The 72,089-nt window shown below is 42.0% G+C and overlaps 3 protein-coding genes across 10 annotated transcripts; 2 read left to right on the top strand and 1 right to left on the bottom strand.

Moving 5' to 3' along the window:
• The first annotated feature begins 22,000 nt into the window (after positions 1-22,000).
• sp8b (sp8 transcription factor b) lies at positions 22,001-27,713 on the top strand. 3 transcript variants are annotated; one of them, XM_036965672.1, is made up of 2 exons: positions 22,001-22,259; positions 25,219-27,713. In XM_036965672.1, exons 1-2 carry the CDS (start codon positions 22,176-22,178, stop codon positions 26,554-26,556), a joined length of 1,422 nt encoding a protein of 473 aa, XP_036821567.1. In that variant the 5' UTR covers positions 22,001-22,175; the 3' UTR covers positions 26,557-27,713. The 3 variants fall into 3 exon arrangements, with proteins under 3 accessions (XP_036821567.1, XP_021442042.1, XP_021442049.1); XM_021586367.2 differs by lacking the exon at positions 22,001-22,259 and adding an exon at positions 24,454-24,977; XM_021586374.2 differs by lacking the exon at positions 22,001-22,259 and adding an exon at positions 24,461-24,684.
• A 1,979-nt stretch (positions 27,714-29,692) lies between these two features.
• Positions 29,693-55,456, bottom strand: abcb5 (ATP-binding cassette, sub-family B (MDR/TAP), member 5). 4 transcript variants are annotated; one of them, XM_036965630.1, is made up of 29 exons: positions 55,346-55,456; positions 54,562-54,639; positions 53,596-53,713; positions 53,452-53,497; positions 53,122-53,272; positions 43,263-43,356; positions 42,669-42,860; positions 42,347-42,518; positions 40,311-40,435; positions 40,010-40,187; positions 39,733-39,846; positions 39,465-39,575; positions 39,120-39,245; positions 37,699-37,902; positions 37,243-37,413; positions 36,829-36,990; positions 36,336-36,566; positions 35,779-35,937; positions 35,423-35,527; positions 35,212-35,289; positions 34,896-34,979; positions 34,485-34,688; positions 34,105-34,205; positions 33,862-34,002; positions 33,256-33,412; positions 32,126-32,323; positions 31,247-31,453; positions 30,839-30,985; positions 29,693-30,646 (listed from the first exon to the last, which is right to left on the bottom strand). In XM_036965630.1, exons 2-29 carry the CDS (start codon positions 54,611-54,613, stop codon positions 30,449-30,451), a joined length of 4,026 nt encoding a protein of 1,341 aa, XP_036821525.1. In that variant the 5' UTR covers positions 54,614-54,639; positions 55,346-55,456; the 3' UTR covers positions 29,693-30,448. The 4 variants fall into 4 exon arrangements, with proteins under 4 accessions (XP_036821525.1, XP_036821542.1, XP_036821532.1 ...); XM_036965647.1 differs by having other exon boundaries at positions 35,779-35,934; XM_036965637.1 differs by having other exon boundaries at positions 53,452-53,494.
• A 9,041-nt stretch (positions 55,457-64,497) lies between these two features.
• Positions 64,498-70,520, top strand: LOC110506602 (MET transcriptional regulator MACC1). 3 transcript variants are annotated; one of them, XM_036965617.1, is made up of 5 exons: positions 64,498-64,798; positions 66,102-66,227; positions 66,643-68,696; positions 68,859-69,047; positions 69,341-70,520. In XM_036965617.1, the coding sequence occupies exons 1-5, from the start codon at positions 64,792-64,794 to the stop codon at positions 69,542-69,544; spliced, it is 2,580 nt and encodes an 859-aa protein (XP_036821512.1). In that variant the 5' UTR covers positions 64,498-64,791; the 3' UTR covers positions 69,545-70,520. The 3 variants fall into 3 exon arrangements, with proteins under 3 accessions (XP_036821512.1, XP_036821517.1, XP_036821523.1); XM_036965622.1 differs by having other exon boundaries at positions 64,499-64,794; XM_036965628.1 differs by lacking the exon at positions 64,498-64,798 and adding an exon at positions 64,809-64,909.
• The last annotated feature ends 1,569 nt before the right edge of the window (positions 70,521-72,089 follow it).

The following is a 72,089-nucleotide window of genomic DNA, read 5'->3' as shown; positions in this document are numbered from 1 at the left end:
TCAGTAGGTTATAGAATTCCCTATCAAAACGATGTTGATTACATTTCAGTCAGTAGGTTATAGAATTCCCTATCAAAATTAAGTTGATTACATTTGCTTTACCTAGTTCAAAAATAGTACTTATAAATTAGTAACTTATAATTTATGCTTATAACTTTGTATATTTTTTTAAATATTTTTTTCATTCTTCAACGTATTGGAAACATCAACCTAACCCATGAATGGCATTGACCACCAATACGTGTCACTGAGACTGAGTGCGTAATCTTTCAAATGTTTAGCCATTGTCTGATTCACTGGCCGGATGGATCAGATAATGGAAGGAGACAAGGGAGCTGTTCTCAGACAGACGCATGCCTTTAGCTCACTTTAATCTAACTAAAGGAAATAAACTTACAACTGATCACCTTAGTGACAAAACGCTGCTGAGAAAGCTCATTTGCTTCCTCCCAATGGCTCCTGCAACAGATAATACAGTTTTATTACACAAAGGTCACTGGGGAAATTAACTTCTGGGCCAGCAAATAAAAGAAAGGCCCTGGCACTCAGAATAACAAGTATATACTGATTACATTGAATCAGGAGAATCCCAGTTCGATTGCGACACTGACCTTTCTGCCAACTCCAGAGAAGATCAGATACGTAGAAGGACAGGACAGCAGGATAGACCACAGCCACATTACAACCATATGTGTTGTATTGTGGGAATAATCAACCAGGGCAGCGACTACAAGGTAGATTCTACAAGTTATCAGTTTGAAAGTGGCTCGATTGTAATGCTTGGATTGAAAATGTGTGGTTTTTGGAGAGTCTTGAGAACACTAAATTGGATTAAGGATCATCAGTTGAATTCACAACAGGGAAAGTACAAAGAAGTGTAAATGTTTTGGTTGCTGTTTTTTGTTTTAAGTGTCGGTTGCATTGGACATGTTGCTGTTCCTGTTTTTCCAACAGTAATATCATGTATTTGACCACTACAACCAGGCTACCAAATTCATTATTTTTGATAAAAGTGCAGTTTGTTTTTTAAACTTTAAACTAATACATCCCAGAATTATAGCACCCTTTCATTTAATCTTCTGGCTTTCATCGTGCAGATAGCAGTCAATCAATGTCTCCTTTGGTGTCTGTGATTCATGCTAACAGGTCATTGTAATACTCTTCACTCATTAGTTAGAAAGTAACAGAGGAGAGCACTTGCTGCAGTGAGGTATGGCTTGAAATAAAGGGAGTGATTTCACTGGAGAGAGAGGGGGAGAAAGAGAGAGAGAGGAGGGGGGAAAGAGAGAGAGAGGAGGCGGGGTGAGAGACGAAGGGGGGAGGGGGGAGAAAGAGAGAGAGAGAGGAGGATGGAGAGAGCGAGGGGGGGAGAGGGGGAGAAAGAGAGGGAGAGGAGGGGGGGAAGAGCGAGAGAGGAGGGGGAGAAAGAGAGAGAGAGGAGGCGGGGTGAGAGACGAAGTGGGGGAGAGGGGGGAGAAAGAGAGGAGGGGGAAAGAGAGAGGGGGAGAAAGAGAGAGAGCGAGGGGGAGAGAGAGAGGGGGGAGGAAAAGAGAGAGAGAGAGAGGAGGATGGAGAGAGCGAGGGGGGAGAGAGAGAGAGAGAGAGAGAGAGAGAGAGAGAGAAACGTAGCATCAGTGTGATAATAGCCCTCTGAACTATTGCATGTTTCAATCAATGGAGACAGAAGTGAATAAAAAAGCCGGGAGGGAAGATTCACAGACATCGATCCCGTCTCAACACAGAGAGAGCCGGCTGACAATCTAAGATCTGGCCCTGTTAATGCTCCCAGTCATCCACAAAATCAATAGAAACTCATCCTTTCAATAGCATCCAATTATTAGCACAAAGTAAAGGCAGGCTACCACAATAAATCAGCAAACTTTATTGAAAAGAGACACAGACAAGATAAATGTTGATTGGAATGCAAATAATGCACAATACTGTGCTAAAAGATACAGCCTCCGATTTATTACTTACCATTTATTTGAGATGGTTATGTTTGATGAGATGGTAGTACAATTCACTGACAAGTAGTTCAAGATAAATGAACAGAATGAATATGATCGTTCATCAATCTCTCCAACTCTAAGTCATAAACTTAATGTCAACAAATGATTTAAAAGGGGAACAGGTTTACCGCCGGCTTCTCTAACACCATCTCCATGATACTGTACTGTCAGTGTGTCTTTAGAGGCTTCTCTAACACCATCTCCATGATACTGTACTGTCAGTGTGTCTTTAGAGGCTTCTCTAACACCATCTCCATGATACTGTACTGTCAGTGTGTCTTTAGAGGCTTCTCTAACACCATCTCCATGATACTGTACTGTCAGTGTGTCTTTAGAGGCTTCTCTAACACCATCTCCATGATACTGTACTGTCAGTGTGTCTTTAGAGGCTTCTCTAACACCATCTCCATGATACTGTACTGTCAGTGTGTCTTTAGAGGCTTCTCTAACACCATCTCCATGATACTGTACTGTCAGTGTGTCTTTAGAGGCTTCTCTAACACCATCTCCATGATACTGTACTGTCAGTGTGTCTTTAGAGGCTTCTCTAACACCATCTCCATGATACTGTACTGTCAGTGTGTCTTTAGAGGCTTCTCTAACACCATCTCCATGATACTGTACTGTCAGTGTGTCTTTAGAGGCTTCTCTAACACCATCTCCATGATACTGTACTGTCAGTGTGTCTTTAGAGGCTTCTCTAACACCATCTCCATGATACTGTACTGTCAGTGTGTCTTTAGAGGCTTCTCTAACACCATCTCCATGATACTGTACTGTCAGTGTGTCTTTAGAGGCTTCTCTAACACCATCTCCATGATACTGTACTGTCAGTGTGTCTTTAGAGGCTTCTCTAACACCATCTCCATGATACTGTACTGTCAGTGTGTCTTTAGAGGCTTCTCTAACACCATCTCCATGATACTGTACTGTCAGTGTGTCTTTAGAGGCTTCTCTAACACCATCTCCATGATACTGTACTGTCAGTGTGTCTTTAGAGGCTTCTCTAACACCATCTCCATGATACTGTACTGTCAGTGTGTCTTTAGAGGCTTCTCTAACACCATCTCCATGATACTGTACTGTCAGTGTGTCTTTAGAGGCTTCTCTAACACCATCTCCATGATACTGTACTGTCAGTGTGTCTTTAGATGCTTCTCTAACACCATCTCCATGATACTGTACTGTCAGTGTGTCTTTAGAGGCTTCTCTAACACCATCTCCATGATACTGTACTGTCAGTGTGTCTTTAGAGGCTTCTCTAACACCATCTCCATGATACTGTACTGTCAGTGTGTCTTTAGAGGCTTCACTAACACCATCTCCATGATACTGTACTGTCAGTGTGTCTTTAGAGGCTTCTCTAACACCATCTCCATGATACTGTACTGTCAGTGTGTCTTTAGAGGCTTCTCTAACACCATCTCCATGATACTGTACTGTCAGTGTGTCTTTAGAGGCTTCTCTAACACCATCTCCATGATACTGTACTGTCAGTGTGTCTTTAGAGGCTTCTCTAACACCATCTCCATGATACTGTACTGTCAGTGTGTCTTTAGATGCTTCTCTAACACCATCTCCATGATACTGTACTGTCAGTGTGTCTTTAGAGGCTTCTCTAACACCATCTCCATGATACTGTACTGTCAGTGTGTCTTTAGAAGTTCAACACTATCCTCTCTTTAAGTTGCTAATCATTCTCTCAGCGGATTGGACCTAAACAGATGACTGGATGCACATGAGTGGCTCTCGTCTGATTGGTCCCCAACAGCTATGAATTGAGGGAAAACAACAGTTATTCATGTTCACAGTATAGGCTTTGTAGTCATGGAGATGGATAATTACATTAAAGGTGGCCATTTGAAGTTGTCATAGAGAACTCTCACAAAGGATGGGACTAAATATGACACTATTAAATTCTGTATGTTTGGATTTGCACACGCTCTCTTTGTCCTGTATGGGGGGTGGTGGGGTATAGGGGGAGGGGGGTGTGTCAACCCTTTGCTGCCCCCCCCCCCCCCCCCCCCCCCCCCCCCCCCCCCCTCTAATAATCATTAATATCTCATCATAGTTTGTGTTAATTAAAAAAGCTGCAAAGTGAGTTGGCGTTAAATGTAATCATGTTGGATCTAATGTTCCTTTGTGAGGATCCCATCTATCATGGCTCTGGTTATTGAGACTTGGTTTAATCAAATAGAGAGGGAAGTCTTCTCCCCCTTTATGTGGAATGATCAGTTCTACTTCATCATCTCATCTCACGCCGAGACACAACAAACCACTTTTCTACCATCGACTAAGACTTGCCAATATTCATATTTGCAGAGCTAAAGAAATGATTTACGTTGACACCAACGAACACATCGTAAGTAGTAGACATTGGATGGGAGTTTAGCAGCCATGTTTTGCATATTGGGAATCTTGGTTTGTTTGCCAGTGAGGTATTGTTCATCAGGATATGTGTTTGAGTATTTTTATTAGGATGTGTATGAGTTTGGAAGTTATAATGGTTTGGACAAGTGTAGAGTGCATTCGGAAAGTATTCAGACACCTTGACTTTTTACACATTTTGTTATGTTACATCCTTATTCTAAAACTGATTATTAAATTAAATAAAAATCCTTACCAACACACAATACCCCATAATGACATCACAATACCCCATAATGACATCACAATACCCCATAATGACATCACAATACCCCATAATGACATCACATTACCCCATAATGACATCACAATACCCCATAATGACATCACAATACCCCATAATGACATCACAATACCCCATAATGACATCACAATACCCCATAATGACATCACAATACCCCATAATGACAAAGCAAAAACTGTTTTTTAGACATTTTTGCAAAAATATTACAAACAAAAAACTGAAGTATCACATTTATATGAGTATTCAGACCCTTTACTCAGTACTCTGTTGAAGCATCATTGGCAGCGATTACAGCCTCAAGTCTTCTTGTGTATGATGCTACATGCTTGGCACACCTGTATTTGGGGAGTTTCTCCCATTCTTGTCTGCAGATACTCTCAAGCTCTGCCAGGTTGGATGGGGAGCTTCGATGCACAGCTATTTTCAGGTCTCCCCAGAGATATTCGATCGGTCCAGGCTCTGGCTGGGCCACTCAAGTACATTCAGGGACTTGTCACGAAGCCACTCCTGCGTTGTCTTGGCTGTGTGCCCTGGGTCATTGTCCTTTTGGAAGATGAACCTTCACCCCAGTCTGAGGTCCTGAGCGCTCTGGAGAGGTTTTCATCAAGGATCGCTCTGCTCTGTACTTTGCTCCGTTCATCTTTCCCTCGATCCTGACTAGTCTCCCAGTCGCTGCTGCTGAAAAACATCCCCACGGCATGATGCTGCCACCACCATGCTTCACCGGATATATGGTGCCAGGTTTCCTCCAGACGTGACGTTTGGCATTATGGCCAAAGAGTTCAATCTTGGTTTCATCAGACTAGAGAATCTTGTTTCTTATGGTCCGAGAGTCCGTTAGGTGCGTTTTGGCAAACTCCAAACGGGCTGTCATGTGCCTTTTACTGAGGAGTGGCTTCCGTTTGGCTACTCTACTATAAAGGCCTGATTAGTGGAGTGCTGTAGAGACTGTCCTTCTGGAAGGTTCACCCATCTCCACAGATGAACTCTGGAGCTCTGTCAGTGTGACCATCGGGTTCTTGGTCACCTCCCTGACCAAGGCCCCGATTGCTCAGTTTGGCCGGGCGGCCAGCGATAGGAAGAGTCTTGGTGGTTCAAAACTTCTGCCATTTAAAAATGATGGAGGCCACTGTGTTCTTGGGGACCTTCAATGCTGCAGAAATGTTTTGGTCCCTTCCCCAGATCTGTGCCTCGACACAATCCTGTCTCGGAGCTCTACGGACAATTTCTTCAACCTCATGGCTTGGTTTTTGCTCTGATATGCACTGTCAACTGTGGGACCTTGTATAGACAGGTGTGTTTCTTTCCAAATCATGTCCAATCAAGTTGTAGAAACATCTCAAGGGTGATCAATGGAAACATGATGCACCTGAGCTAAATTTAGAGTCTCATAGCAACGGGTCTGAATACTTGTGTAAGTATGGTATATGTTTTTTACTTTTTTTAAAATTTGATCAAATTTCTAAAAATGTGTTTTTGTTTGGCATTATTTAAGACATTTTTTAATAAGGCTGTAACGTAACAAAATGTGGAAAAAGTCAATAGTCTGAATACTATCCAACTGCACTTTGTGCCGGACCATTTTTAATAAAGAGTAAGGAAGGGTTATCCCCAAGGGGTTCAGGAGTGTTTGGTCTAACAATAATGGCTCCCACTGTAGGATGGTCAGCCTACCAGCAACCAGCCAGCCACTCACTCTCTTTGATCCCCTACTGTCAGAGCTCCAGATAGATATGGATATATTGGCCTGGGTGGGACACAGTAATGTTGAGAAGCAACCAGATGAAGAGTGACAACTCCCAAATAAGTCAATTGTGTCATCTGGACACTCAACAGAAGGTAACAAATGGTTCTGTTATCGTAGCCTTGTAAAAAGTAAAGACATTGGACTGACACTGCATAATGACATTGGCAATGTGCAAGATTGATGCTCATAGCATAACGTGCTTGGTGCTTTTTTCATATACATCATTTGGCTATTTTAATGATGTAATGTGTTTTCAAACTAAGTTTGTTGCTCGTTTGTTCCTATGTCCTTCACTTACTGTATGTCAATCAAGTCAATCATCGGCCTACTCCAGAATATTAGGCTAGCAAGCTAACAGAGATGCTAAGTGACTATACTAAGTGGCTATGCTACTATTATGATTAATCTGGTTCTTCTGGCTAATGGGGCGTTCACATGCTGTCGGAATTAACGGAAGTTCGGAGTTCTCCACTGGGAAGTTTCACTTGATCAACCTTCAAAGTCGTAACTACAAGTGGGACACCCTGAGAAAATGTTGTTACTGGAGTTGCCGAGTTGTGACGTTTTCACCACTGACCGTTCACCTTTTCAACAAAAATCTGTTTTTGACAATAACAAACTTAGCAATGTGGATAATGTAGCTAGTTTAACCATATTGTCAATGTTAAGTAAGCTAGCTAACTTTATTATTAGCAATGTTAGCTAGCTTATCAAGCTAGCTAAAATCGTATTGGTTGAAGAATTGGTCCAACTTCAAAAGCACTTGAACACAATCAAGTCATACTAATGACTTCCCAATTCCAAGTTTCCCACTTCCCAAAAGCACACGAATGCAACATAAAGGCTATAGCTCTGTAATAATGAGGTGTCTTCTCAATACCCACTCTCGTGACACAGCATGAAATATATCAGAAATATATCCAATGTCCTTCATCCTCAATAACCAGGTGTCAAATCCCATATTCTTAGTGTTTTCAAGTCCTGTATTTATCAAAACAACAGTCCTGAGGGTTTCTGTACTTACTACCCAGACGATAAAGATCATGTCATTCACTTATAGGATAGAAGGAGAATGCTGTAATACTGTATACCATAGAATCTCTATGACCCATATACTGTATGGGTAGAGTTGACATGATTGCCAACATCCCTTTACAACATAGCCTAGTCTCCGTTGTGGTAGCCTAGTCTCCGTTGTGATAGCCTAGTCTCCGTCCTAATATTTTTGGTTAATGAGCCAGAAAATATGTTCCTTTACTGTAATGTTGACCCCTTAATTATAAAGTATTGCTGCTATTAAAAACCAGTATATGTCAGACAAAATAGTGGAGGAGGGGAGGAGGAGGGGATTAACATTGTTCATTTATAAGCCTTCTCTCAATGCGATAAATCAACTACAGATGTAGGATCTTAATTTGATCAGTCTTTTCTTACTGATCTTTTTTTTTTTAGATAAGAAAATGGGATGATTATACAGGGCGTTCGGGAACTATTCAGACCCCTTGACTTTTTCCACATTTTATTACGTTACAGCCTTATTCTAAAATTGATTAAATAAAAAAAAAACCTTATCAATCTATACACAACACCCCACAATGACAACGGAAAAACAGACTTTTAGAAATTTGTGCAAATAAAAAATTACAAATAAATGAAAAATCGCATTTACTTAACTATTCAGACCCTTTGCAGTGAGACTCAATATTGAGCTCAGGTGCATCCTGTTTCCAGTATTCATCCATGAGATGTTTCTAGAACCTGATTGGAGTCCACTTGTGCTACATTCAATTGATTGGACATGATTTGGAAAGGCACACACCTGTCTGTACAAGGTCCCACAGTTGGCAGTACATGTCAGAGCAAAAACCAAGCCATGAGGTCAAAGGAATTGTTTGTAGAGCACAGAGACAGGATTGTGTCGAGGCACAGATCTAGGGAAGGGTACCAAAACATTTCTGCAGCATTGAAGGTCCTCAAGAACACAGTGGCCTCCATCATTCTTAAATGGAAGAAGTTTTGAACCACCAAGACTCTTCTTAGAGCTGGCCGCCCAGCCTAACTGAGCAATAGGGGGAGAAAGGCCTTGGTCAGGGAGGTGACCAACAACCCGATGGTCACTCTGACAGAGCTCCAGAGTTTCTCTGTGGAGATGGAAGACACTTCCAGAAGGACAACCATCTCTGCAGCACTCCACCAATCAGAGCTTTATGGTAGAGTGGCCAGATGGAAGCCACTCCTCAGTAAAACTGCCCGCTTGGAATTTGCCAAAAGTTTGCCAAAAGGTACCTAAAGGCCTCAGACAATGAGAAACAATTTTCTGGTCTGATGAAACCAAGATTGAACTCTTTGGCCTGAATGCCAAGTTTCACATCTGGAGGAAACATAGCACCATCCCTACGGTGAAGCATGGTGGTGGCAGCATCATGCTTTGGGGATGTTTTTCAGCAGCAGGGACTGGGAGACTAGTCAGGATCGAGGGAAAGATGAAAGAAGCAAAGTACAGAGAGATCCTTGATGAAAACCTGCTTCAGAGCGCTCAGGACCTCAGACTGGGGCGAAGGTTCACCTTCCAACAGGACAACAACCCTAAGCACACAGCCAAGACAACGCAGGAGTTGCCCGGAATTGAAACCCATCGAACATCTCTGGAGAGACCTGAAAATAGCCGTGCAGCTACGCTCCTCATCCAACCTGACAGAGCTTGGAAGTATCTGCAGACAAGAATGGGAGAAACTCCCCAAATGCAGGTGTGCCAAGCCTGTAGCATCATACCAAGGAAGACTCGAGGCTGTAATCGCTGCCAAAAGTGCTGAATAAAGGGTCTGAATACTTAGGTAAATGTGATATTTTAGTTTTTTATTTAGAATAAATTAGCAAACATTTTTTATTTTTTTAAATTTTACCCCTTTTTCTCCCCAATTTCGTGGTATCCAATAGTTTTTTAGTAGCTACTATCTTGTCTCATCGCTACAACTCCCATACGGGCTCGGGAGAGACGAAGGTTGAAAGTCATGCGTCCTCCGATACACAACCCAACCAAGCCGCACTGCTTCTTAACACAGCACGCATCCAACCCGGAAGCCAGCCGCACCAATGTGTCGGAGGAAACACTGTGCACCTGGCAACCTTGGTTAGCGCGCACTGCGCCCGGCCCGCCACAGGAGTCACTGGTGCGCGATGAGACAAGGACATCCCTACCGGCCAACCCCTCCCAAACCCAGACGACGCTAGGCCAATTGTGCGTCACCCCACAGACCTCCCGGTCGCGGCCGGTTACAACAGAGCCTGGGCGCGAACCCAGAGTCTCTGATGGCACAGCTGGCGCTGCAGTACAACGCCCTTAACCACTGTGCCACCCAGGAGTAGCAAACATTTCTAAATACCTGTTTTTGCTTTGTCATTATGGGCTATTATGTGTAGATTGATGAGAGGGGAAAAACAATTTCATACATTATAGAATGAGGCTGTGACGTAACAAAATGTGGAAAAAGTCAAGGGGTCTGAATACTTTCCGAATGAACAGTACATCATGATCTGATCCACCTTCTATCTCACCCCCCCCCCCCCACCCCCCCCAAACACCACCTATCATCGTAACACAGTAATTGTGTCCCAAATTGCACCCTATTCCCTATATAGTGCACTACTTTTAACAAGAAACTTGACAAAATAGGTGAATTATATAGGGAATAGGGTTCCCCACTGTGTGAGCCTCTGCTGTATTAATGCACAGTGCTGTGGATGAGTGCACAAGAGAGTGGCCTGACTTTTAGTTAACGGTGTTGTGAGGGGGAAAAAATCAGATTAAACAATTAGTGTCAATTAGCCGGCGGCCAAATCATTCTGCAAACAATTGGTCTCTAGTGCCCTGCTTAATTACGGACGACTTTCAGCTCCTTATCATGAGGCGCGTCGCCCCGTGATTCATGTCCAACTCACGCCTGTCCCTCAAGCACCATCAATTATCCGCCAGTAAACAAATCCCCCAGAAGAAAAAATCACAACCACACCGGGTGGGAGGCCTTATTAGCATAGCACCGTTTGCATCCTAAATGGCACCCTATTCCCTGGAGACCCTGGTCAAAAGTAGTGCACTATATGGGGAATATGGAGCAATTAGGGACCTAACCTCTGTTATTTATGCAGGTCTGGCTGTCCTGTCTCCTGGCTGTCCTGTCTCCTGGCTGTCCTGTCTCCTGCCTGTCCTGTCTCCTGACTGTCCTGTCTCCTGCCTGTCCTGTCTCCTGGCTGTCCTGTCTCCTGGCTGTCCTGTCTCCTGGCTGTCCTGTCTCCTGACTGTCCTGTCTCCTGCCTGTCCTGTCTCCTGGCTGTCCTGTCTCCTGGCTGTCCTGTCTCCTGACTGTCCTGTCTCCTGGCTGTCCTGTCTCCTGCCTGTTCTGTCTCCTGGTTGTCCTGTCTCCTGGCTGTCCTGTCTCCTGGCTGTCCTGTCTCCTGCCTGTCCTGTCTCCTGCAGCTACAGTAGAGAAAACCCAAGTGATCAAAACCCTACCTGCCCTGATGACAGAGATGGACAGTGAATGTAGTTAGAGTCCATCCTGCCCTGATGACAGAGATGGACAGTGGATGTAGTTAGAGTCCATCCTGCCCTGATGACAGAGATGGACAGTGAATGTAGTTAGAGTCCATCTTGCCCTGATGACAGAGATGGACAGTGGATGTAGTTAGAGTCCATCCTGCCCTGATGACAGAGATGGACAGTGAATGTAGTTAGAGTCCATCCTGCCCTGATGACAGAGATGGACAGTGAATGTAGTTAGAGTCCATCCTGCCCTGATGACAGAGATGGACAGTGAATGTAGTTAGAGTCCATCTTGCCCTGATGACAGAGATGGACAGTGGATGTAGTTAGAGTCCATCCTGCCCTGATGACAGAGATGGACAGTGGATGTAGTTAGAGTCCATCCTGCCCTGATGACAGAGATGGACAGTGAATGTAGTTAGAGTCCATCCTGCCCTGATGACAGAGATGGACAGTGGATGTAGTTAGAGTCCATCCTGCCCTGATGACAGAGATGGACAGTGGATGTAGTTAGAGTCCATCCTGCCCTGATGACAGAGATGGACAGTGGATGTAGTTAGAGTCCATCCTGCCCTGATGACAGAGATGGACAGTGGATGTAGTTAGAGTCCATCCTGCCCTGATGACAGAGATGGACAGTGGATGTAGTTAGAGTCCATCCTGCCCTGATGACAGAGATGGACAGTGGATGTAGTTAGAGTCCATCCTGCCCTGATGACAGAGATGGACAGTGGATGTAGTTAGAGTCCATCTTGCCCTGATGACAGAGATGGACAGTGGATGTAGTTAGAGTCCATCCTGCCCTGATGACAGAGATGGACAGTGGATGTAGTTAGAGTCCTTCCTGCCCTGATGACAGAGATGGACAGTGGATGTAGTTAGAGTCCATCTTGCCCTGATGACAGAGATGGACAGTGGATGTAGTTAGAGTCCATCCTGCCCTGATGACAGAGATGGACAGTGGATGTAGTTAGAGTCCATCCTGCCCTGATGACAGAGATGGACAGTGGATGTAGTTAGAGTCCATCTTGCCCTGATGACAGAGATGGACAGTGGATGTAGTTAGAGTCCATCCTGCCCTGATGACAGAGATGGACAGTGGATGTAGTTAGAGTCCATCCTGCCCTGATGACAGAGATGGACAGTGGATGTAGTTAGAGTCCATCTTGCCCTGATGACAGAGATGGACAGTGGATGTAGTTAGAGTCCATCCTGCCCTGATGACAGAGATGGACAGTGGATGTAGTTAGAGTCCATCCTGCCCTGATGACAGAGATGGACAGTGGATGTAGTTAGAGTCCATCCTGCCCTGATGACAGAGATGGACAGTGGATGTAGTTAGAGTCCATCCTGCCCTGATGACAGAGATGGACAGTGGATGTAGTTAGAGTCCATCCTGCCCTGATGACAGAGATGGACAGTGAATGTAGTTAGAGTCCATCTTGCCCTGATGACAGAGATGGACAGTGGATGTAGTTAGAGTCCATCCTGCCCTGATGACAGAGATGGACAGTGGATGTAGTTAGAGTCCATCCTGCCCTGATGACAGAGATGGACAGTGGATGTAGTTAGAGTCCATCCTGCCCTGATGACAGAGATGGACAGTGGATTCTGGTTCTGGTTCTGGTTCTGGTTCTGAATATGTATTGTACCGTGTGCATTTAGTCTGGGTTACAGCCATAAAGATGCACCTTAAATGGAGTTAAATTACTGTTTAATCAAGTGTCCCAAATTGTTATGCACCGTATGCATTGCATCTGAAAATGTGTGAACGTAATGGAAAATAACATGTCAAACCAAATCACATTTGATTTATCACATGTGCCGAATACAACCTTACCGTGAAATGCTTACTACAAGCCCTAAACCAACCGTGCAGTTAAAAAAATAAATAAGAGTTAAGACAAATATTTACTGGATAAACTAATGTAAAAAATAAAAGAACAACAATAAAATAACAATAACGAGGCTATATACAGGGGGTACCGGTACCGAGTCAGTGTGGAGGCTATATACAGGGGGGTACCGGTACCGAGTCAATGTGGAGGCTATATACAGGGGGTACCGGTACAGAGTCAATGTGGAGGTTATATACAGGGGGTACCGGTACCAAGTCAGTGTGCGGGGTAGAGGTTAGTAGAGGTAATTGAGGTAATATGTACATGTAGGTACAGTTGGGGTAAAGTGACTATGCATAGACAATAAAATAATTAACAGCGAGTAGCAGCAGCGTAAAAAGGGGGGTGGGGGTTAATGCATATAGTCCGGGTAGCCATTTGGTTTGCTGTCCAACAGTCTTATGGCTTGGTAGTAGAAGCTGTTAAGAAGCCTTTTGGACCTAGACTTGGGGCTCCGGTACCGCTTGCCGTGCGGTAGTAGAGAGATCCGTCTATGACTGGGGTGGCTGGAGTCTTTTTGGGGTGGCTGGAGTCTTTTTAGGGCCCTCCTCTGACACCGCCTGGTATAGAGGTCCTGGATGGCAGGAAGCTTGGCCCCAGTGATGTACTGGGCCAGTATGCACTACCCTCTATAGCGCTTTGTGGTCGGAGGCCGAGCAGTTGCCATACCAGGCACTGATGCAACCAGTGCTCTCGTATAACTTTGAGGATCTGAGGACCCATGCCAAATAATTTCAGTCTTGTGAGAGGGAATATGCGTTGTCGTGCCCTCTTTACGACTGTCTTGGTATGTTTTGACCATGATAGTTTGTTGGTGATGTGGACACCAAGGAACTTGAAGCTCTCAACCTGCTCCACTACAGGCCTGTCGATGAGAATGGGGGCGTGGTTGGCCCTCCTTTTCCTGTAATCCACGATCATCTCCTTTGTCTTGATCACGTTGAGGGAGAGGTTGTTGTCCTGGCACCACACTGCCAGGTCTGTGACCTCCTCCCTATAGGCTGTCTCATTGTTATTGGTGATCAGGCCTACCACAATTGTGTTGTCTGCAAACTTAATGATGGTGTGGTGACTTATGATTATAATACTATCTCTGTCTTCTATACTGATATGCACTGCACTAAGTTATGTGTATTTCTGCACTAAGCTATGTGCATTACTGCACTAATTCATGTGTATTACTGCACTAAGTCATATGCGTATTACTGCACTAAGTCATGTGTATTGCTTCACTAAGTCATATGTATTGCTTCACTAAGTCATATGTATTTCTTCACTAAGTCATGTATATTACTTCACTAAGTCATGTGTATTACTGCACTAAGTCATGTGTATTGCTTCACTAAGTCATATGTATTGCTTCACTAAGTCATATGTATTTCTTCACTAAGTCATGTATATTACTTCACTAAGTCATGTGTATTACTGCACTAAGTCATGTGTACTACTGCCATATACAGTATAAATAAAGTTTCTGATATGTTATTCTGTAATGCTGCCGTCAGACAGTAGTTGTCAACATTGATAACTGGGGGTTAGGTTGGTTTGGAGATTATACAGACTGTCACAAAGGTGGGCGACAGACCGCATCCTCGTCCATACCCTCAGAGACTGTGGCTGCATGTGTCATCTGTTGCAAACGACCATGGGGAGCACCTCAGACACACACACACACCACACACACGCGCAAAACATGTTGCGGGAAGAGACCGCAGCAGGCGTGATGACATGTTAAATTACCCCGGTGATGTATAGCTTAATGAACCCCTTGTGTTGATCAGGCTCCACATTAATCAACAGCCATGAACAGATTCCCTTATTTTCTCAACGCTGCCTTGATAAACTGCAATTTCATTTAACCTTGGACAGCAACTTTAATAGCTTCCACAGGACAACTGTCAATACTTTCCGGGGTGTACAGTGATTAAATTGCAGGGCGAGAAGTGGGTCCCAGCTTCCTCCTCATACTCATCCCTCTATCCTCTTCCCTTCCTCGCTCCCCACCCCCCTTTACTTCAAATCACAGTTTGTACTTCCACACTTGCACAGTCTGCATGTGTAGGTGCCACGTGAAGTGAAAACAGAAAACAGACATTTCGTGAAATCATCAAAATAATCCAAAGATATGCATTGTGGGTTTCTCTTTGACACATAAATGACGTTGTCATTCTAGCAACAGCCCATGAACATGACATGAATGTATTGCGCCCAAAGGAGTGAAAGAAAGCCAGCGAAACCTGTTAATGTTTTGGCAACCTACAAGACTGTGTTGCTGGGGTTACAAACCAACCTCACAGTTTATGTTTCTCTCAGCAAAGCAAAACATTGCTCCAAAATACCCCACACCACTTTGCTATTCTTCAAAGACGAAACAACACCAGAGACGTATTGGCTGCCACGGCAACACATATCCTTGTAGAGAAAATATAGATGTGCACCAGGATATGCTGTTTAAAAAGCACTGAACCAAAGATATTGACGCCAATGGCCCAGTGGCCTTACCCCAGTAGCCTTAGCCCAGTGGCCTTAGCCCAGTAGCCTTAGCCCAGTGGCCTTAGCTCAGTGGCCTTAGCCCAGTGGCCTTAGCCCAGTAGCCTTAGCCCAGTGGCCTTAGCCAAGTGGCCTTAGCCCAGTAGCCTTAGCCCAGTAGCCTTAGCCCAGTGGCCTTAGCCAAGTGGCCTTAGCCCAGTAGCCTTAGCCCAGTGGCCTTAGCCCAGTGGCCTTAGCCCAGTAGCCTTAGCCCAGTGGCCTTAGCCCAGTAGCCTTAGCTCAGTGGCCTTAGCCCAGTGGCCTTAGCCCCGTGGCCTTAGCCCAGTAGCCTTAGCCCAGTAGCCTTAGCCCAGTGGCCTTAGCCCAGTGGCCTTAGCTCAGTAGCCTTAGCCCAGTGGCCTTAGCCCAGTAGCCTTAGCCCAGTGGCCTTAGCCCAGTAGCCTTAGCCCAGTGGCCTTAGCCCAGTGGCCTTAGCCCAGTAGCCTTAGCCCAGTGGCCTTAGCCCAGTGGCCTTAGCCCTGTCATAGTGATTTTCAGAGGCATCCACCACCCTTGTCAATTTAGCAGAAATGATCAGCCTGGAGAGGCATGCTAGCTGATTAAAACCAATTGTCAGGGAAGGGAAGGACAAGGCAACCTCTTTACTGCATGATGAACTAACTACATGGAAGCAGACAATCTCCCCCCTCAGGGAAATCACTCCAGGTCTTAATTAAAGCATTGTGTTTTCGCTCAGCTTTCTGTATTATCACCACGTGTACGTACTTGAGAGAAGAATAAGGACGTTACCAGGAAACTAAGACATCAGATGAAGAGAGATGACAGCAGAGGACCGGCCCTGTTGTCTGTCAATGTAGGATAATAGAGAGGTGAAATGTTTAGTACACATTCAGTAACTAAAACTGAATAATGTTCTCCAAATGTGATAATTGTGTCACTGCTCACTCCCTCATACTAGAATATGTTCACAGGTTGTAACAATTGATCCTCCGTCACAATAGAATATGTTCACAGATTGGAAACTTTCATCCAATGTTCTGGAAAGATTGACTTACCTGAAACGTGTGTGACATGGCGTTTCACAACTCTATTATCACGTCCACAACATTGTTTCCCTGCCGTGCTGCAGCTCTAAAGTCACCACTAAGGCAATGTGAACATCACTGTTTCCCTGCCGTGCTGCAGCTCTAAAGTCACCACTAAGGCAATGTGAACATCACTGTTTCCCTGCCGTGCTGCAGCTCTAAGGTCACCACTAAGGCAATGTGAACATCACTGTTTCCCTGCCGTGCTGCAGCTCTAAAGTCACCACTAAGGCAATGTGAACATCACTGTTTCCCTGCCGTGCTGCAGCTCTAAAGTCACCACTAAGGCAATGTGAACATCACTGTTTCCCTGCCGTGCTGCAGCTCTAAAGTCACCACTAAGGCAATGTGAACATCACTGTTTCCCTGCCGTGCTGCAGCTCTAAAGTCACCACTAAGGCAATGTGAACATCACTGTTTCCCTGCCGTGCTGCAGCTCTAAAGTCACCACTAAGGCAATGTGAACATCACTGTTTCCCTGCCGTGCTGCAGCTCTAAAGTCACCACTAAGGCAATGTGAACATCACTGTTTCCCTGCCGTGCTGCAGCTCTAAAGTCACCACTAAGGCAATGTGAACATCACTGTTTCCCTGCCGTGCTGCAGCTCTAAAGTCACCACTAAGGCAATGTGAACATCACTGTTTCCCTGCCGTGCTGCAGCTCTAAAGTCACCACTAAGGCAATGTGAACATCTCTGTTTCCCTGCCGTGCTGCAGCTCTAAAGTCACCACTAAGGCAATGTGAACATCACTGTTTCCCTGCTGTGCTGCAGCTCTAAGGTCACCACTAAGGCAATGTGAACATCACTGTTTCCCTGCCGTGCTGCAGCTCTAAGGTCACCACTAAGGCAATGTGAACATCACTGTTGATATCGATTCATTGGCTACTGTTCACAAGTATAAAGAACCTACCCATTGGGGCAAAAACTGGTTGAATCAATGTTGTTTCCACATCATTTCAACACAAACATTTTATGTGATGACGTAAGGTAATTTCGTATGTTTTTCACCCAACTTTTAAACTAAATCCAACAGCGGGACATTTTTGGTTGTTTTTTTGGGGTTGTTTTCGTGTCAACTAATGTTTCATTAGTTGACAACTCAACCAGATGTAAATCAAAACTAAACGTTGATGTCTGTGCCCAGTGGGTAGCTAAGTACTTTGTAAGCTAGCCATACTTCAGCCCCCATCCGTTCCGTTCAGTGAACTAACAAAACAAAGTCATGTGTATCTATTGTGTTCCATGGGTGACGTAACAAGGAAAGCAAACATTTCTCTCCTCTCGCTCGCCTTCTCCACCCACACTTGAGAGGTGATGGGCGAACACACAGACTTCCATTATTATCCCACACGGCCAGAATGCCTGCAGGAGGATAATTAGAGAAAGTTGAAGGGCCAGGGCTAATCCTAGGTACTTGACTCTGTATGCCTGCCTTCCTCCCTCTCCTCCAGCCCGCCTGTCTCTTAGGCTGCCGCTCACACAGACAAAGTGTAACGCTTTGGCTCGCTGAATGCCAATAAGAGGACCTCGTGGCCTGCAGACGCACTAGTCAAACCAAATGGCAGCACAATATACTGTAAACTGCCTTATTCCTGGACGCACCTCAGACACAGCAATCTATCGCTCCAGTCATGTACCAAACACACAGCTACTAGACATAGAAAAGAGTGAACGAGGCGTTATCAGCTAGGCCAACAGTTAATCAGGACTCGCTATAGGGATAACGCAACCACTTTGTATCTATCGTAGATGGCCAGTCATTTGCGTGAACTGTGAAGCGTATGTCAAATCAGAAGAAAACAGTAACTTCACGCTGAACACACTACTGGAGCAGATGTCTGAGTGTCTCCCAACAATGATACGTATTGATCCCGAAGTGAGAGTGAAACACACAGGCAGCTTGTGGGATCAACAGCGTGTGGCTTCATAGATAACAATTATTATTATATCATATACTGTATGTATGGACCGTACAGCCAACATTAAAGCCTAAATACGACCTAAAAGTAGCAACTAAACTTCCATAATGTCTCTTTTGTTTCTTCTGTTCCGTTTCCCTTGGTTCCTACAGTTGGATCTGGGCCTACATGCCTAACAGCCCAAGCAGCTGGAGACGTGCATGTAGGCTGATGTACATAGTCCCAGTGACAGACAGGTGTTAAGAGTGATCATTAGCACACCATCACTGCCATCATGGTCTTACAGCCTCCCCCAGCCTTCACTTCAGCCTCTGGGGACATGTGTTGTTTAGCGTACAATTAGCTTGATATTATACATAGGACCAATTATGTCCATGTAAATTACCCAGTGGCTCTCTTGGTGTTGAATCTTTTCCCTGTAAACTTAGAAACGTACTGCGTTGCGTCAGCAACACCTGTGCAGGGAACAGAGAATAAGGTTCTGTTGTGGCTTGTTAAAACTCTAAAAATAGAACCATGGAGCTAACTAGGACATGCTAACTAGGGCTAACTAGGACATGCTAACTAGGACTAACTAGGACATGGTCCACAAGGAAGTAAAGCATTTATTAACTATCAACTATATTCCATTACCTAACTATTACATTGCCAAAGAAAAGCTCTTTTTAAAAATGAAACCTAAAACATTTTATTACACTATTTCCCCCTCCAAAAAAAGCTAAGATAAAAGGAGGATAAAAAGCCTTTGGAGGCCCCAGCCCCAATCCATTCATCCCTGAACCAAAGAGGTCCCGCTAGACAACACCGCCAGCAGCTGGCTGATCGATATGTCACAAAAGATCAGAGGTTAAGGCAGTCAAAAGATTGTTAACTAGCCATTTTATCTGCCAGACATTTATATCATTGTTTATGGTCCAGTGCTTCTCTTCAGTACTGGCCATGCTGCACACCTGTGCCTGGATCACTATGAGGGAACACTATTTTCCCACTGTTGATGACCTCCTGGCCTGGCCCAGAAAGCCTGCCTGCCACACCACTCTCTCTCTGACGGACGTGACATCCCAGATAAAGTAGATTACTTCAAAACGTGTAAAAAAATAAATAAAGACAGCTGCACGCTCTCTAAAATCTCCCAATACTGTAATGGATAAACACCAGAGTTTCAGCACACAGTGTCTTGTTCAGAGTTTGTTTACATGAAAACAAACATGTTGCATGTCTTTGAGAGCTTTTAAAAATAGAATCATTATGATAGCTTTGCTTTTAAAAATGGAATCATTATGATAGCTTTGCTTGGTTTTTGAGAATTCTAGCTACAGTTTCAATGTTATTTCTTAACAATGTCTTCAAGTTGTCTGATGTCTGTAATGGCTATACGAAGGTAAATCTAGCCAACTCACCGTGATAAGATATTTAGGAGCTTTTAAATCTCTTCTGAGCGGAGCACCACCCACTGATACTAATTTACTGACACAGAGTTGGATGGGATGTGAAAGCCACTGAAATAAACTCAATTACACTGTATGTTGCATCGTTGCATGACACTGTGATTATAAAGTATATTTACTCTCAATCAAAATATGGTCATCTTCGTCACCCATTGGTGTGTGTGTGTGTGTGTGTGTGTGTGTGTGTGTGTGTGTGTGTGTGTGTGTGTGTGTGTGTGTGTGTGTGTGTGTGTGTGTGTGTGTGTGTGTGTGTGTGTGTGTGTGTGTGTGTGTGTGTGTGTGTGTGTGTGTGTGTGTGTGGTGTGTGTGTGTGTGTGATACTTGAGTGCTCGAGTGCAACTGTCTATACATGCATGTGAGTATCTCTGTGCATGTGTGTATGTGTTTCTATGTGTTTATGTGTGCATGCATCTCTGAACCACAACAGTATGCTGTGTAACACATGGGTTTGTTTGCTGCCCCGACTCTGTCTCTGTCTCTCTGTGTCCCTGGCTCTCTGTGTCCCTGGCTCTCTGTGTCCCTGGCTCTGTCCATCTGTATGCATTCCAAATGGCATCCTTTTCCCTATAGGGCTCTGGTCAAAAGTAGTGCACTATATATGGAATAGGGTGCTATTTGGAACACACAACCTCTGTGTCCCTGCTGGCTTGCTGGGAGAGGGGAGACCCTCAGTGAGTGTGGCTCACCCAGGCGGAGACAGGCTTCCTGCACATCCTTTGTCACACCATTTGGGCCCTTGTGTCTGTGGCTCCCCTGCTTCAGACCTACTTGGCAGCTCACAGGGCAGACAGACATCTGCTCCTCCTAACCTCCTGCATGGTGAACGGAGAGGAGAGGAGAGGAGAGGAGAGGAGAGGAGAGGAGAGGAGAGGAGAGGAGAGGAGAGGAGAGGAGAGGAGAGGAGAGGAGAGGAGAGGAGAGGAGAGGAGAGGAGAGGAGAGGAGAGAACCACCACTAGCCCACACCAGCAGTCAGTCAGTCAAAAACACTTGTGTCCCCATATCCTGTTCTTTCACTTGAGTTAACACCATGCTATAGATATGATCACATCTATGGGCAGAGTGAGTAACAATAGTGGAATAGTGGAGCCACTCAAACACACTGTCCTGAAATCCTATTATGTCACTTGAGATATATTGCATAAAACAACATATCATAGGCTAAGTATGGCAGGGTTGAAACATGGGTTTGATAGGCATCTGTAAGCTACCCTAGGACACTCAACTCTTTATTTCTCTTCATTTAACATGAGGTGGTGCCCCTAAATCCACAAACAATGGTTTAATTTTTGTCATTCTTCCAAGACAATTATTTGCATGGTTTTATGCAAAGATCTAATTTCACCACGATAAGTCGACTAATTGCTGTGGCAAGCCTGAACCTGCAGTTTACTTCCGAGCATGGATCTTCAGCAGTAAGACCCTGAGATGATCAAGTTGCTTTGTAAATCACCACATTTAGAGTAAAGTTCTCCATCCCTTTCATCCGGCTACTTCCCCCTCAGACTCTCCTTCCCTTCATTTTCTATGCAGAATAATTGTAAAGAAGACAATATTGAGCACATTTTGTTCGTGCTCAGCGGCCCTGAATAACGCGGTCATTATGGCGGTGAAAGCGACAGGTTTGGAGTTTGATTTCATGACGGTAATATAGTCCATGCGTGTAGGAGAAAGAAAGCCCTAAATGGGGACATCTGTTCAATGTGACGTACAGTTAGTGGGGAGACAGGCGATCAGAAAGAACAACCTGTGCCCGGCCTCACCATATGAACTCAGGCCAACCCACCCTCACTGTGACTGGAAGGTTTATGGGAGAGAGTCTGTGCGCACAAATTGCCGACAAAGGGAATTGTTTTAATTGTAAAATACGGATGGGTAAAACCACCCTAGTAAACATGTGAAAGTCAACTGACCATTTGGAAGTGTCCAATCTCTCTCTACCATCAATGATGTAGTTGTCCATCAGTGACATGTTGAAACATGTTGCATGGGGAACTGTGATCTTGCTGACCTATCAAATCAGCCTGCTTGATAATACAACCCAGCAATTTGTCAATGTGACATACCATGGTTTCCACACATGGGGACTTGTTTATAAAGATAACCTCTCCATCTTTCCACATCATAGAAAAATACAGCATCACATGTTTGCATCCCTTATGTTAGCTCTCATACCTACCTGGGATATTTAGGTAAGCACGTGACTGCGCAACCTTGTCAGTTGGCTAGAACACATGTTGTGATTAGACCACCGGTGGACGAGCAAGCCTCTCTCTCCTCAGTTATTCCTAATTAAACGCAATTCCCAAAGTACCATTTATCTTGCAGGAGACAGGGTCTACTGTTGTACCGCCTGCGGGTGGAGGGGATGCAGCGCTGCGCTCAGCCTCGTGCACTACAGACAGAAACATCGAGGGTCAATCGATATCAATATGGCGCCGAGTGGAGCACGGTATGTAAGCCTCTATCTAGGCTACACATTGTATTTTTTAAATAATTTGGTGTATCTCTTTAACGTTTTTGGACTTTTTGTTGTTGTTGTCATTTGACCTAAATTGTTTAGGAAGAAATGACGTCAACTAATCAACTGATTGAGTTCTAGTATAGCGTGTACTTCTATTCTTATGGAAACTCTGTATTGTTTTTTTATGGTTATCATACATTTTAAATAGCATATTAGTGAGTTTTAAGTTTAATATTGGAGACCCAGTTTTCCCGAAATTATAAGCTAAATGAATGGGTTGCATTAATTAAGCTACTGGCAAGTTTTACAAATCTAAAGTTTGATTTATTTTCAAAGAAGGTTTCTATTTCAATATTTGCAGAAATCACAGTCAATAACAACCAATGATAAAATGTAAAACTGAGATGTGAGGAACTCAAAAGACGTGTTTTTAACGTAGGCCTACTACAATTGTTAAACTATTTCTACAGTTATTGAATGAACACGAGAAATGATTGTCAATATTAGACTGGTGCATAGACATGACACAGCACAACTGTTACTTAGGCGATATCAACGACATGTATAGTAATCATTTTTAGTCCAATGCTCTCTGTTACTTAGCCTAGATATTTATTTATTTCATATTTTGTTTTTCCAGCACTATGGACACATTTTGACTGCACCTTGTTCGCTCTAGCAGCGTAAATTAAATCCAAAAAGCTGTTGTCCAATCGAAGAAACAGAGGAATTAATCAGATAGTCCATCTATCACACAGTGTAATAAAGGAAGCGACATGGGTTAGGCAGATGATGTGATGAATAATCCCTGGTCGTTTTAATTAACTTTTCGCTGTCTTGTAATGGCCAAGCTGGTCAACAGACCCGGTCAATAAGCATGTTAATATCAAACATATAAAACTACGCATGATTAAAAACCTCCTGCGTTATTAAATTTGAAATTCAAATTAAATGTATGCTGCCAATGCACATTGCATGCTAATATAGCGAGGGGAAGAGAGAGAGAGAATGATAGAGAGAGAGAGAGAGAGAGAGAGAGGGAGAGTGACAGGGAAAAGGAGAGAGAGAGTCCCCGGGTTGTTATGGCCTTCAAGTCCCTGTTATGTAACGAACGGAAGCTATTATTATTATTATGTACATGATGCTACATGGGCTAATAACAGTTGAGATGTGATGGAACATATTCGATATTATCAAAATAGCTTTTAATTTTATATTTGATCGAATGTGTAAGATCCGCAAAGGCTGTACGGAAACAGACAGAAATGTGCATTGTATCGTTGTAATGCGCCTGTAGGCTACACTGTTTAATCTAAGATCCCATTGATTAATTATCAACGATATAATGAGGCTACACAGACCTCACCTGGACACACAAAACAGGGAAAGGTAAGAATGATTAAATTAAATGAAGCTAATTTCCTTTTATTTGAGATGTGGTCTGTTCTCCTTTATGCCTCCTCCATCTCTCTTTCTACCCGCACACACACACACACACACACACACACACACACACAGTAACTCCGTGGACTGATGTACCAATGTAAACGAACTAGCTAAATGAAGTGTATAATTATTTTGTCATACTATGAAGTTGATGATAAAGTCAGTCATCTATTTTCTGGAATGCAGTGCATTGTAGTTTTAATCAAAATTGTCAAAATAATTGAATGCAATTACAGTAAAGTGACATTTTCAAAAAAGGTAATATTGGTCCTGCATGTGAAAACAGTGGAGTCTTTTGTAGGCTTCATAATCGTTGTTCGCATGAATTACTTAAAAGTAATGACAACAACATTAATGTAAAACTTCGAAGGGAAATACGCCACAGAAGGTTAGCTAAAACATCTGTGTCCTCAATGTAACACTGGTAGAAAGTGAAGCAAAAGCTTTGAAAAAAGGGATTGAAAATCTCCTAAATAGTCATATACAAAGGTTTGATACCACTGTAATAACCACAAAATATAAATAACAATAACAACGAATAATAATCTAATAACAATAATTATGATAACAATAAATAATAGCACAAGTAGTCTAATTTTAATCGTAAATGAATACAATTCCCAAATTTCCTCTTTCAAATTTGAATAAGTAATTATTTTCACTCTCATTTAACTTTACCTTCTTCCGTTCTTTTATTATGAAGAGGGTGGTGAAGGGGTGGAGAGCTGTCTGAAGTAGTCTACTGATGACCTCACGTTAGAATGTGGCAGTGTGGTGGAACAGAGGCGCTGATTGGTCGCCCGTGTCACAGCGGTACTTCAAAGCCGGAGAGGACCTACAATTGTGGTGGAATGGGCGGAACACATCATTGTATTGCACACCTCTAAAAAAACACTGCTGTGATTCATAAATATAAAAAGATCCTCTGAGGAGGGCACTTTTTGTGATGGCAACTTCACTTCTAGGGGTGAGTCTAAGGGGTTTCTTGCTGGTTTAATTAGTTATTTTATTGTCCAGCGGAGGGGATTAACATTGCTTCCGTCACACTAGGAAAGACAGTTCGTTGATTATGTTTTAAGCAAGTGGGTCACGAGTAAAACGCTGAGATTCATTTCGCAACGACAGAGAGACGCGCGCGGGATATAAGTTTCTACTGATGTGCACAAGACGCGCATGTTGTTGTACATGTCATATGTAACGTCATTTAATAGTTTTGTTATAGCTACATTTTGGTGCGTTCTATTTCATCTCAGTCTACAGGTATGTTATGACTCTGTTATGACTTGGAAAAGATGCCTGTTTAAACTGTCCCGCTAGTTGGCCTATTGCAAATGGAAATAGTTTACAAAGTAACTTTTGCATTAGCACGGAATGAACTTTTCACCGACCAAATAATCATTGTTATTGTAGCCTACTATAGGAAAGGCTATTAGGCACCAACTGACCAAGCAAACTGAAAGGTGCGTTATCGATATCAACATGTTGTTTCTTGTCATTTCAGGAGGAGCCGAGGCTAGGATCGACTCCTTTAGCCATGTTGGCTGCGACATGCAACAAGATAGGGAGTCCGAGCCCATCACCATCCTCCATTTCGGATAATTCTTCATCTTTTGGGAAAGGCTTCCACCCGTGGAAGCGAGCCACCGCCAGCAGCTGCAGCCTTGGGTCCGGCCTGTCCGGTTTTGGAGTGTCCCGTAACGGAGCTGGTCTATCGGACTCGTTTGGCACCAACAGCTCTCCCGGATCCAGTGCCTTCTCCCTAACGTCCGGCAACTCATCCACGCCCCACTTTGGAAACGACTATTCTGTATTTCAGGCCTCCGTTACAAACAGTTCTCAAGAACCCAGCCATCAGCCCGTCTTCATTTCCAAGGTGCACTCCTCAGTGGACAGTCTGCAAGGCATCTACCCGAGAATGAGCGTTGCACATCCGTACGAGTCCTGGTTCAAGTCGTCCCATCATGGTATCCCCACAGGAGAGGTTGGCACCACCGGCGCGTCTGCATGGTGGGATGTGGGAGCGGGTTGGATTGATGTTCAGAACCCGAGTGGAGCAGCTCTACAGTCCTCGTTGCACTCCGGTGGACTCCAGACATCGTTACACTCTCCTTTAGGGGGCTACAATTCCGATTACTCCAGCCTAAGTCACTCAGCCTTCAGTACAAGTCCCTCTCCACACCTTTTGACAACCGGACAACACCTGATGGACGGTTACAAGCCGGTGTTATCCTCTTATCCGGACTCCAGTCCGTCTCCATTAGGCGGAGCAGGGGGGAATATGTTATCTGGGGGGCCAACGGCCTCTCTAGCGGGGTCTCCCCGGTCCTCCGCACGGCGCTACTCTGGCAGAGCCACCTGCGACTGTCCCAACTGTCAGGAGTCGGAAAGGCTGGGGCCGGCAGGAGCAAGTCTGCGGAGGAAAGGGCTCCATAGCTGTCACATTCCGGGCTGTGGAAAGGTTTACGGCAAAACGTCGCACCTCAAGGCGCACTTGAGGTGGCACACCGGAGAGAGACCGTTTGTGTGTAACTGGCTGTTTTGCGGGAAGAGGTTTACGCGCTCTGATGAGCTCCAGCGACACTTGCGCACGCACACCGGGGAGAAAAGATTCGCCTGTCCGGTCTGCAACAAGAGGTTTATGCGGAGCGACCATCTGAGTAAACACGTAAAGACTCACAGCGCCGGGGGCTCCGCCGGGTCTGGCTCTGGCAGCGGGGGAAAGAGGGGAAGCGATACCGACAGTGAGCACAGTGCACCGGGGAGCCCTCGATGCCATTCCCCCGACCTGTTGCAAGCTCCCGAATCTACCCCGGGTACGGGAAACGAACGGCCTTTCTAAACTCTCTCGACTAAGTATAATATCTGAGAAAACATATGATCTAAGGGAAATGGCTAAACTACAGTGGACATACGTCGAGTATGCGTAATTATGCTAATGTGTGCAAGTTGAGTTAATCAAGTGATTTAGACTACTGATCAAATGATATCTCCTAGTATCCTATTGATGACGTGGGGTGTACAGGTCAAATACAGTACTGGTAAAGTAATCCTGAAGGCACACTGGAACACTGGGGCACAATGTAAACACATCAGTGTTCTTCTAACGCACAGACTGATCCAACCGGGGACGCCTATACTTTGGTGTATGTACCCTTTTGAGTGTTTTTACGCAACCTGGTTATTACATGGGTATTACAATAAGCAAGAAATAGACAACGTTGTTCTATCACTTGGTGATAATATGTGTCCTGCAATATCGTGTTACTGCTGTGCTGACGTACTTTTATTCAAAACCAAACTGTGGCACTTTATTAGCCTGTTGAACACTGAAATGATCAGTACTCGTCCTTTTCGACGGCTCCTTTGTAAGAACAAATCACTGTAGCTGTTTATGTGCGGTGATCCACGTTTTGTTTATGTCCTGATCTACCCTATCGAACACATCGCCTGTTTATTATTAATAATGGAGGAAAAGTTATGTCACCCGTTGGTAAAACGCTCCACGGATACTATCAGAAAGAGCCTGTCCAAGTTTGTAATGAATACCTACATTTCACGTCACTGCAAGGCTGTATATAATGAGAAATGTAATAGCCTAGAAAATTATTCCGCACCAATGTAAAGGTGAGTTATGTATTTGTCCATGAGACGATTTTGTATAGTCATTTCTAGTTGTACATTTGGCTCTAGTAAATATCTGAACATGTACGGAAGTGTATTTTGACATTATTGTTTTATTTTGTTTTGTTTGTTTGTCAGGATATAAAAAATGTTATTGTGGGGAGTTATATTTAACCACGAGTTTTACTTGTATTTCTGAGTCTTTTAATAGACGCACTTTGAATTTATTTGTAAGAAGATTTCGAAATCATTCACTGTTTATTATTCTCATCTTTTAATTTAAGTAAGCATGTTGTAAAGTGACGTTAAATTCACAAGCATCATTTCTCAGAGACTGGCTTTCTAATTTAAGCCACTCAATAAAGTCGGTATGGATTCAGAATCAATTCGTTTAGACTGAGTTTGTTTGCTTCCTAATTGAAATTGAACACGTCATTGGCACAGTCGACAAAGCTATTCTCTGCAATTTAGAAGTAGGCTAAAATTGTTACTGGTAGAGCCCACCCAAAATGTTGCTATGCTGTGGCAATTTCATAAATAGTTGACATAGGCCGATGCTGCACATAAATTTGTATGTACAATTTACAAGTTCATTCAATCAAATGTCTTTGATTCTCCGATCTGCTGCTTCTTAAACAAATAAGAACGTTCAAACAAACGATTTAATAGAACATATTCGTTCATCAGAATTTCATAGCCTAAACCATAGGTTTAGTTTTTCTTAATAAATTAGTATTAGCGCTGAACTTTCTTTCTGTGACGTTTTACATCCAGATGTGCAAAACATTTTATATAAAAACAAATACAATTCTATATTTGAATGTATGTAATGAAATTGTTATTACCGATGGGCAATTATAATAAAAGTATATAGTATATATGACGTTTCCACGCCAAGATACGTGTCTGACAGTTTGGGTAGTTTGAGTAAACGAACATCCACATTGAAAACAAACATTTCAGCTGGATTGCATGACCATGTTTGAAAAATAAATACTGTAACTACTATTTTAAGTATTATAATTTTCTTGTGATCCCATCTCATTTTCTGAACATAAAAGCTCGCGTCCAGATAAAGAAAATGCTGCGAGCTTAAAACCTGTTCCATATTTGGTTGCGAATGTAGCGTGTCACTTTTAGAAATAGACAGAAGTAGTTTTTCTTTCTAATATGTATAAGTTTACAGCACTTGTTAATTTGCCAAAAGGTAATATGTATAGGATGTTATTAATATCAGCATTATTCAAACAAAACCAAATATAAAATGGGCAAAAGTCGGATGAAAAAGTTGAGGCGCAAAACTTTTGTAGATCCGTCAAATAATTTCCATCATAATACTTATTATATTTATTGAAATGCAAAACTTCTCTAGAGCCACAAAATTATTCCCACGAAATAATATATTATATTTATTGCTTAAATATAGCCTATAGCCTGTCTATAGTATATATTTGAGTAATCTCGGCAGTAGCACCCAGAACCAAATCAGCTACTGGATTTGGGAAACAGTGCAGCGGTGCATGTTTCACCTGCTGTGGGAAAAATGTAGGCTACGTTAATATACACAACTCTTAGAACTATTAATAAAACAAATATGTAACGAAGTGAATACATTGGCGAAGAATAATACATGTCTCCCAAAATGTTTTAGGTTGACTTGACTGAGAAGAGCATGTACGATAGGGATAACTGGTTCATCGCTTCATGTTGGGCCTTTTGAAATAGGCCGACATCGTTTAACACCAAGCCTGGGACTATCACGATTTTATCATTTTACGATTTTGATGACAACAAAAATATTTTAACGTGTTTTTTAAATCATTTTCTTATGGCCAGCTTTAGACTTTTATTTCTGATTGAATTCGGGAGGTTGAAATACAATTAATGTTGCCGACGTGCAAGATAAGAAATGTTACCTTTACACCATTTTTTGGGGAATGTAAACCAAATAAGATAATTTCCATAACACTAGACTAAAACGACGTGGTCATATATTTCTACAATTATGCCACCTAGTGCTATTTAAACCTTCTTTTACAGTTGGAAAACAAGTGGCATTTTTACCGAAGTTAGCCGTGGTTTGAGATAGGCTACATTTAGCGGCATTTGAAATAGGCCTCAATCGAATGGAAGTCTTTTCAAAGTTCTACTACCCCACTAACGTGTTTCATTGGCAACGGGCGCCATCTTGTGTCCATCAGCCCTCTGTAGCCTTCAGTAGCCTATTTAGTCTCATTTAAAATGAACGAGTTCCAAGTTTATTTGAAAATGTATTGACATATTCCCCACAATCTAATTTAGATTGTAGATTAATCATTATGTCACTTTAGAATCAGGTTAAAAATGACATGTTATGGGATGTAATGTTTTATTTGAATGCATATTTACAAACAAGTAACAGCCTTACATAGTGTACTCATTTAAATATATAGATATTCTTCAAATGCATACTTTGCCTTTTAGAGCATAGTGTCCCTGTTTAAAATAATACAAATATCACAGTATACAATAACATACAACAGTCTTCTGAACATCAACCTCTCATATTTACAGGTATACAACCTTTCCCAATCACTGCTTTTATCCAGTCATTTAACTGTGATAATGTGTCTTTCTGTTTTTCTTATAGAAATACATACTGTACCTGTTGTCTTCAGACAATGAAAGGTGCCATGGTCAAGAACAGTTCATTCATTCGAGGCAGCTTATCAAAACTTATTTGTGCTGATGTCCGTGCTCCAGCATTACTGCTAAAGTGAGTAATACAGTGAGTAACCAATAGCACAGTAACCCAATAGGCTACATTTCAGTGCACCACCTACATGTGATCAAACCAATTGACACTGAGACAGTTTGCATCATGCAATTGAACATCATTTTAGCAGTCCGTTCAAAGTGAGTTATGGCTGCCATATCATTGTCCATATAGATTCCTTATTCTTTATACATTTTTATAAATAACCTTCATTTAACCAGGAAGTCCCATTATGGACAGGAGACCTCTTTCTCAAGGGGGACCTGGCTAAGAAGTGCAGCTCAATAAAAAGAGCTCACAAAACAACATTCAACAGAACAGTACATACGCTGCAAAACATCAATCTGAATATGAGTTAGTGGTTGACCTGTGCGTTGACCAGGGCATAGTAAGCCCCCCCTTTAGCCATGAGGTCAGTATGTGTACCCTGCTCTGTCACCTGACCATACTGAATTACCGCTATCTGGTCTGCGTTCTGGATGGTAGACAGGCGGTGGGCGATCACGATGCAGGTGCGGCCCTGCCGGGCGGCGTCTAAAGCCTGTTGGACAATCTGGGGGAGGGAGGGATAGGGAGAGAGAGAAGGAGGGAGGAAACAGAAAGACAGAGAGGTTATTTGGGAAGGAGGGAGATGACAGACTGTGTGAAGATAAGCATTTGTGTGTGACCTGGCCATTAAGTAATTAATGAATTAATGAATAGGTAGAAAATGAGATGGTCGGCACTCAATGTCCATGTGACTTACCTTCTCACTCTCTGTGTCCAGGGCGGAAGTGGCTTCATCCAGCAGCAGTACTTTAGGCTGCCTGACCAGTGCTCTGGCGATGGCTATCCTCTGTTTCTGACCTCCAGACATCTGGGTCCCCTTGTCCCCAACCCTGGTATTGTATTTCTGACAAAAACAACACAAATTATAGTGTTTGTCTATATTGAACACTTTTAAAATATACATTAAAATATAAAGTCATAACAGCCCGTCTTGGGCTAGTCAATAGCTATTCTATATTAATATCTGTAGAGACATTAGTTTAAGTTCTACTGTGACCTCACCAGTGACATTTTTTGGATCCCCTTTGAGAAGACTTCAAATATCATCCTACAGCTACAGCCTATCCTGTCTCCTCCAATCTCCCTCACTATACTGTTACTATACCTCTGGCAGGCCCATGATGAAGTCATGGATGTTGGCGTTCTTGGCTGCCTCCTCTATCTCATCCTGAGAGACCTCTCTGCTGTTGTCCCCATACTGGATGTTCTCTGAGATGCTGCAGTCGAACAGGATGGGCTCCTGGGACACCAGGCCCAGCTGAGACCTCAGCCACGACAGGTTCAGGGTCTTAGTATCCAACCCATCCACTAACTGAGACACCACAATAATACCACAGATTTAGGTCAACCCCTTCATTAACTGAGACACCACAATAATACCACAGATTTAGGTCAACCCCTTCATTAACTGAGACACCACAATAATACCACAGATTTAGGTCAACCCCTTCATTAACTGAGACACCACAATAATACCACAGATTTAGGCCAACCCCTTCATTAACTGAGACACCACAATAATACCACAGATTTAGGTCAACCCCTTCATTAACTGAGACACCACAATAATACCACAGATTTAGGCCAACCCCTTCATTAACTGAGACACCACAATAATACCACAGATTTAGGCCAACCCCTTCATTAACTGAGACACCACAATAATAGCACAGATTTAGGCCAACCCCTTCATTAACTGAGACACCACAATAATAGCACAGATTTAGGCCAACCCCTTCATTAACTGAGACACCACAATAATACCACAGATTTAGGCCAACCCCTTCATTAACTGAGACACCACAATAATACCACAGATTTAGGCCAACCTTCACAAATATTAACATGCTAAAAAGTGGCCTAACAGTTTTACTATATTTGTTGCATTCCAATTCACAGTATACTGGTTTAGCACTTTGAAATAGTTCTGAAAGCGTGCTTTATATTACATTTATGATTTGATTATTTTTGGTGTTGGTCTCACCACTTGTCCTTCAGCAGGGCTATAGAAGCGCTCCAGTAGTTGTATGGAGGTGCTTTTACCACAGCCACTCTCTCCGACCAGGGCCAGGGTCTGACCAGGCCCCACTGACACGTTCAACCCCTGGAGAACCCTCACGTTCTGACGGGTCGGGTACGCAAAGTGGATCCCTCGGAACTCAATGTCCCCGACAAAGTCCGTCTGGAAAAGACAACATTGTCCCAGACAAAACACAATGTTATATCATTGTCCCAGACAAAACACAATGTTATATCATTGTCCCAGACAAAACACAATGTTATATCATTGTCCCAGACAAAGCACAATGTTATATCATTGTCCCAGACAAAACACAATGTTATATCATTGTCCCAGACAAAGCACAATGTTATATCATTGTCCCAGACAAAGCACAATGTTATATCATTGTCCCAGACAAAACACAATGTTATATCATTGTCCCAGACAAAGCACAATGTTATATCATTGTCCCAGACAAAGCACAATGTTATATCATTGTCCCAGACAAAACACAATGTTATATCATTGTCCCAGACAAAACACAATGTTATATCATTGTCCCAGACAAAGCACAATGTTATATCATTGTCCCAGACAAAACACAATGTTATATCATTGTCCCAGACAAAACACAATGTTATATCATTGTCCCAGAAAAAACACAATGTTATATCATTGTCCCAGACAAAGCACAATGTTATATCATTGTCCCAGACAAAGCACAATGTTATATCATTGTCCCAGACAAAGCACAATGTTATATCATTGTCCCAGACAAAACACAATGTTATATCATTGTCCCAGACAAAACACAATGTTATATCATTGTCCCAGACAAAACACAATGTTATATCATTGTCCCAGACAAAACACAATGTTATATCATTGTCCCAGACAAAGCACAATGTTATATCATTGTCCCAGACAAAGCACAATGTTATATCATTGTCCCAGACAAAGCACAATGTTATATCATTGTCCCAGACAAAACACAATGTTATATCATTGTCCCAGACAAAACACAATGTTATATCATTGTCCCAGACAAAGCACAATGTTATATCATTGTTTTTATGTTTATATTGGAGTAAGACACATTATATCTCACTCACTGGCTTCTCTCCCTCCTCACTGTAAATGTCAATCTCTGGTTTCTTCTCCAACAAGCCAAGAATTCTCCCCGCAGCTGCTTTCGCTTTGGCAAAGTCAGGAGCAAAAGATGCTGATTCTCCTATGTTCATGGCAGCAAATATGATCACAGAAAACACACTGCGAAAGAAAAGGACAATGTTGTACTATCACTGCCACTATATCGGCAGACCCTGGTCATGACCCAACTCAACGAGGCTGTCTCAGGGAGATTTGGGATATGCAAAAAACACACATGTGCATTAATACACATGTGTGAAATAGGACAAATATAAGCACCCACCAAATTAATGTTATAATTATATTATTACTATAATTTTTATGTTACCGTGTAGTGACAATGTGGCAGCCAAGGGTTCTAGTCAGGGTTGGGGTACATTCCATTTCAATTGCAGTCAATTCAAAACCCAATTCCAACAGCACATTTTCCTCAATGAAAAGCATTGAAGACAACTGGAATTGGAATTTCAGTGTACTTCCTGAATTGACTGGAATGTAAATGGAATGTACCCCAACCCTGGTGTGAATGTATTCATTTGAGATATAACAGTACCAGAATGTATACTCACAGGAAAACATTTTCATATTCTGTGTGACAGTGAGCAATAAGCCAGGACCCGAAGCGGAAGATTGCAGCATTGACCATGTAAGGGATTGCTTGGGCAACGGCAAATGTTAGTCCGTAGATGGGAGCCTTCACCAAACCGTTCCTGATGTATTCAGTTGAAATCTAATCAGTACTTGACTGTAGGTTATAAGGTCAAACAATCCAAAAGCTGAGTCTATAACAAAGTGAATAACTGTACTCTTACTGGTATGGTCTTTCTAGACTGTCCATGAACTTGTGAAAGAAGACGTCCTCCCGTGTCAATCCAACAACTGTCTTGAAGTTTTCAACGGTCTCTGTAGATATCTACAAAAGATGAATAAAGATTTATTAACGTTTTATTTGAACACATGGTGTCACACACTGATATAGCCCACTGTCTCAAAGTGCATTGCAATTAGGGTTGCATAATAGCAGTAACCTTCCTGAAATTCCCTGGTTATCCAGATATCCTGTTTTAAGGTTTCCCCGATTTTCTGCTTATTCCCTCCTGATTCCGGAAAACCTATAACTGGGATTACTGGAAAATCTGGGAATTTTGGAAACATTTTGCAACCCCAATTGCAATAGAAAGTTGATGTTAACCTTCCCAGACTGCTCCAGGGCACCCTGGTCTTTGGAGGCGTGGCCTGCCATTGCCCTCATCTGAATGAAGTTGGCTCCAATGAGGAAGGGCACACAGGCGAGGATGAGGAGGGTGAGCTGCCAGCTGTGGATGAAGGCCACCACAATGGCGATGGTGAGAGCACAGACTGTGTTGGTGGCCAGACCCAACCTAGACCCAGTCGCCTGGTGGTGAGGAGAGAGGAAACAAGTAGGTTCCATCCATTATCAGACATTGCAACTCTAAAGAACGCAACTGTAAATACATGGAAGCATATGTACAGGTAGACATTTTTAAAGATTTGTACAGTAGAATGATTCTGAATTGACATCGACTTGATGTGATAGATTTTGATCGGTATCTCAATGTGTAAATCAGAGCATTGTGCTTACCCCTTTAACCAGAGATGCATCTGTGGCCAATCTGGTGGTTAGAACTCCCACTGCATTGTTGTTGTCATCAAACCATCCAATCTCCTGTAAGGAATGCATTTTAGCAAGGTTCTGAGGCAGAACACTGCAAAGTGGCAGTTCAGAATCGTAATTTTAGCAAGGTTCTGAGGCAGAACACCACAAAGTGGCATTTCAGCATCATCCTTTTGCTGGTATTATCAATACAGTAAAGTAAATTAGCAATGACAAGTCAGTCTTTTTAAATTGATGTACAATTGCTGAAGTATACATGTTCCCGCATGACAGTTTGTCCTACCTGTCTCATCATGGCATGGAATACCTGCCTCCTCAGCCTCATGGTAAGAAGCTCTCCTGATTTTCCAAACATGTAACCCTGAAACATAGAACATACAGCAGAAATGTACCCAACCAGACATACCCACAACATATTACATGTTTGAGATAGTGCACTGTATAGGGCATAGGTTGCCATGTTGGACACAGTTTAGATCTATAAATTAGAAAACCTTTAGGAAGTAGGTGACAAAAGCCACTCCTCCGATGAGAAGGAAGAGCAGGGAAAACATCATGGTTTTCTGTCGTTTGACTTCCGGGTCAACCTCGGAAAACACCTAGAGAAGGTCACGGGGTGGAGAGAAACCCCACCAAAAAATAGATAACAACAGAAAATGAAAAGGCTGCTTTGGAAAATAAGAGCCAAAACCCACCAACCAACGACCATCAAATAAATGATGTGGAAAAATAAGACCACCTTGTTTAAATCAAACTCAATGAAGACACCTAGGACATGTGAATAGTCTCTGCAGTATTTAACAATGCTTCATATTATGAAGACAAGGAGGTGGTCTTGTGAAACACTTACTCCAATGATCTTGGCGAAGATGATGGCGACACAGGGATAAACGGCTCCCCCCACCAAGCTAGACAGGGTTCCTACCAACATGTACGGCCACTCGGGCTTGTTCAAGGCCAGGATTCTGGTGAAGGGGATGTCTGGAGCTTCATCTGGTTTCTTTTCCTTCTGTCATCAAACATTGTCATCAATGACAAAACTAAATGACCAAGGACCAACATGATGTAACAGATCTTATTTCTGAAGACAATGAACTACCACTATATACAGTAGGGTGGCAGGTTCGAATCCCCGAGCCGACTAGGTGAAAAATCTGTCGATATGCCCTTGAGCAAGGCACTTAAACCTAATTGCTTCTGTAAGTCGCTCAAGAGCTTCTGCTAAATTACTAAAATGTAAATGAATGCAACCATACATTATATACCATTCATTATATTCACCATACATTATAAACCATACATTATATGCCATACATTATATAATAGGTATGATGATAGTTTAGCAATAGCACTATAACAAAGCCATGTTCCTATATAGCACATAAAGGATTATCTATGTAATAGTACCTTCTTGTCCTTCTTGGACTTCTTAGATTTCCTCCTGGTCGGTTTCATTTCCACACGGCCACTGCTGATTGAGTTCTTTTCAAAGCCGCCGTTTTCTATTCCTTCCTCGTTTCCCACTTCCAGCTCATCCATGTCAGATGAGTCATATAGGACATAATCCAGATCCTCATATTTAGGAGGGTTATCCTCTTCCACAGGGTCCTCTTCATCTTCCTCTGGCTTCCCTTGACTCTGAACAACAGACAAGGTGTGATAGTGGATTTGAACATGTTACACACAGAGCCTGTTTATTACTGATCATATAGAAACAGGCTTGATAAGGTATATTGCTCTGATACTGATGATATACGTCTCTAAATATGACTCTGATCAACATGATTTAGACGTTGGCTGATTCTACTGTTGAGGCAGAGTTGGGGCCCTGGTGGTCAAAAGCAGTGCACTATAAAGGGAATAGGGTGCCATTTGGGATGTAGTGAGCGTGATACAGTACCTGCTGCATGACCAGAGAGTAGTAAACCCCCTTCTTGGCCATGAGTTCCCTGTGTGTTCCCTGCTCCACCACCTCTCCGTTGCTGAAGCCAGCGATCACGTCAGCTGTTCTGATGGTGGACAGGCGGTGGGCGATCACTATTGTGGTGCGGCCCGCTCTGGCCTATGGGAATGGGAGGAGACAATATTGCCATCATTTGTTCCATATCATTTTTTTTATTACGTCTTCATTTTCGCTGAGATGGATTCCAACAGGATCTCATGGATTCACTCTGATTCTTGACGTTTGTCAACTGCTGCAAACGTGAACTTGCAAGGCTGCAGTCAAACAAATCGAATCAGGCTATTAGGTTGCGCAAAAGCAGGTTTGAGAACAACCTTAACCACGGGTCTGGTCCTCAGGGAGGGTACTGACCTTATCCAGAGCGGCCTGAACGACCGACTCACTCTGGGTGTCCAGGGCGGAGGTGGCCTCGTCCAGCAGGAGGATCTTCGGGTTTTTGACCAGGGCCCGGGCGATAGCTATCCTCTGCTTCTGTCCTCCACTGAGCTGGGCTCCCCGCTCCCCCACCATGGTGTTCAGCTTCTGTTAACGCCACATGAAATGGGATGGAGATGAAATAATCATGTTTCAATTTGTCCATTGGGATAACATCATCACTATTTGGCCATTTCCTTACACTGTATACAATTTCAGTTTCAAAACAAAAACTAAAAAACATCTAAATTCAACACAGTCGCCATAGAAACAACAGAATATATGCTGTCCTACTCACTTCAAATCATTTGTACACCATAGATCATTTAATGTATAACACATGTGAAACACTGAAGCCATTGTATGTACTCATTTGTCAGTATCCCCACGTACATCGGGGAGTTTGGAGATGAAGTCGTACGCGTTGGCCTCTCTCACAGCCCGTTCGATGTCCTCATCTGTGGCGTCCTCTCTGCCATAGCGGATGTTTTCTGCAATGGTTGTTCCGAATAGCACAGGTTCCTGACTGACGATACCCATATTCTCCCTCAGCCACTTCACATTCAGGGTCCGGATGTCCCGACCATCCAGGGTAATCTGACAACAAACCAGGGTCATATTCATTAGGCATGCAAATGTCTCTGCTTTGCTGACAAGTATTTTCTATGCTCATACAGGAGTAATAAAGGTGGGAATGTTGTTTATTATTATTGTTGTTATTTATTTCTTATTTTGATTTATCAGGAGGTGCTGCAGCAGCCTCAGCACCCCTACCACCCTCAGCTATGCAAACAAAACATACAGCGTTTCTGACAAATGATATATCAACATTCCACAAGAGGGCACTACAATACTATTTGACTTTTTACTGAACTGAATTCAACACTAAACCTGATAAACCAGAACTTGGGAATGAGTGTACATGAGTGAATGTTTTTGTGTACATTACACGTGTGTTTGCATGTGAGTCTCTGTATGCACTATGGGTCAGGTGTTTGAACTTTAATGCGCTCGTGTACTGCATACCTCTCCTGAGGTTGGATCATAAAGCATGTGAGTCCTTCACTGGAGGCTGGTGGGTGGAGCTATTGGAGGACGGGCTCATCAAATGCACTTCAAACACACTTTGAATAAGCCTCGATCAGATTTGTTCATACCTCTCCTGAGTCTGGATCATAAAGCATGTGAGTCCTTCACTGGAGGCTGGTGGGTGGAGCTATTGGAGGACGGGCTCATCAAATGCACTTCAAACACACTTTGAATAAGCCTCGATCAGATTTGTTCATACCTCTCCTGAGTCTGGATCATAAAGCATGTGAGTCCTTCATTGGAGGCTGGTGGGTGGAGCTATTGGAGGATGGGCTCATCAAATGCACTTTAAACACACTTTGAATAAGCCTCGATCAGATTTGTTCATACCTCTCCTGAGTCTGGATCATAAAAGCATGTGAGTCCTTCACTGGAGGCTGGTGGGTGGAGCTATTGGAGGACGGGCTCATCAAATGCACTTTAAACACACTTTGAATAAGCCTCGATCAGATTTGTTCATACCTCTCCTGAGTCTGGATCATAAAAGCATGTGAGTCCTTCACTGGAGGCTGGTGGGTGGAGCTATTGGAGGACGGGCTCATCAAATGCACTTTAAACACACTTTGAATAAGCCTCGATCAGATTTGTTCATACCTCTCCTGAGTCTGGATCATAAAAGCATGTGAGTCCTTCACTGGAGGCTGGTGGGTGGAGCTATTGGAGGACGGCTCATCAAATGCACTTTAAACACACTTTGAATAAGCCTCGATCAGATTTGTTCATACCTCTCCTGAGTCTGGATCATAAAAGCGCTGCAGCAGCTGAATGGTGGTGCTCTTCCCACATCCACTGGCTCCAACCAGAGCTATGGTCTTCCCACGAGGCACTGTCAGATTCACTCCTTGAAGAATCTACAGCGACAGGGAACACATCCCACAACGTATTTAACGTGTATTTTTAACCTGTAACCTAACCTGTCATTTTACAATTGTACGGCTTGTCATTTTGTTTTTGCTAATCCAACTGGAAACTGAACATTTAACTTAGCTTCTTCCTTATTGTGCATTTTTTCAAATCATTTGGAGACAGGTTAGTGTCTGGATCTGGTTCGATTCAAATCCACTACTTACTTTGACGTCTTTCCTGGAGGGGTAGCTGAAGTGGATGTTCTTGAATTCAATGTCTCCTTTCACACAGTCTGGTTTGTGACCTTCCTTTGAACTGCTGTCTATGGGCCGCGGCTATGACAAACAAATCAACTCATCAACCGCGGCAGTAGGACAAATGTCTAAATTCGACTTGAGTTCTTGAGATCATGTTGTTCTGAGTGAGTTAGAGTGAGTTCATACGGAGTCAGTGCTATGGTGATTTAGGGGTTAAACTGAATACTTCCGGTACCTGGTCAATGGTATTGTAGACTTCATAGGCAGCACCCCGGGCTTTGGCGATGGCTTCCAAGTTAGGCGCACCCTGGCCCAAAGAGAACGCCCCAATCATCACAGAGAAGAAGACCTAAAAATAGCAGCAACAAAGAATGTAATGAAGAAAGGAATTATATTAATATCAGACAGAGTAACAGGTGTGAAGACATTGCAGAGGCCTCTTCACAATAAAATGTAAATGCATCTATTGGAAAATAGTAAATTCCTACTTAAAATCTTCCATAAAAGCTTACTGTAATGGTTTTTCCAATGGTGTAGTTTTCAGGCTCGTCTACAGAGAGCTTGGTCCCGTACCAGAAAGCCAAGGCGTACGTCCCAAATATGACAAACTGGGTGAAGCCCATGGACACGTTAGTGGTGATGGCTTTCTTTATTCCAAAGTTTTTAGCATCCTCCAAGTTTCTTTCATACCTAAAATATATAGAAGACATGCCTAAATAGGGGAATGTGTCTTGGTTTTGGTAAATCATATGAATAATTATGGAAAGATCCACTGTTTTATGCAACTCATTAATTAGTTAGTAACTGACTAACCTTTCCACAGCTTTCTTCTGTCCATTGAAAGCCACAACTGTCCTGATAGCCACCAGTATCTCTTCAGCTACCGCCCCTGCTTTGGCATAGGCAGACAGCTCCTTACTGGTCAGGGTGGCAAGTATCTGAAATCAAATAGAAACTGTTCATGAATACGGTATCTTACAATGCTGATGTAAAAATGTCTGTGATGTGATTGTGGAAAACTGAGAGGATTGTATAAGCATAAACTAGGGGTGGATTTGGGATTGGGCACAAGAGTAGTGATGCGACCACTGTTTAGTGACACATATGAAAACAATATGGCACCTTATTCCCTATATACAGTGCCTTGCGAAAGTATTCGGCCCCCTTGAACTTTGCGACCTTTTGCCACATTTCAGGCTTCAAACATAAAGATATAAAACTGTATTTTTTTGTGAAGAATCAACAACAAGTGGGACACAATCATGAAGTGGAACGACATTTATTGGATATTTCAAACTTTTTTAACAAATCAAAAACTGAAAAATTGGGCGTGCAAAATTATTCAGCCCCTTTACTTTCAGTGCAGCAAACTCTCTCCAGAAGTTCAGTGAGGATCTCTGAATGATCCAATGTTGACCTAAATGACTAATGATGATAAATACAATCCACCTGTGTGCAATCAAGTCTCCGTATAAATGCACCTGCACTGTGATAGTCTCAGAGGTCCGTTAAAAGCGCAGAGAGCATCATGAAGAACAAGGAACACACCAGGCAGGTCCGAGATGCTGTTGTGAAGAAGTTTAAAGCCGGATTTGGATACAAAAAGATTTCCCAAGCTTTAAACATCCCAAGGAGCACTGTGCAAGCGATAATATTGAAATGGAAGGAGTATCAGACCACTGCAAATCTACCAAGACCTGACCGTCCCTCTAAACTCTCAGCTCATACAAGGAGAAGACTGATCAGAGATGCAGCCAAGAGGCCCATGATAACTCTGGATGAACTGCAGAGATCTACAGCTGAGGTGGGAGACTCTGTCCATAGGACAACAATCAGTCGTATATTGCACAAATCTGGCCTTTATGGAAGAGTGGCAAGAAGAAAGCCATTTCTTAAAGATATCCATAAAAAGTGTTGTTTAAAGTTTGCCACAAGCCACCTGGGAGACACACCAAACATGTGGAAGAAGGTGCTCTGGTCAGATGAAACCAAAATTGAACTTTTTGGCAACAATGCAAAACGTTATGTTTGGCGTAAAAGCAACACAGCTGAACACACCATCCCCACTGTCAAACATGGTGGTGGCAGCATCATGGTTTGGGCCTGCTTTTCTTCAGCAGGGACAGGGAAGATGGTTAAAATTGATGGGAAGATGGATGGAGCCAAATACAGGACCATTCTGGAAGAAAACCTGATGGAGTCTGCAAAAGACCTGAGACTGGGACAGAGATTTGTCTTCCAACAAGACAATGATCCAAAACATAAAGCAAAATCTACAATGGAATGGTTCAAAAATAAACATATCCAGGTGTTAGAATGGCCAAGTCAAAGTCCAGACCTGAATCCAATCGAGAATCTGTGGAAAGAACTGAAAACTGCTGTTCACAAATGCTCTCCATCCAACCTCACTGAGCTCGAGCTGTTTTGCAAGGAGGAATGGGAAAAAATTTCAGTCTCTCGATGTGCAAAACTGATAGAGACATACCCCAAGCGACTTACAGCTGTAATCGCAGCAAAACGTGGCGCTACAAAGTATTAACTTAAGGGGGCTGAATAATTTTGCACGCCCAATTTTTCAGTTTTTGATTTGTTAAAAAAGTTTGAAATATCCTATAAATGTCGTTCCACTTCATGATTGTGTGCCACTTGTTGTTGATTCTTCACAAAAAAATACAGTTTTATATCTTTATGTTTGAAGCCTGAAATGTGGCAAAAGGTCGCAAAGTTCAAGGGGGCCGAATACTTTCGCAAGGCACTGTAGTCTACTACTTTCAAGTAGTGCACTATATAGAAAATAGGGTACCATTTGGGATGAAGCTTTTGTCTTTGCAGATCATTGGTAGTCTTACTTTGGACCAGACGGCAGCTGATCCTGCCAGGAGAGGACTGACGGCCAGGATGACGAGGGTTAGCTTCCAGCCGAAGATGAAACCAATGATGAACCCTGACAAGAAGGTGCAGAAGAACTGCACGAACACACAGATCTTGTCTCCAAGGCCTTCGTTGATTGTGTTGATGTCACTGTAGAAAGTAAAAGTATTAAATTATTTATATTATAATAATTTACATTATTGAAACAATCTGTAGTTGCTCAATCTGATCATATATGCTAAAATATGACATTGTCTTTGATTTTTTATCCCAATCATTCATCCAATGTATCAAACTCACTCTGTTAACCTGACGTTGAGAACTCCTATCTGGTGTGTATCAAACCAGGACATCTGTTGGTGGAGGATGGCATGGAAGTATTTCTCCCGGATCCGTTTGGTCTGTTTGGTGGCTGTCAACAAGAACAACATCACCTGAAAGGTCCCCAGCAGGAACACAGCACAACCGATCCCAACGAAGTAATAGGCATGTCTGGAAATTCAAATGTATGTATCACACAGTATGTTTTTAAGCAATAAGCAATGGGGGGGGGGGGGGGGTGTATATGGCCTGTTCTTATGCACGATGCAATGCAGAGTGCCTGGATACAGCCCTTAGCCGTGGTATATTGGCCATATACCACAAACCCCAGTGCCTTATTGCTATTATAAAATGGTTACTAATGTAATTAGATACGTAAAAATATATTTTTTTGTCATACCCGTGGTATACGGTCTAATATACCACGGCTGTCGGGCCAATCAGCATTCAGGGCTCAAACCACCCAGTTTATAATCAGAAATAAAAGCCACATTGTATTTACATGAGGATATATTTATGATATAATATATTGATAATGTGTTTCTGTTATCTACTGTACTCATTATCACTTGCCGAGTCATTAGAGCCTCTATATCAACTCCAGGAATTTGAATACATCCGTCAGTTGAGTTCAATAAAGCGCTGATCTCCTCCACAGTGAAATTGGCTATGGAGAAATGACAATACCAGTAGTCAATGTTCACAATCTGGCGTGCCTAACATATGATATGTGTAGTATAAAACATAATCCACAAATCACCATTGTACAGTGCCTTGCGAAAGTATTCGGCCCCCTTGAACTTTGCGACTTTTTGCCACATTTCAGGCTTCAAACATAAAGATATAAAACTGTATTTTTTTGTGAAGAATCAACAGCAAGTGGGACACAATCATGAAGTGGAACGACATTTATTGGATATTTCAAACTTTTTTAACAAATCAAAAACTGAAAAATTGGGCGTGCAAAATTATTCAGCCCCTTTAAGTTAATACTTTGTAGCGCCACCTTTTGCTGCGATTACAGCTGTAAGTCGCTTGGGGTATGTCTCTATCAGTTTTGCACATCGAGAGACTGACATTTTTTCCCATTCCTCCTTGCAAAACAGCTCGAGCTCAGTGAGGTTGGATGGAGAGCATTTGTGAACAGCAGTTTTCAGTTCTTTCCACAGATTCTCGATTGAATTCAGGTCTGGACTTTGACTTGGCCATTCTAACACCTGGATATGTTTATTTTTGAACCATTCCATTGTAGATTTTGCTTTATGTTTTGGATCATTGTCTTGTTGGAAGACAAATCTCCGTCCCAGTCTCAGGTCTTTTGCAGACTCCATCAGGTTTTCTTCCAGAATGGTCCTGTATTTGGCTCCATCCATCTTCCCATCAATTTTAACCATCTTCCCTGTCCCTGCTGAAGAAAAGCAGGCCCAAACCATGATGCTGCCACCACCACCATGTTTGACAGTGGGGATGGTGTGTTCAGCTGTGTTGCTTTTACGCCAAACATAACGTTTTGCATTGTTGCCAAAAAGTTCCAATTTTGTTTCATCTGACCAGAGCACCTTCTTCCACATGTTTGGTGTGTCTCCAGGTGGCTTGTGGAAACTTTAAAAGACACTTTTTATGGATATCTTTAAGAAATGGCTTTCTTCTTGCCACTCTTCCATAAAGGCCAGATTTGTGCAATATACGACTGATTGTTGTCCTATGGACAGAGTCTCCCACCTCAGCTGTAGATCTATGCAGTTCATCCAGAGTGATCATGGGCCTCTTGGCTGCATCTCTGATCAGTCTTCTCCTTGAATGAGCTGAAAGTTTAGAGGGACGGCCAGGTCTTGGTAGATTTGCAGTGGTCTGATACTCCTTCCATTTCAATATTATCGCTTGCACAGTGCTCCTTGGGATGTTTAAAGTTTGGGAAATCTTTTTGTATCCAAATCCGGCTTTAAACTTCTTCACAACAGTATCTCGGACCTGCCTGGTGTGTTCCTTGTTCTTCATGATGCTCTCTGCGCTTTTAACGGACCTCTGAGACTATCACAGTGCAGGTGCATTTATACGGAGACTTGATTACACACAGGTGGATTGTATTTATCATCATTAGTCATTTAGGTCAACATTGGATCATTCAGAGATCCTCACTGAACTTCTGGAGAGAGTTTGCTGCACTGAAAGTAAAGGGGCTGAATAATTTTGCACGCCCAATTTTTCAGTTTTTGATTTGTTAAAAAAGTTTGAAATATCCAATAAATGTCGTTCCACTTCATGATTGTGTCCCACTTGTTGTTGATTCTTCACAAAAAAAAATACAGTTTTATATCTTTATGTTTGAAGCCTGAAATGTGGCAAAAGGTCGCAAAGTTCAAGGGGGCCAAATACTTTCGCAAGGCACTGTACATGGTGAAGATATGCCTAAACAATGCAACCCATAATAGACATAATCACATATGTAGCTCACTGTAATACATGGCCACAAAGGATCCCTGCACTTTATAGCCAATACACAGATGTAAAATCTTAATTTGAGCCAGTTTGCTACAGCAGGAAAATAATCCTGCAGCAACAGGACAGGTGGATTATAATGAATGGGCATTGAATGGTGCTGGATTGGATAGCGGCCGTTTGACTAGTTCCTGACCAATTCTGCTGTTTAGTGTGGTTTTTTGTGTGTGTTTTTGTTGTTGCATATCCCCCTGTGTTTGATGGTCTTTTTTGTTAGGCTACATATACATTTTACACACGTTTTACATACATGGCACTTCTTTTAATGATAAAAAAACTATTTACATACCGTCAGGAGTCAATTATTTGAGTACACAATATGACATTTCATAGGAAGGAAGTAGAGTTTATAATACAATATGACATTTCATAGGAAGGAAGTAGAGTTTATAATACAATATGACATTTCATAGGAAGGAAGTAGAGTTTATAATACAATATGACATTTCATAGGAAGGAAGTAGAGTTTATAATACAATATGTTGTATATTATTCTCAGAAAATAAAATGTCGTCCCACCACTCACATTGTAGGTCTGTTGCTTGGTCAAGAGTTGTTGATACCTGATACAGTTTTACATAATACATCCCATGCATCAACTGTATTTGTCCGAGCATTGTTTATCACAGCCACGGATCGCTCTATACAAACATGATCTTGAAAATATGATAACCATGTTTGTGGTGAGAGGATTGCAGGGGTAATCGAAGCACTAAGGATAACTTGTTTTGTTGCTGTTAACTCTGCATAAATGAAATGGTCATTTTCTGAACCAGCTGCAGTCATACATGGTACTTTTATACACAGTAATTACACAACAAATATATCTGTTTCTGGATTATACACATTACATTTTGGATAGATACTGGATATGTACTCAGACATCTATATAGTGTTTTCAGTAAGAACTATCACTGATCATAAGCGTTTTAATCTCACCCCTCTGCTACTCTCAGTCCAGCCCACCTAAATGTATGTCCGTAAGACCATCCTCTTTTGATTTCCACGAGCCATATATCTTTCGACTGTGCTGTGATGTCTTATATGAATTTTGAACCTTTCTAATGACATAGTATCCAAAGATTGTAAGTTAAAGATTAATATTTTCACTACAATTATTATAATATTGTTGAATGATTGACTTTCCAAATCTCCCAACAGTGCAAATAGCCGAGGTAAATGTAATAATAGGTAAATGTAATCATTTTTCAGCCATTCCTGAAACTGAGATCAGAAACAAACTCCATTGTGCTGATCTAATCTGATCTGAACTTTTTTTGTACATAATTGTTCCCCCATGGTTTGCCATGACCGAAAAGAGCTTCTGGACATAAGAACAGCAATAACTAATCTCGTATTGGATGAAGATTTCTACTTGGCGGTTCAGGACATACTTTTCACCCCGGACCAGACCCTAATCCTCTGCACTCGGAGGAGAAAGTGCAAGAGAGGCCGATGTGCGGGCACCCTGACAAAACTACAGTCGTGGCCAAAAGTTTTGAGAATGACACAAATATTAATTTTCACAAAGTCTGTTGCCTCAGTTTGTATGATGGCAATTTGCATATACTCCAGAATGTTATGAAGAGTGATCAGATGAATTGTAATTCATTCCGAAGTCCCTCTTTGCCATGCAAATTAACGGAATCCCCAAAAAACATTTCCACTGCATTTCAGCCCTGCCACAAAAGGACCAGCTGACATCATGTCAGGGATTCAGTGATTCGTTAACACAGGTGTGAGTGTTGACGAGGACAAGGCTGGAGATCCCTCTGTCATGCTGATTGAGTTCAAATAACAGACTGGAAGTTTCAAAAGGAGGGTGGTGCTTGGAATCATTGTTCTTCCTCGGTCAACCATGGTTACCTGCAAGGAAACATTGCCATCATCATTGCTTTGCACAAAAAAGCGCCAGGACCGTCTCCTAAAGTTGATTCAGCTGCGGGATAGGGGCACCACCAGTACAGAGCTTACTCAGGAATAGCAGCAGGCAGGTGTGAGTGCATCTGCACGCACAGTGAGGCAAAGACTTTTGGAGGATGGTCTGGTGTCAAGAAGGGCAGCAAAGAAGCCACTTCTCTCCAGGAAAAACATCAGGGACAGACTGATATTCTGCAAAAGGTACAGGGATTGGACTGCTGAGGACTGGGGTAAAGTCACTTTCTCTGAAGAATCCCCTTTCTGATTGTTTGGGGCATCTGGAAAAAAGCTTGTCCGGAGAAGACAAGGTGAGCGCTACCATCAGTCCTGTGTCATGCCAACAGTAAAGCATCCTGAGACCATTCATGTGTGGGGTTGCTTCTCAGCCAAGGGAGTGGGCTCACTCACAAATTTACCTAAGAACACAGCCATGAATAAAGAATGGTACCAACACATCCTCCGAGAGCAACTTCTCCCAACCATCCAGGAACAGTTTGGTAACAAACAATACCTTTTCCAGCATGATGGAGCACCTTGCCATAAGGCAAAACTGATGACTAATTGGCTGGGGGAACAAAACATCAATATTTTGGGTCCATGGCCAGGAAACTCCCCAGACCTTAATCCCATTGAGAACTTGTGGTCAATCCTCAAGAGGCGGGAGGACAAACAAAAACCCACAAATTCTGACAAACTCCAAGCATTGATTATGCAAGAATGGGCTGCCATCAGTCAGGATGTGGCCACGAAGTTAATTGACAGCATGCCAGGGCGGATTGCAGAGGTCTTGAAAAAGAAGGGTCAACACTGCAAATATTGACTCTTTGCATCAACTTCATGTAATTGTCAATAAAAGCCTTTGACACTTATGAAATGCTTGTAATTATACTTCAATATTCCATAGTAACATCTGACAAAAATATCTAAAGACACTGAAGCAGCAAACTTTGTGAAAATTAACCTTTGTGTCATTCTCAAATCTTTTGGCCACGATTGTACATAGATGAATACATAAACTGCCTCTACCCTCTGTTCTATTAGCGAACGTGCAAGAGAACAAACTGGACAAGCTCTTTTCGAGAATATCCTATCAATGGAACCTGAAGAACTGTAATATCCTATGTTTCTTAGAGTCGTGGCTGAACAAGGACACGGATAATATACATCTAGCTCAGGTAAGATCAAGGGGGGAGGTGAGTGTCTCTGTTAACAACAGCTGGTGAGTGATATTAAGGAAGTCTCGAGGTTCCGCTCACCTGAGTAAGAATACCTCGTGATAAGCTGTAGACTATACTATTTACCAAGATAGCTGTGGATTTAACACCACAAGCCTAGAAGACGATGTGTGCCCTCAGACATGGAGGGAGGCAAAGGTAATTCCGCTACCCAAGAATAGAAGAGCACCCTTTAATGGTTAAAACACCTGACAAGTCAGACTGTTACAAGTGCTTAGCAAACTTTTGGAGAGAAAAAAATAGTTTGATCAAATACAAAGTTATTTTACAGAGTTAACAACAGACTTTCAGCATGCTTATAGGGATGGGCACTCAACATGCTCAGCACTGACAAATGGCTGATGATTGGATGAAAGAAATTAATAGTAAGAAGATGGTGGGAGGTGTTTTGTTTGACTTCAGAGCAGCTTTTGATGTAGTGATCCTAACCTATTGCCGAGGATTTTCATCCGCTGCCTTATTATGGATTGAGAGTTACCTATCTAATAGAACACAGAGGGTTTTCGTTAATGGAAGCCTCTCTCATGCAAATTCCGTTGAGTGTGATGTACCGCAGGGCAGCCGGCTAGGGCCACTATTGTTTTCTGTTTTTACAAATGACCTTCCACTGAACTTGAATAAAACCTGTTTGTCTATGTATGCAGACAAAATCAACAGCATACACGTCTTCTGCAACAGTAACATAAATAACTGAGACACTTAATATAGAGCTCCAGTCAGTTTTAGAATGGGTAACTAGCAATATTCTGGTGATAAATATCTCAAAACAAAAAGCATTATTTATTTAACAAATCAATCAGTCAACGTTAAACCTTGATTAGATCTATTACTGAATAATGTGGCTATTGAGCAAGTTGATGAGACTAAATGTGAAAATTAGCGATGTAACCCTAGGTAGTAAGCTGTCATGGTCAAAACATATAGACTCAATGGTTGCTAAAATGGGAAGAGATCTGTCCATGATAGGGCATTGCTCTGCCTTCTTGATATCTCAGTCAACCAGACAGGTCCTACAGGCCCTAGTTTTGTCGCTTCTGGACTACTGTGGTCATGTGCAGCAAAGAAGGACATAGGTAAATTGCAGTTGGTCCAGAACAAAGGAGAACATATCGCACTTAGATGTACAGTACATGGAGGGTAAGTGTCAGTAACATGCATATCAGTCTCTCCTGGCTCAAAGTTGAGGAAAGATTGACTGAACCAATATTGGTCTTTGTGCAAGGTATTGATGTGTTGAAGATACCGAACTGTTTGTTCAAGCAGTTGGAACACAGTTCGGACACTCATCGGTACAGCACATGACATGAACCAGAGGTTTCTTCACAGTCCCCAGGTCCAGAACAGAGGCTGGGAAACGTACAGTATTAAATAGAGCTGTGACTACATGGAACTCTATCACTCCAGGTAACTCAAGCTAGCAATACAATCAGTTTAAAAAACAGGTAAAAGAACACCTTGCTGCACTGCCATTTTATATATTTTGTACTGTAATGCTAATTGCACTGTTTAGATCTAGATATTGTGTGTATGTACTGATACGTAGGCTATGTGTGATGTTTCAAATGTATGCATTTCAGTGCTTAACTAATAATGTGCTGTACTATGTATGATGATAGTATGTTTCATGTGGACCCCAGGAAGAGTAGCTGATGCTTCTGCAGCGGCTAATGGAGATCCTAATAAATGTCAAATACCAAAACGATGCTGGCACTAAGACCGCACTCAACAAGCTGTATAGGACCATAAGCAAACAAGAAAATGCTCACCCAGAGGCAGCGCTCCTAGTGGATGGTGATTTTAATGCTGGAAAACTGAAATCCTACCAGCATGTCACCTGTGCAACTAGAGGTGAAAAAAACTCTAAATCACCTTTACTCCACAAAGAGAGATGCATACAAAGCTCTCCCTTGCCCTCCATTTCTGCAAATATGACCATAACGCTATCCTTCTATGCTCGCTTCGAGGAAAGCAACACTGAACCATGTATGAGAGCACCACCTGTTCTGGATGACTGTGTGATCACACTCTCCGTAGCCAGTCTGAGTAAGACCTGAAGGGCTATTTTGCTCTCAAAACAGCCTCAATTCATCGGGACATGGACTCTACAAGGTGTCGACAGCGTTCCACAGGGATGCTGGCCCATGTTGACTCCAATGCTTCCCACAGTTGTGTCAAATTGGCTGGATGTCATTTGGGTGGTGGGCCAATCTTGATACACATGGGATACCAGCAGCGTTTCAGTTCTTGACACAAACCGGTGTGCCTGACACCTACTACCATACCCTGTTCAAAGGCACTTAAATATCTTGTCTTGCCCACTGACTGCTCCCTGAGAGCCAATGACATCGATTAAGGCAGCCCCCCGCACCTCTCTGATTCAGAAGGGTTGGGTTAAATGCAGAAGACAACAGTTGTGCAACTGACTAGAGATCCCCTTTCCCTTTCCTTGGCTGAGATGGGAGAAGCTGCCAGAAGGACAACAGTCTCTACAGCACTTCACCAATCTAGGCTTTATGGGAGAGTGGCCAGATGGAAGCCACTCCTGAGAAAAAAAGAACATGACAGTTGGAGTTTGCAAAAAAAAGGCACATGAAAGACTGAGATCATAAGAGAAAAACATGCACAGCTCATCACCTATTTAACACCATCCCTACCGTGAAGCTTTTAAGTGGCAGGGACTGTGAGACTGGATAGAGGGAACAATAAATAGAGCCAAATCCTTGTTGTGAACATGCTTCAGAGTGTAAATTATCTTAGACTGGGGCGAAGATATTTTTAGGGGTGTACTTTTTACCCCAATTTTGTGATATCCAATTGGTAGTTACAGTGTAACTCGTTGCAACTCCCGTATGGACTCGGGAGAGGCGAAGGTCAAGAACCATGCATCCTTCAAAATACAACCCTGCCAAGCCGCACTGCTTCTTGACCCACTGCTTCCTTAACCCGGAAGTCAGCCGCACCAATGTGTCAGAGGAAACACCGTACAATTAGCGACACGAGTCAGCGTGCATGCGCCCGGCCCGCCACAAGGAGTCACTAGAGCACAATGGGACAAGGACATCCTGGCCGGCCAAACCCTCTCCTAACCCGGACAACGCTGGGCCAATTGTGCGCCACCTCATGGGTCTCCCGGTATCGAACCCGGGTCTGTAGTGATGCATCTATCACGGCAATGCAGTGCCTTAGACTGCTGTGTCACTCGGGGGGCTGGGGCAAAGATTTACATTCCAAAAGGACAATGACTGCTGACAGAACCAGGAAGTGCTGGAGTCAGTCAACATTCTCAGTGGGGAGGGGTGAAGTATATACAGTAAACATTCACAAGGTGGGATACACTAGCAGGGGGGACAGGGTGAAGTATATACACTAAACATTCACGAAGTGGGATACTCTGGCAGTGGGGACAGGGTGAAGTATATACACTAAACATTCACGAAGTGGGATACTCTGGCAGTGGGGACAGGGTGAAGTATATACACTAAACATTCACGAAGTGGGATACTCTGGCAGTGGGGACAGGGTGAAGTATAAACAGTAAACATTAGCTGCGTTGTTGGGAAGGACCCACTCTATTTTTAGCTGGCGTTATGGCAGGGCTAGTGTCAAACTCACTTTCATTTGCAATTTCGACCTCTTCAAACCAGCGCTCTGCTATTGTTAAACTATTGCACAAGGATTGGTCATTTCCCTGTCTTGTTCCAGCTTGCTTGCGCTCAGATGGGAGGGGTGGAAATATTTGAGGTGCGTCCTTAAAAACATGATCAAAGTGCTAATTTCAGGGAGTGCTGTCAGGGATATTTAAGACCAAACAGAAGATGGTTTTACCGATTTATACAGCGGATATCCAGCTGTGACTCACACTGCCCATATGAACATGGAACAAGAGTAATGGGCTTTTGGTGCCTGTATAGGCCTTCATAGTATTTAAAAACATAAAACACTATATTTTCCCCCCCATTTTGTTTTATTTGATAAAAAACCAAGCATAGCCTCCGATTCTGTCAATGAAGGCTGTTTTCTTTTTGTCCTGCCCAATGCAATCAAGTAGGCTAGTCAAGATTGTAAAAGGGTTGGAAACAAATCTTAATCACCAAAGCTTTATTAAAAGATCATGTTTGAGAGGAGTAATTATGGAGCCTGTAACTGTATTTAGACATAGCCTATTTAATACAAGTGCATTTTTTGTTTCAAATGTGATTAGCTCTCTTTTTAGACCTTAGCTTAGCCATAATGCAATTTACAGTAGGCCTAGCCCCTATATCAGTGTGAATGCTATGTATTTATGTCCACATTGAAACCATGCAATTACTTAGAACAATGAAGACTGGAAACAAGTTCAAGTTGACCTATTTAGCAAAGAGAGGATAGGTCTACATTGTGTTATTTAATTTCTGTAAGCTGTTTAAACTATAATGGACTAACTTTGGAATTGGAGTTAATTCCAAGGTGATACATAAAAGACCATAAATACACAACTTGAATAAACCATATATTTAGCCATTGAGCACTTTCTGAATGGCCAGTGAGGGGCCAAGCCTGACACACCCACAACTAGTTTAATCGTCAAAACTATGCCCTTTCTCGCCACCGTCAGCACTGCGCCAATCATTTTTGGTTGTGAAAATAGAAAAATATTTTCTGACAAACCCCCAACCTAAAGCCCTACCGCCAGCATTTAGATTTACCATTGCATTAGGTTTGTTAAAATAGAGCCCTTGTCCTGCGACAGAGTGATCAAATTAAGATTCTACATCTGTACCTTGTCAAACAGAATGTACCTGTAAGGTTGAGCTGCTGTCCACTTTGTACAAAGCTGTCGGTCATCTGTCCAAACACAACACACATAAGGGGCAGGGCTATCCCGTGGAGGGCAGCACATAGCAGGCCGATTATCATCAGGAGCACCTCACAACCAGTAGCGTAACGGAACTGCAACCACAACACACATAAAACCACAGTTAAATGCAGCAGACATTGGAATGACTGGAGAATATGAATCTTGATCACTTGTAACAAATTATCCCATTTTGACATAGACTACATGTACTACCTTGCCAAAAGATTATTGTGTATTTCCTACAATTTCTGAAACCAAAATCAGGACATACCAACTGGAAAAATCCCACTGCTTTGGCTGGTTCTTTTTTCTTCCTTCTTGAAAATGAAACATAGATTCATGAGCAAACCAAAATATATTTAACAGTAATAGCACACTTTAATAGGAGTTAAGTAGGAATGGCAATGTTGCTTACCCGAGGCCCTTCTTTGGCTTGTGCTCCGTGTCAACGGTTGGCTGCCCCTCTGTCATCCGCTCCTGAGGCTTCTTATCCTCATGGAAGGCCAGGTTGGAGTAGCCTTTTGCAAATACCTCTGAATCAATTACCAATGATCAATTAAACATAGACATCATTTAGAAGACACTCTTTGTCCAGCGCGATTTAAAGGGAGGTTAATTGCCATGCTAAAGGACACATGAACACACAGATTTATCACCTAGTCAGCTTGGGGATTCAAACCAACGACCTTTCATTTACTAGTCCATTGCTCCTAACCACTAGGCTACCTGCCATCCAATGATACTGCCTGGTCTCATTGATTAGACATAACATAGTAAATGCACATTCGGGACACTCAATTAGTATGTTAGCTAATCCTTCCCCTAACACTAAATGTAATCATTTTAGCTAACCCTTCCCCTAACCATAATCCTTTTAGCTAACCCTTCCCCTAACCATAACCCCTTTAGTTACCCTTCCTATAACCATAACTCTAACCTTAACCCTTTAACCTAATTTCAAACTTAACCCTAACCTTAACCCTAACCCCTAAACATTACCCCTAGCCTAGCTAACGCTACCAAGCTAGCTAAAGTTAGCCACCTAGCTACCTAACTAGAATTCGTAACATATCATACTTTTAGCAAATTCGGGAACATATTGATATTTTTCTAATTCGGTGATGGACATCCACAAAGTAATACATACCATCCAAAACTTAACATATCATACTAAATTGATTTTAGGATTTACATAGAGAATAATATGAAGTGCTCTGAAACCAGGTTGAAAGACACCTCTCACTTTGGTGTACTGACTGGACAGAATTATTTAATTTCACTTACTGATTATATCAGTCAACCACAACTCCTTCTAATCTACTCTTAATTTAGGATTATATGCTAATAAATAACACCTTAAATGGTGTGAGACAGACAATACCCTCAGGGATGGTTGGTAGAGAGTCTGGCATGTCCCCATCCTCTCTCCCCATGGTGAATGAACTCAGACGCTGCGTTCCTGTAATTCAGAGAAAGCGATTTTAAACTGTAATGTCAATATAGTAAATATGAGAATATTTGCGGACCCTAAATAAACGAGTTAATGTACATTTTGAAAAGTGAATAATGATTTCTGTACTAAACAATCTGAATGCCATGCTAGGGCGAGTTGAGGTTTGCCTTCATGTATGTATGTATGCATGTTGTAGTACATGTTTTTAAGCTGCTTTGAACTAGACAAACTTGATTGACATACAAGTTAACTTGTGTAACGTCTATAAACTGTGATGTCATTTAGCAAATAATTACAGTAATGTATTTTAATGGAGGGTTCTTTCCGGGAACCGGGAGGCCAGGGAGCCAGGGAGGCTGTACAAGGGTAATGCTCATCAACACTTGCTTTTCTTACAGCATCTCAAATTATTTTATATTTTCAATATTCATTAAGGGAGCATTAAATTGCAAATATTGGCAAATGTAGTATTATAGTAATAATATCTTTACATGTCTAATACCGTGTTAAGCTACATATCAAAAAGTGCATATTGGCTTTTATATCTTGTGGAACTAAGTTCAACATTTAAAATGAATGAATCACAATAAGAGGGGTTTTTGTCAACAACAACAACAAAATTAAAGCTATGTAATATTTTTTTTTAAAGCATGTTGTACCAAATATTGTAGTCTACAAACATAATGTGTACAGACAGATGTGGGCTACTTACCTTCAGAGAATCCAGTATGAGGCTTTTAGACAATCCACAAGCTATTCTCTCAACATAATACCACCCTTACTAATTGTCAGATGAATGTAATCATTCTTTTGGGAGTTGGGAGATTATATATCGCTATGCAGGACAGCATCATCATCAGGTGTCAGGTGTCAGGTTACCTCAAGTTCAGGATCCTATTGACATTCCACACAACTGGGGGAGGTGCTTCATGACACATTATACAATTCATCAATAATGACACTTCATGTCACTGATGGCATATTTCATAGACAGGAAATTTGATAATGATTTATTCTGCCTTCGATTTATGTGATAAGTGTATGAACTTATGAATTGAAGTTCTTCTGACAGGTGCACTGTCACACCTCAAAGTCATGTGGTTGGCATCATAGTTCTGCTTCTGTGGGTGTGACAAGCAACTTTCATAACCTTTGAAATGTATCCAAGTGCTAATCTGAAATTGTCCTCAACTAGGATCCTGAAATCTCAAAGGAAAAGAGAGACACATCGTCATTGTAAGTTATTTATTTCATTAATGAATATTCAGCATACACATTTGTACCATTGTTCTAATGGCATGATGCATTCATTCAAATTATATTTGCCATGGCCTGCCAAGTGAATATTAGGGTAATCAACAACCTGTTTGAATATTCCACTTATTTTTTAACCTTTATTTAATTAGGCAAGTCAGTTAACAACAAATTCTTATTTTCAATGATTGCCTAGGAACAGTGGGTTTATCTGCCTTGTTCAGGGGTAGAACAACAGATTTCTAGCTTGTCAGCTCAGGATTTGATCTAGCAACTTTTTGGTTACAAGTTCAACACTCTAACCACTAGGCTAACTGCCACCCCACCATGTTAAAATATTGGAGGATCAATAACATGTCTTAATATTAGGCTAATCATACCAATGTCCGAATATCATGAGGATCAATACAATGTTTGAATATTAGGATGATCATGTTTGGCCCCACTATGGTTCTTCTTCAGGACTATGGTTGCCCAAAACACTGGCCCCTCAAAGCCAATGGTAATGTCGTACTTCATACATTCATTCCATCACATATCAGTAAAAGTGGAATAAATATAATCCTTATAAGTGGAATAAGACCACTCTTACTAGCAGATAGTCTCCCATCAGACAACAATGTTTTTCGTTTTCAGAATAAAACGTATGATTAAATTAGATGCCAACCTAAGAATCTTGTTTCTTGTTATTTTATGTCCAGAATAATATCTGGACCAAGACTTTAATTTGAATGAGCATTTAAATGTTTAATTGTATTAATATTAATAATCTCGACCCAGTGATCAAGTCAGATTAATCAACCTGACATTGATCTGATTTTCCTTACTGATTTTTTCCTCTACTTAATTGCGCATCTCATGAAAATGTCATTACTTTCATGACATGTTAGTGATCGTGCTACTTAAGATAAACGAACTCTCCTAACACCATGTTGTTGAGGAACTACAGTATGATCTGGTTTCGGGAACTAAGAAATACCTGATATGTGCGTGTGTGTGCACAACCGTGTGCGTGTGTTTGAATAATGCACAGGTCATGGCGAGAATGCAGAAGATGCTATCTACAATGCATGAGATGCTATCTAGAAAAAACAGGTTTGTCTGAGTATTTGGAGAACTGTATTGTTCAACATATATGAACTCTGAACACACTGGCTTGTACAACCATTCATTCCAGATAGATTGAATTACATAAACTACTACCTTACTGTTTAATCTAGAAAAAGGGTTCAGGCTAACTATGTTCTCAACAACTGTTGGTCCCACTCTAGACAAAATGTAACTGTTAAGGCTTAATTGAAGCCCATGGACAGTAGATGCTGTGTTCATATTGCATTCAAATGCAACATTTGGAAAAGCATAAGAAGTAAAGACCTTTTTATATCACAATGAATGTTTGCATATCAATTGTTTGTGAATCAGTATAGCTTAAAATATGAACATACTGCACTGTGAGAGTCAATACTAGCCTACACATGTGTAGGGCTAACACAGCACACAGTAAATTAACTTTCTTCACATTAAATGAACCTGCTATGGCATTTGAAGCACCAGGAACCTGCATCCACTAGGTTCCCTGGAGGTAAACAGTCCCACTGATATAATCTATAGGTGTAGGATCTTAATTTGATCACTCTTTTGTTGCTCAGAATGTATGGCCTAAATGTTTAAATCCTTATTTTGCTGTGACAGTATAGGTCAAATTAAGATTCTACATCTGTACAAACTTTTAACTTTTAACCAGGTGAGAGGGCTTAACCCCTTGCCACTGTCACGTCTACTCCCGCTCATGAGACTCACCTGGACTCCATCACCTTCCTGATTACCTTCCCTATATCTGTCACTCCCTTTGGTTCTTTCCCCAGACGTTATTGATTCTGATTTTGTTTCATGTCTACACTAATCGTATTTCATGTTTTGTTACGGTATTTATTAAATTCACTACCTGTACTTGCTTCCCGATTCTTAGCGTACACGTTACAGCCACGTGCAGGAGCAGTCAAGTTTGGACACATACTCATTCAGGTTTATTGACTGCGTGAATAAAGCCTTCGTGGTCGAATTGCTGCAAAGAAACCAATACTAAAGAACACCAAATAGAAGAGACTTATCACATTTAAGCTATAACCCAGATGCAGACAGTTTTGAAGAAATACAAGTTTATTGGTTAAACAGGGGCAGGCAAATGACAGGGCAAGGCAGGCAAGGGTCAATAATAAAGAGAGGGTGTAAGGGTTGATGACTAACACGTGAAACGTAAGCATGCAATGCATACATTATTTTCTTCTCATCTCAGAGCTAGTTCACGCCCACTAACGCTCATATCTGCTTTTGGTTAGGTTGTAATGATGGTAGAACTCTTTCCATGTTCTAAAAATAATGTATGCATTGCATGCTTATGTTTCACGTGTTAGTCACCAGTTATCTTGCTTCTATCTTTCTTTCTGTATCCTGCTGACCATAGTATGTCCAGCTGTCATAAATGTTTGTATGGTCTTGGTTAATGTACTCTTTCAAAAATAGAGTATAGCCTGGGTGTCATAAGGCCTGGGTGTCATCTTCTCTTAATGTGCATGTCCTTGCTATTTCAGCCTGGCAACTAGACCTATTTAATGCTCAGCTCTCTCCTTAATGGTTCGCTCCAACAGGGTCCAGAACGCAAGACAGTCTCAGGGTCAGGGCAGGCAGTGGTCAAAAACAGGGAAAGACAAAACAGGAGCAAGAAACAGGCAGGAGCAGGGAAACAAATGCTGGTAGGTTCTACGAACGAAATAAACTGGCAACAGACAAACAGAGAACACAGGTATAAATACACAGGGGATAACAGAAAAGATGGGCGACACATGGAGAAGGGTGGAGACAAACACCAAGACAGGTGAAACAGATCAGGGTGTGACCCAGAAACAGGCGACAAAGGGCTGCGAGACATGGGTTTAACTGTAGATATGTGAAAAGTAGGATGTATACGGGAGGGTACGGGGCAACAGAAGACGAACAGCAGAGGGGCTAATGATCTTGGAGCATGGGAGAATGGTCTTGGCTCCTGGGGGTGTACTCCGCGGAAATGGCGAAGAGGTCCGGGGCAAGTCAATAGAGAGACCAGTCAATAGAGAGATTGTGTCGCTGGAGCCAAAAGAATCCCAATACCACGGGAACCTGCAGAAACTTAACTAGCAGGAAATGGAGCGTCTCGCTGTGGTTCCCTGACACTCGTAGGTTGATGGGGGTGGTATGGTGGGTGACCCGGCCTATGGAGCACCCATCCAGCGCTCTAACATTCATGGGAATTTTATTTATTTTATCTTTATTTAACCAGGCAAGTCAGTTAAGAACAAAATCTTATTTTCAATGATGGCCTAGGAACAGTGGGTTAACTGCCTGTTCAGGGGCAGAATGACAGATTTGTACCTTGTCAGCTCGGGGGTTTGAACTTGCAACCTTCCGGTTACTAGTCCAACGCTCTAACCACTAGGCTACCCTGCCGCCACAGAATGGGGTAAGGATTGATTGAATATGTCCGTAAACACACCAGCCAGCTGGTCTGCGCATGCTTTGAGGATGTGGCTGGGGATACCGTCTGGGAGTGCAGCCTTGCGAGGGTTAACATGTTTAAATGTTTTACTCAAGTCGGCTGCAGTGAAGAAGAGCCAGCAGGTTTTGGTAGCGGGCTGTGTCAGTGGCACCCTATTGTCCTCAAAGCGAGCAAAAAAGTTATTTAGTCTGTCTGTGAGCAAGACATCCTGGTCCGCGATGGGGCTGGTTTTCTTTTTGTAATCCGTGATTGACTGTAGACCCTGCCAGATACCGCTTGTGTCTGAGCAGTTGAATTGCGACTCTACTTTGTCTCCATACTGACACTTAGCTTGTTTGATTGCCTTGCGGAGGGAATAGCTACACTGTTTGTATTCGGTAATGTTTCCGGTCACCTTGCCCTGGCTAAAAGCAGTGGTTTGCGCTTTCAGTTTCGCGCGAATGCTGCCATCAATCCAGGGTTTCTGGTTTGGGAATGTTATAATCGTTGCTGTGGGTATAACATCGCCGATGCACTTTCTAATGAACTCGCTCACCGAATCAGCGTATTCGTCAATGTTGTTGTTCGACGCAATGTGGAACATATCCCAATCCACGTGATCGAAGCAATCTTGAAGCGTGGAATCAGATTGGTCGGACCAGCGTTGAACAGACCTGAGCGTGGGAGCTTCTTGTTTTAGTTTTTGTCTGTAGGCTGGAAGGAACAAAATTGAGTCGTGTCAGCTTTTCCAAAAGGAGGGCGGGGGAGGGCCTTATATGGAAGTTAGAATTACAATGATCCAGGGTTTTACCAGCCCTGGTAGCACAATCGATATGCTGATAGAATTTAGGGAGTCTTGTTTTCAGATTAGCATTTTTAAAATCCCCAGCTTCAATGAATGCAGCCTCAGGATATGTGGTTTCCAGTTTACATAGAGACAAACAGAGAACACAGGTATAAATACACGGGGATAATGGGAAAGATGGCTGGAAGAGGGTGGAGACAAACACAAAGACAGATGAAACAGATCAGGGCATGACAAGACTTGCTGGTCCCAAGAAACATGAGCAATGGACATTAGTCTGGTGGAAATCTGTTCTTTGGTCTGATGAGTCCAAATTTGAGATTTTTGGGTCCAACTGCTGTGTCTTTGTGAGACGCAGAGTATGTGAACGGATGACATTGCATATGTGGTTCCGACTGTGAAGCATGGAGAAGGAGGTGTGATGGTGTGGGGGTGCTTTGCTGGTGACAATGTCTGTGATTTATTTAGTATTCAAGGCACATTTAACCAGCATGGCTACCACAGCATTCTGCAGCGATACTCCATCCCATCTGGATTGTGCTTAGTGGGACTATCATTTGTTTTTCAACAGGACAATGACCCAACACACCTCCAGGCTGTGTAAGGGCTATTTGACCAAGAAGGAGAGTGATGGAGTGATGCATCAGATGACATGGCCTCCACAATCACCTGACTTCAACCCAATTGAGATGGTTTGGGAAGAGTTGGACCGCAGAGTGAAGGAAAAGCAGCCAACAAGTGCTCAGTATACAGTATGTGAGACCTCCTTCAAGACTGTTGGAAAAACATTCCAGGTGAACTTGTTTGAGAGAATGCCAAGAGTGTGCAAAACTGTCATCAATGCAAAGGGTGCCTACTTTGAAGAATCTAAAATCTAAAATCTATTTTGATTTGTTTAACACCTTTTTGGTTACTACATGATTCTATATGTGTTATTTCATAGTTGTGATGTCTTCACTATTATTCTACAATATAGAAAATAGTCCAAATAAAGAAAAACCCTTGAAGGAGTAGGTGTGTCCAAACCTTTGACTGGTACAGTACTTCTTTCCATCCTAGCTGGTTTAGACATGTATTCATACATGTTGCTGGTCTGAAGTTAGTGGCAGTTGTGAAGTAAAAATATTTATATAATAATTACGGTCTCTTCTAGCCCATAGACTGCTTTCAGGGCAATGAATCGCCTAATGTTGTAATTTGGGTAAAATATATTCATGCAATTTCGAACATGCTGCTGCCCCAAAGTTAACAGTTAAAAAATATTTGAAATGCTGAATACGGTCTCTTCTGGCTAATAGATGACTTCCAGTGGTTCTCAACCTTTTTTTATTGTACCACCAATTTAATTTAGCTCTGACCGGAGTGCCCCTGAAGGAGCCCCTCATGTGCCATTTACCAGTAGGCCTATGGTCTCATGAGTCTTCTCAAGTACCCTCTGTGTGTAGGTCAAGTACCTGTAGCGGTCCAAGTAGACCTGGTAGGGAACCACTGATGTAAGTAATGTTGTAATTTGGGTGAACCATCCCTTTAATACAAAGTGATTAACATATTGCTACTTTCCACAGAGACTCTAGCCCCATTTATACCTGGTTCTAACATGCGTCCCTTGTCTTGATCTTGTCCACATTCAGATTGTGGCCACATTTTTAGACAGGTGTAGATGATTAACAGATGCATTATGAACTGATTTTGATCAGATTTTATGAGTGTAAACGGATAAGATTGGGACAAGATCAGGGCAAAGGATGCATGTTAGTGGCAGGTATAAATGGGCCTTATGATGATGTCCATGAACTCATTTTTGAGTAGCAAGGCTCTATATGAGGGGAAAGACGTTTTCACTCAATGTACATTCCTTCAGTCATCTAGTAAATGTTTATCCTGGCACAACAACACTTTAAGAACACCACTAGAGAGCAGACTTTAGTCAACTTTCTCAACAGCATAGTATCTAACCAGCATTGTGATGCAAGTTTGTTTGAGGATGACCAGTAGGAGGCATATCTGTCTCACTTCTTTCAAGTCATTGTCAGTAGAGTTGTCCAAAGCATCGACTACTACAGTACCAGTTTCAGGGGTATGATATGTACAATACTGAAATATTTGATCAATCATGGTTTATCAAAAAAAGTTTTAATTTGAGGTTTGAGCACCAAAAGGGTATAACCTTAATCTGTAAGTGAAGTTTTATTTGCATTTTGCCTTTCACAATAATTGTATGTGTTACCCAGAGTTTTAAATAGGTGCTGTATGACCTCCTTTTCCCCATAAAAAATGAACATTCATAATCTACTCAGGAGCGCTTAGTCGCATTCCTCCAACACCAGCTACTTTCAGAGACCAAGGTCAACACGACACCACACCGGCTCTGGCCACAATAATAGTGGTTCTGGCCACAATTCATCCACATCAACTTTTCATTGAGTTTGGACATTGGGTTTGGATATTGAGTTTGCATATTGGGTTTGGATATTGAGTTTGCATATTGGGTTTGGATATTGAGTTTAGACAAGATATATGAGTGGAAACTCAACACCACAAACATATGGTGTGCATTTTTTTTTATATAGTTTTTAAAAATATTTTTATGTCATCTTTATTTAACCAGGTAGGCAAGTTGAGAACAAGTTCTCATTTACAATTGCGACCTGGCCAAGATAAAGCAAAGCAGTTCGACACATACAACAACACAGAGTTACACATGGAGTAAAACAAACATACAGTCAATAATACAGTAGAAACAAGTCTATATACGATGTGAGCAAATGAGGTGAGATAAGGGAGGTAAAGGCAAAAAAAAGGCCATGGTGGCAAAGTAAATACAACATAGCAAGTAAAACACTGGAATGGTAGATTTGCAGTGGAAGAATGTGCAAAGTAGAAATAAAAATAATGTGGTGCAAAGGAGCAAAATAAATAAATAAATAAAATAAAATAAATTCAGTAGGGAAAGAGGTAGTTGTTTGGGCTAAATTATAGGTGGGCTATGTACAGGTGCAGTAATCTGTGAGCTGCTCTGACAGCTGATGCTTAAAGATAGTGAGGGAGATAAGTATCTCCAGTTTCAGAGATTTTTGCAGTTTGTTCCAGTCATTGGCAGCAGAGAACTGGAAGGAGAGGCGGCCAAAGAAAGAATTGGTTTTGGGGGTGACCAGAGAGATATACCTGCTGGAGCGCGTGCTACAGGTGGGTGATGCTATGGTGACCAGCGAGCTGAGATAAGGGAGGACTTTACCTAGCAGGGTCTTGTAGATGATATGGAGCCAGTGGGTTTGGCGACGAGTATGAAGTGAGGGCCAGCCAACGAGAGCGTACAGGTCACAATGGTGGGTAGTATATGGGGGCTTTGGTGACAAAACAGATGGCACTGTGATAGATTGCATCCAATTTGTTGAGTACGGTATTGGAGGCTATTTTGTAAATGACATTGCCAAAGTCGAGGATTGGTAGGATGGTCAGTTTTACAAGGGTATGTTTGGCAGCATGAGTAAAGGATGATTTGTTGCGAAATAGGAAGCCAATTCAAGATTTAACTTTGGATTGGAGATGTTGGATGTGGGTCTGGAAAGAGAGTTTACAATCTAACCAGACACCTAAGTATTTGTAGTTGTCCACGTATTCTAAGTCAGAGCCGTCCAGAGTAGTGATGTTGGACAGGTGGGCAGGTGCAGGCAGCGATCGGTTGAAGAGCATGCATTTAGTTTTACTTGTATTTAAGAGCAATTGGAGGCCACGGAAGGAGAATTGTATGGCATTGGCTGGAAGAAACACCCACGTTTATACTAAGAGAGAGGATCACAATGTTATTCACATACAGTACCAGCCAAAAGTTTGGACACACCAACTCATTCAAGGGTTTTTCTTTATTTTTACTATTTTCTACAATGTGTAATCTCAAATCTCAAATATATTTGGATTTGTTTAACACTTTTTGGGTTACTACATGATTACATATGTGTTATTTCATAGTTTTGATGTCTTCACTATTGATCTACAATGTAGAAAATAGTAAAAAATTAAGAAAAACCCTTGAGTGAGTAGGTATGTCCAAACACATACACTAAATGCACTAATTGAGTAACACAATATATAACTTCTAATCAAAACTCTTTGTTTAAAGCAATTAGTAAATAGCTTATACGTGTGTTATTATGACCCATTATTTATAATAGCTTAAATGATTATGCATGATGAACCAATTTTGTAATTGAACTGTCTGCCCTTCACATAATTGCATCCGCGGGAGAAAAAAAAAGTATCTCTACCGTAATGACAGAACACTGAACCGACCTAGTTTCTGCTGCAGTTTCAGGTGTTGCAACACTCTTTGCGTAAATACAGGATTGCATTACGGATATTGTAGTTGTATAATAAAGTTAAACCAGCTCATTTGAAGAGTAGCCTCATTGTTTTGAACTACTAGTCCCGGAATGCTTGTAGTTTCAAAGCAAACAGAAGCCGAGAGTTGTGGCGTGAAGGTGTAAAGATATGATTTGGTTAGTGTCTAAATAAGGCTATGGCGGAAACCTAATTACCATGGATCAAAAGTGAGATTCCCCGACATCTCTGATACACAGTTTGGCGAGACATGGTAAGTAAGTATTGTTACAATATTTCTGCTCTTTCTACCGACGCTGGAAATTGTAGGCAAGTGTGCAAATCTAGTAGCTGAACGGAATCATAACATTTGTATGAACATAGTACAGGTAGGTCTATCTTGTGTTTGAAAGTTTGACAGCGACGCTATATATTTATTTATTGTTATATATATATTTCATCTTACAGAACTACATAGCCACTTGTTTACCGTAGTTGAAGCGCACAAGCGAGCGTTTGTAAGTCACCTGTTGACTCTGCGGAAACAGTATTTTTGTAAATCTGGCATAGACAGAGGAGCAGCATTTCTACATGTGAAAAATCAACTATTACAATAGTCATACTGTATGTAGCCACATTTTGATGATGGTTTGTCGATGATGATGGTTTATTCACACCTAGCTCTGTCTCTATATATTTTCTCAACGATAAGGTAGGCTATCCAACAGGTGCGCCTGAACAAGGCTTCTGTATTTCGAGATAACGCGAAGGTGAAATTCGACAGGAGGGTTGGCTACCCACCCACCCACACATTCAAGAATCGGCTTTGCGGAATAACTGATTGTTGAATCCCAGACAAGAGCAACCTGTTTGTGTGCACTCGTGTACAACCCAAATTAATTATTACTGACTCACTGCGACAGCAACATAGGGTATACATGAATCATAAGAAGTATCCCTTTACGCAAACAAATTACAGCCTGAATGAATTCATGCTTTATGCTCTGTAAAATAGGTTACCTCAAACTAATCCCACAGGTAGCCCCAGGTAAAGAATCTCAGGTGTGAACCAGTGTGGAGGAAAATTACTAACAATGGCATAGGGCTGGGCAATCGGGCCCAAAAATATGAATTTGAGATATCGGCCAGCCCTACTACAAAACAACTTTTGGTAAACGAAAGAAACTGTAGGCCTATCTAGATATGTTGTTTCTCTGTGTTTTCATAGGCTTTTTTTTAGATTCCGCTGTAGGCTACTTTATCCGTATTCTTAAACTATCATGTTTGTAGCCACGTTTTATAGAATAAACAGCCAGGGTAGAAAACATATAACATTGGCCAATATATTTTAGCGACCTTAACTCGACACCTAGCGACCTTGTCAAGTGGTTCGGACCTCTTGGCATAACGGTTAATGTCTTGGCTTCACAGCCGCTGGACCCGAATTCGAGCCACGGCAACCCTCCGAATTCTGAAAAATATTATATAGGTTATACTGTGTACTCTATATTATTATGCCAACTGATTGCATTTTAAGGTGTAGTAATTGTGTGTGTAACTTATGAATCTTATTGTTTACAGATGTAAAGATGGCAGCTGTCAGAGCAAAGTCATTTCGTCGCCAAGGAAGTCTCATTAGGAGCAAATCTGAGGGGACGTTGATTGATCTAGATGACACTGGAACGCTGAACATCAACAATTTAAATGGTAGCCTACTCTAACGTTTATGAAATATATTGTCTTTGAACTAGATGTCATTAATAGGTTTCCAAAAATCGGGTAACTTTCCCAGGTTTTCCAGAGATTCCAGTTGGAAGATTCACGGAATCAGAAGAGAATAAGCAGGAAATCCAGAAACGGGATTTTTGGAAAGCCTGGTAGTCTTGGGAAAGTTACTAGATGTTTGCAACCCTGGTTATGAAACAGTTTCAAATAGAGGATTGCATTATGTGTTTTGTACAGTAGCTCCTTTGAGTGGTACCCTCGTTTAAAATAATGCCTCTTTAAAGAGCAACAACCAGTATTGAAGCCCGTTCTGTGTGATTTTACCATGCTCTCATATGTATGTTTTATATTAGTAAGTAAGGCTTTGATTTGACACAGATATTTTGTATTTTCACAGGGAGTAGTTACATAATAAATCAAGTGACAAAACATTCAGAGTGGCCTGTGTTGCAGCCGGAGGTCAAACATGGAAGTCAAACCACAAATCCATTCTGGAACAAACTGTCTATATCCAATCCGTTTTTGGATGACATTTTACACACAAACAATGACAAAACATTAAACAACGCTGATCTATCAGTACAGAAAGATGAACCTTTGACTCTGTTTGACACTGAGAACTTTGACGCCAGTAGCACATCTTCGGACGAAACAAACTTCGCCCATTTTGCGGATACGAAGCAAAAGAGCATAAGACAATCAGGGAGATGGAGGAGTGCCTCGGATATTCTCGACGACCAGGAGAGAAAGGAACCGCAAAGGGAAAATGGCCTCAAATTGTCAGCAGGCCCATTTCTGAATGCAGATTTTGAGTGGTTGAAAAATGACCGGGAGGCGTACAAAATGGCCTGGTTGAGTCACAGGCAACTAACGAGGTCATGTCTTGACCTAGGCCTGATGAGTCAGAGTCCTGGATGGGCCCAGACCCAAGCCACCGACTCTCAGATAGTCTGCAAGATAGGTCACAGCGGAGGGTCACTACAGTTACCAGACTCTGATATTACCGTCCATATCCCAGAGGGCCATGTTCCTGCTGGGGAGGTTCAGGAGGTTGCACTGAAAGCCATCCTGGAGCCCCCTCACGGGCTGAACAACAACTACATGACAACCGTGAGTCCGCTCCTGGAGGTGAGTCTCAGCAACACGAGCGGAAAGGAATCCATCACGCTGGAAATGAAAATGGTCGCGGAGGTCAAGAAGGATCCGATAAGTCAGGTCATGACCACATTTGTGGGACTAGTGTCCAACAAGAGAGAGGGACCTTATCAGAAAGTCAAGGACTGTTACATTTACAAGAACATCATGCAGATGAGTCTTCAAGACTTAAAGTCTAATTTCTATGTTATTGTAGCCGCAGAGGCCTCGGTTATCCAGCCCCCTGCTACATCCGTTTGGGATTACCTGGATCGTCAAGTCACCGTCGCCGTTTATGGCCCAAAGTATATCCATCCATCTTTCAAAGTGGTCGTGGTCGTCTCTTGCCACGATAACGTTCCACCGAGGCTTCCGTTCTCAGATATCCACAGGGGCAGCAGAAACTTGCCCCCTCTGGTGCTACAGCTCTGGGAGAAGCACCAGTTTAGCCCAGAGAGACTGAATGACCTACACATTGCGACTTCCGTCATAGCGTCAAAGTTCGAAGTCAAAGCCCAGGATAAAAGGAAAGAGGTGAAACAAGGGCTACTCAAACTGGGTAAAGTCATTCACCTGCCTCTTGAGCTGGCCAAGATGGGCAATGGGGAGATGGATTCCTTTAAACTATGCCTCCAGGTGAGGGATTCAAACAGCGTCACAGTAGCAGAGTTCCAGGTGTCCTCCCCTGCAGCGGCACCTATTCGCTCTGAAAAGCGAGATCCCATGCGAAACAAAATGTGTCAATCGCTATCTATACCGGAGGAATCCGTCCCAGAGTTCCCCAAATTCTGGACCAGACCTGTGAAGGTGCAGTGTTACGGGGTGGCACTGAAGTCAGTGCTCCGTCAACCGCGAGTGGAGTACCTCCTGGAGTACTTCAAGGGTGACACCGTGGCTCTCCTCTCCAGAGAGACCGTGAGGTCGGTGGGCCAGTCCAAAGTCAAGGAGTGGTACATCGGCTTCCTCCGAGGCAGGACCGGCCTGGTCCATTGCAAGAACGTCAAGCTCATCACCCGAGACCAAGTGATCGACTTCAACGGCACTGACTTCACCACCGAGACCCTCTTGGACAACATGGCACTGCCGTTCAAGAAGCTCACCTACATCTACTCAGACATCCAGACACTGGTGACTGAACACATCCCCAGCTGGAGGGGCTTCGCTGATGCCCTGGGCTACTCGAGCTTGTTGCTGGACACAATCACACGGAGACATGCTGAAACAGAAGCCGAGAAGGTGGCCTGCGTGCTGGAGAAACTGAAGGAGGACTGCCACACTGAGAACAGCAAGAAGAAGTTCCAGCACAAGCTCATGATCGTAAGTGTAGAAAGGACGGGACATGTTTGATAGTATTCCGGTTTAGAGAAGAATCTTCAAACCAGCTTGACCTTTGTTTTGAATGACTTTTTCTCTTTTCCAATTGCGCTTCATTTGTTGCATTTCAAGTAAGTGTTTTGTATGTTGCTTTTTCCATCCTAGGGTCTGTTGAAGATGGACTCTCAGGCTCTAGTGGCTCATCTGATCCAGAACACGGTCATCCTGTCCACAGCGGTGGAGCTGGGTATCAGGTGGAGGGAGCTCGCTGAGAGGCTGGGGAAACTCTCCAGTGCTCAGATCGCTGCTTACGAGGCACCACACCGGGGGAAGAGTGGAGAAGTTAGCGCCGTGGTTAGTTCATTTGACTTTTATTTGTTCTATTTAGGAAAATGTGTTGTTCTTAGGAGATCACCCCTTCATGATCTCATTGGATCATTGAACAGACAACGATTAGGGAGGCTTTACCAATACTTTTTTTGTATAGTCCATTATAGATGTGCTGTAGATTTATTTCCACTGCTTTCATTGTACCATTTACACCCTGCGTATCCTGTGCATATGACGAATAAACTCTGATTTGATAGTTAGTTGATAGTTCGAGAATCTATCAACTGAACTTGTGGATCCTCCTCTCTCTATTGTAGTCTATGTGGAAACCTGCCTATGACTTCCTGTACTCATGGAGCCAGTTGTACGGGGAGGGCTACCAGGACATGATCCAGGACCTCCACCTGGCCCTAGACAAGATGAAGAGCCCAATCACCAGACAGTGGAGGCAGCTGACCGGGGCGCTAATCGCAGTCAACTGTCTGGAGATCCTCAGGGTCTCAGCCTTCCCCAAACCATAGAACCATAGAACCCCACTGAGGAGAAGAATGAGCACGCTGGAGAGCTCAAATGGGTAACAACTGTAGAACTGAGGCCACAGAGGCCCTTTGATCAAGCTTACTGCAGTTCCCGCTGTCTTTGAATATGGAGGTCCTTGTTACGATGCAGAGGGGGAGGCGAAGATGAAGTCTGTTTGTTCTTGTTCTTGTATTGTGTCGTGTCTTTGCCCACTTTGTCAGAGTTTCTTCTTAGAGTTCACTTCATGTCGTAAACATAATTATAGCTATATTTAATTATTAATTGGGGCTAGATACTTAAACTATATTGCTAGATGTTGTTCATACAAAGCCAGAACCAGTGTATGGACAGATTCTGTTACACAGGATGCAAACGAACATATATCTCAGCCATATTAACCATATGTATCTTGACATGAGTTTTTATAAAGGTTTCGTTTTGATAATTTGTCTAACAGATATCTGCTTCCTTTGACATCATTTCTTAAGACCAAACAGCAGAAACTATATTGAGGTCTGTTACTTTGGGTTTTTCTGTTAGACACTATGTGATAGCGCTTGTTATTGATTTGACATTAATAGTGAGGCAACATACAGTAGAGTTACTTCCAGTTCCAGTTGTCACACGGTTTCATACCTTTTATATTTTATGTTACAATGTTACATTAAATCCCCCTGGTTTTTCATTACATTTTACATTTATTTACGTTTATTTTAGCTGTATTTACGCTAATTTTAGTTAAGGTTGGAAGGGATTACATTTGTTTTATCTGCCAGATCCAATCCTCAGTATTCAGATTGCGATTTTTTAACTCCATGTCTTAAGCCCATACACTGAAACCTTTTTCAGTGCATTTAGTTTTGTCTACTTGAAAATAGCATATTATGTTAAAATATATTTTAAATATGTAATATAATGTAAAACAACCTTGTTGTGATTTTTCTGAAATATAATATTTCACAATGTTGATTTATTACTGAAATGGTGACCTGGTGTATATGAATTAATATCACTTACATTTAGACAGATAAGTAATATATAACTGAAATGGTGACCTGGTGTGTATGAATTAATATCACTTACATTTAGACAGATAAGTAATATATAACTGAAATGGTGACCTGGTGTGTATGAATTAATATCACTTACATTTAGACAGATAAGTAATATATAACTGAAATGGTGACCTGGTGTGTATGAATTAATATCACTTACATTTTGACAGATAAGTAATATATAACTGAAATGGTGACCTGGTGTGTATGAATTAATATCACTTACATTTTGACAGATAAGTAATATATAACTGAAATGGTGACCTGGTGTGTATGAATTAATATCACTTACATTTAGACAGATAAGTAATATATAACTGAAATGGTGACCTGGTGTGTATGAATTAATATCACTTACATTTAGACAGATAAGTAATATATAACTGAAATGGTGACCTGGTGTGTATGAATTAATATCACTTACATTTTGACAGATAAGTAATATATAACTGAAATGGTGACCTGGTGTGTATGAATTAATATCACTTACATTTTAACAGATAAGTAATATATAACTGAAATGGTGACCTGGTGTGTATGAAGTATGAATTAATATCACTTACATTTTGACAGATAAGTAATATATAACTGAAATGGTGACCTGGTGTGTATGAAGTAATATCACTTACATTTTGAAAGATAAGTAATATATAACTGAAATGGTGACCTGGTGTGTATGAATTAATATCACTTACATTTAGACAGATAAGTAATATATAACTGAAATGGTGACCTGGTGTGTATGAAGTAATATCACTTACATTTTGACAGATAAGTAATATATAACTGAAATGGTGACCTGGTGTGTATGAATTAATATCACTTACATTTTGACAGATAAGTAATATATAACTGAAATGGTGACCTGGTGTGTATGAATTAATATCACTTACATTTTGACAGATAAGTAATATATAACTGAAATGGTGACCTGGTGTGTATGAATTAATATCACTTACATTTTGACAGGTAAGTAATATATAACTGAAATGGTGACCTGGTGTGTATGAATTAATATCACTTACATTTAGACAGATAAGTAATATATAACTGAAATGGTGACCTGGTGTGTATGAATTAATATCACTTACATTTGGACAGATAAGTAATATATAACTGAAATGGTGACCTGGTGTGTATGAATTAATATCACTTACATTTTGACAGATAAGTAATATATAACTGAAATGGTGACCTGGTGTGTATGAATTAATATCACTTACATTTTGACAGATAAGTAATATATAACTGAAATGGTGACCTGGTGTGTATGAAGTAATATCACTTACATTTAGACAGATAAGTAATATATAACTGAAATGGTGACCTGGTGTGTATGAATTAATATCACTTACATTTTGACAGATAAGTAATATATAACTGAAATGGTGACCTGGTGTGTATGAATTAATATCACTTACATTTTGACAGATAAGTAATATATAACTGAAATGGTGACCTGGTGTGTATGAATTAATATCACTTACATTTT

Source organism: Oncorhynchus mykiss, chromosome 3 (genome assembly GCF_013265735.2).
Source record: "Oncorhynchus mykiss isolate Arlee chromosome 3, USDA_OmykA_1.1, whole genome shotgun sequence".
Lineage (NCBI taxonomy): Eukaryota > Metazoa > Chordata > Actinopteri > Salmoniformes > Salmonidae > Oncorhynchus > Oncorhynchus mykiss.
Note: the sequence above shows the minus strand (reverse complement) of the source record. Positions and strands in the feature narration are given on the sequence as shown.

Excerpts from the sequence above, each read along its gene's own strand:
- sp8b (XM_021586367.2), top strand. The coding sequence starts at position 24,891 with ATGTTGTTGTACATGTCATATGTAACGTCATTTAATAGTTTTGTTATA. Across the intron at positions 24,978-25,218 it reads TATTTCATCTCAGTCTACAG|GAGGAGCCGAGGCTAGGATC; the intron begins GTATGTTATGAC and ends TTGTCATTTCAG.
- abcb5 (XM_036965630.1), bottom strand. The coding sequence starts at position 54,613 with ATGGGGAGAGAGGATGGGGACATGCCAGACTCTCTACCAACCATCCCT. Across the intron at positions 42,519-42,668 it reads CTCAACGTCAGGTTAACAGA|TGACATCAACACAATCAACG; the intron begins GTGAGTTTGATA and ends TACTTTCTACAG. Across the intron at positions 34,689-34,895 it reads ATGCATCTCTGGTTAAAGGG|GCGACTGGGTCTAGGTTGGG; the intron begins GTAAGCACAATG and ends CCTCACCACCAG.
- LOC110506602 (XM_036965617.1), top strand. Across the intron at positions 66,228-66,642 it reads GAACATCAACAATTTAAATG|GGAGTAGTTACATAATAAAT; the intron begins GTAGCCTACTCT and ends GTATTTTCACAG. Across the intron at positions 69,048-69,340 it reads GTGGAGAAGTTAGCGCCGTG|TCTATGTGGAAACCTGCCTA; the intron begins GTTAGTTCATTT and ends TCTCTATTGTAG.